Here is a 72089-nt window from a genome sequence, read left to right as displayed (position 1 = left end):
TACGTGAATAGCTGACTAAACTCTTTAGCCACTAGATCCACCATCCGTTCATTGTCGGGCACTCCACTAAAGACCGATAATTGCACTCTTCTCACCACAGATATATTTCTGTGTCCATCGGATATAACCAATCAACCGTACGATAACCCTTCACAGATGCTCGTAAGTATAGTTGGGCCAATTTACCGCTTTGTCCCTATAGTTACATCTAACTCATTAAGTACCATTGATCCCTCTAATGAACAATACATCATAGTCCTACTATAAGAGAATCTCGGGCCATGAGAAGGTGTGTGGTGCCATATCGTTCAAGCCCTAGAATCAGCCCTTAAGGGAGCAATCTATCTACTTACCCCTGCTTCAGGGAAGGAGTGAATTCCATCTTGTGTAGCTGAGTTCTCAGCTCCCCAATCAGACGAATCCCCAAAGTGGTAGGTTTAAGTTGGCAATCTGGCCATTGGCACCTATGCAAATCAAAGAACCGCCCTCAAAGGCAGAAGTTCCCAACTCACTCAGGATTAAGGTCATGTTACCTATGGTGATCCTAGTGAAGTGAAGTCTCTATCATGAACGACGTTATATAACGAGACTACACAGTGGTTCAGTCTTATATAAACTCTTTTGTATAGGATAACCCCCACTCGCATGTCTTCACATGAATGATCAGGATCAGACCATCAGTAGCACATCACAACACTTGTAACTATCTACAAAGCGAGCCGCATCCTTAGTGTCACAAGGATAAGGTTTCCCTCCTATATCCATATACTACAGACCATTTTAGTTATCACTTAAGGCATGATCTACTTGTATGTCTCCACATACATGCTTAAGTTACAACAACAACCAGTGATCTTAGTTTATTAGTTTGTGGTTAAGCAAATAAAACATCTCATGTTTTATAGACAATAGTGAAGAAAATATCTCATATTATTACATCACAAGCATTTTTTTAATACAAGTGTTTACAGACTACAGGACCCGACGAGAGTTTAGGGCATCAACTCCAACAAGTTTGTCATTCCTGCAAACTTTAATTTGTTGGGCTATGGGCTCAATTTTCATTTTATATTGAGAAATTGTGGTAGATGACCAATATTATCCACTGGTTTTGATTTTTGGCCAATTTTTTTTTTTTTTTTAATTATTGGAATGTGGCCATTCAGTTATTTTGAGGTCCCACTACTAAACTTGGTTTCTCCATTGTACCCTTTCACAAACTCCGTGTTGGTGTTAAAGGGAATTGAATTCCTACAGGATCGCGATGCAATTTCCAAAATCGGTTTTATAGAAAACAAAACAGTGAGCTATTCAAAAAAAAAAAAAAAAAGGATAAACATCAAATTTAAGCATGCTACTAAAAGAGAAAGAGAAGGGAAATAAGATCTCACCTTTGTTGAATCTCGATCTTCACGATTTCCTCTCCCTTTTCTCATGAACACCTCTTCAACGAACAAAGACATTACAGAAAGAGTTACCTTGTTATTCTCTTGGATTCCAAGGGGTAGAAGTGTGGTCTCTAACACTTGGAAGAGGAAGAGGTAGAGATAATTTGTTGAGAGAGTAGAGAGGATTTTTAGTGGAGGCTAGGTTTATTCATCAAATGAAACCCTTGCCCTACATAGGCTATAAAAATGTATTTAATATATAGTTAATTAATTAATATAAATATCACATATTTATATGCATATATCTCTTTATGAATCCAATTCATGTAAATCTAATATTTGAATCTCATTCAAATACATCTCTCTTATACTATAATTCTATATGAATCCAATTCATATGAATTTAATATTCGAATCTCATTCAAATATTTCTCTCTTAAATAATTTGGATTATAGATCACATCTATAATTAACCACATTATATATAATCATATTAATATAAAATTTCTCCAAGTGATTTGAATAATTCAAATCATTCCTCATTACTATCCTTTAGTGAGTTAACAAGGGGATCTTATGTGTCACACCCCTTCCCGAATTACCCTCCTAATTCGAGAATAAGTGCGAAGGCAACAATTATCAATTCTCTTATGACAACTACTGCCAACATATCTCCATGAACCTGTACTCCTAATACCTAATAAGCAGTTTAATAACTCATAATAAATTGTTATAAAAAGGTCTATACAATTTAGCATACAGATTTCCACATAGTAGGATACTTTATTTACAACAATCACTCAAAAATTCTATCCTTGACATGAACACAAGATCCAAAATTAACAGAACATGATGAGCTACCTAAGCTTCAAATTCTCTGAGGTTTCTGAGAGGTAACTGACTAGCATAACTGCTAGGCCTCGGGACGTCGACCGCTATCTAGGGAGGAAAACATTAAAAAAGGTGAGTTGAAAATTCCCAGTGAGTGACAACTTTTAAATAAAGCATACTTTCATAACTTATGATATAAACATGTTTAAAGCAAAATATTTACATTCACAAACTAGGGTTCAAAAATAAAGATTAGGAAATAAAGAAATTATAGCATGGAAAACCTTGGTTTAAAGCTCATCAATAATTCTCGTAAAGTTCCTCTACTCCTTTGCCTGAATATGTGGGAGAGCCTTTTGCTCAATCCCTCATAATCGTAGTTGAGAGAGAGCCCTTTTGCTCGATCTCATCAATGTTAATAACATAGATCTTATGTGCACGTAGAACTGAGTAGAATCCTGCTTACCTTATCATACCTTTGATAGCAAAGATCATCATATAACTAGGTACCTTACCATATCTTCGGTACCAAAGCTTAGGAGTAGGTTTTACATGTCAAACATACATGTTAACATCATAAAACAACATACTTATCAAGCTTACGAGAATCGATAAATAACTCATTTTAATGCTAAGTCATGGCATAAAACTCATGTGGAACGCATGAAAATTACATATAAAAACTGTCTTTAAATCATCAACATGCATTCATACTCGACTCGCATTACTTAAAACATGCGTTGGAACATCAAGATAAAAGTAATTATGCATCGGAAATTCATAAGTAAAACACTTAACAAACATTTTGAAAACTAGTCACTTACTATCTTTGGGTTACTTCCTTAAAGGATTGTAAGCCTCCCCTATATATGTCTGCCCTATAAGAATAACAAGAGTATTTGATTAATGCCTTAGCTCCCTTTTGAGCTTAACTTATTATTTAAAGTAATGCATACTAAGCCTCAAATCCAGTTCAACACATCATCTTATCCCCCTTTTTACTCGACGCATCCTTAGTATAACACATTAAGACACTTAACCAAATTTTACCTTGCGACTAACTGGTGCGTGGCAATGCGCATAGGATACTCTTAGGCATCATAATATGTTGGCTTCGCTTATGTGATGAACGCTCATCCACACTTAGTGTCTGCTGGTCAGTTGCTTGCTTATGCGTAGGTTGCAATTGCCTGCTTGTTCATCCAACCAAAATTCCAAATTTCACTTTCAGCTTGAATATCTTAAATTTCAGACTTAATCTCATGAAATTTCCTTCTAAGTACTTATTCTTAAACATCTCAACTAACTTACTTTAGAATTCTAGCCTCTAATTCTTTCTTACGAGCTCAGATTGCTCCAAGTTTTACAACTCATTTGCGTGGCCTTAGATTCTCGAACACTTGAATAAATTCTTCAACTTTAAGCCTGATTCCATGGACATTTTCTCCCAACGGCTTTGTTTTAACTCCTTAAACATTTAGGCTTCAAAGTGGTAGAAGCTCTTCTTCCTTAGTTCAAGTAGAATGCCTAAACCAAACACCTCAATTCAAACTCTTCTTTTATACTAAGGCTACATGCTTATAGGGATTTCTTAAAATGGCAGTTGGCACACTAATCCATTATCATAGCTTCTAAACACGTCACTTAACCTACTAATTAGTTGATTAGGCTGAAAGCTTAAGTCTTTCATCAATGTCTGGGTTTGCCTTCCATCTTATCTTTCTTCTCGGCCAATGCATACCCCGGCTATTACTGCACCCTTCTTTCAAAGCATCGCTAACCAATGCATATGCTAACTTGTCTTGGCCATCCGTGCTTAGGCCTGTCGCACACTAACGCCTCCCTTAACTTTTAATACACTTTAGTGTCTACCATGTGTGCACCTAGGCATCTTCAATTGCTCGCATGTTATCCACCTTAGGCTTTTACTAAGCTCCACATAGTCCTTATTACATACCTTCTGTTACTCTTAGCCAATTTCCACCCTTAGGCTTTTAAGCAACGAATGCATAGCCTATAGACGCTCACGCATCCATCACTTCTACAGTTCTGATTCCCTTATAAGTGTTAGCTCTCTTATCGCAGCTGAGAGCACAACTTCAAGCACTTAGGTCGATTCCTACTTCCCTTTTAACCTGGCATCGCGCCTACCTTTATCTGTCTTAGCTTCCCAAATTTTCTTCTAAGTGTTGGCTACTCTTTGGTACCCAAGAGTACCCCTTTTCATGACTTAGAATTTTTTTTTTCCTTATCTCTACCTCACTTGCATACTCATTGTAACTTCCATAATGTTTCAACTTTTACATGCATTTAACTACATGCTTACAAAGATGGAAAACACATACTAGGGTAATTAAACACATACTTAAGTGAAGGGAACTCGATTTGAGGAGATCCTTGAGCGAAAGCAGATCGTCCAAATTCCATTAATTATTGAATACAAAATTTACAGTAAACATACAAATAGATATGCGTTTAAGGTTAAACTACAACATGCTTTTACAAAGTAAATAGGTTTCAAGAAACCTCACCTTTGAAGAATCTTTCTTCAAGTAATCCCTCTTACTAGTCACGAACGGAACTCTTTCGTGGATCTCCTTCTTCTCACACGGACACTACCAAGCGAGAACCCTCTGTATTCTCTTTTTAAGTTTAAAGAACTCAAGCAAGAGTTGTGGGCTTTGCTTGAATCCTTGGTAGAGGGAAGAAGAAGGAGAGGATGAGATTTTTCTTAGAGAACTCTTCTCTTAGATGGAGACCACTGGTAGAAGATGATCTCTCTACAACCAAATTCAAAAACACGTTAGTTATTGAGAGAATATGGGGAGGGAGTTATAACTCTTTCCCTTTTATTAATTTCAAATAAATAAAATAGAATATATAATAACTACTTTATTATATATACACTATATATCAAATATAACATATTGAAGGAACTCTTACACAAGAGTACCTATGAGCTGAAGCAGATCTTTCCGATTTCATTGTGACAGAATTATCACACATATATTCTAACATACAGATATGCATTGAAACACTAATTACTGGCATGCTTTAACAATAAATACAAAAGACAAGCGAACATACCACTTGAAGGCTATCTTCAATCGAACTTAGTCCAACAGAAGCGAACTCCTTACGCTTCTTATCGTCCAGTAAGCAGTCGCCTAGCAGCACCACGATCGTCTACACGATCAGCAACGCACGAACAAACAGCAACCGGGGACAACACCACCACTCGAAGCCCTCAATATTCTCGGAGTGAGAATCCAAAGGTTGGGCTTTGATGGAATTGGTAGGGGGAGGGAGGAAAAGCGATCGTGTAGTACGAACAAGCAAGTAGAAGATAGTAGAAGACTATCGTATAGTCAGGTGTGCTTGATCGTTTAGATCGATGTACATGATCGTGTAGGTTTAGCTAAGCGATCGTCTATCAAAGGGTAAGCGATCGTTTAGTTCTGCTCAGCGCGCTAAGCGATCGTATAGAAAACATAAGCGATCGTTTAGTACGTGGGTGTGCGATAGTTTAGGAAGACGGGCGCTATCGTATAGGCTCTCAACGCTAAGCGATCGTATACTTCGTGAGCGAATTTTGCGTGTCTTTTTTGTGTCTTATTCATCTCTCGTAAAAATGAAAACAATTTTCATTTTTTTCTTCAGATTTAACAATTGAATCCAACTTCCCACTTTCGCACGAATCCGGAGAAATACTCGGCCAATTATCTCATAACCGCCTAATTAATTAATTAATTAATATAATCATATTATATTCTTAACCTATAGTTTGATATCATATATCAACTATAGTGTTTTCTCCTCTACTTGATATAAATCATATTTATATCCAATTTCCTCCAACATAACGTATCTCATACATTTAGTCAATTATATCATATATAATTAACCACTTCAATTATATCGTATATAATCGAACTCCCTCTTGTCAATTTGAACATTTCAAACTGACCAAAAAACTGATTCTCAACTTTTATCCAAGCTACCAAGGGGACCTTATGGACCTATGGCTCGAAGCTCCAACGGTACTGAATAGCTGACTAAAATCTTTAGCCACGAGATCCATGATTCGTTAGCTACTAGGTATTCCACTAAAGATCGACAGCTGAACTCTTCTTACCACAGATATATTTCTATGTCCATCGGATATGACCAATCATGATTACGATAACCCTTCGCTTGTATGTACAGTTGGGCCAATTTATCGTTTTTCCTCTATAGTTACATCTCACTTCTTAAGTACCACTGATCTCTCTAATGAACAATACAACATAGTCTAACTATTGTGAACACCTCTCGGGCCAAGAGAAGGTGTGTGATGCCACATCGTTCAAGCCCTAGGATCAGCCCTTAAGGGAACTATCTATCTACTTGCCACTGCTTCGGAGAAGGAATGAATTCTATCTTGTGTAGCTGAGTTCCCAGCTCCCAAATTAGACGGATCCCCAAAGTGGTAGGTTTGAGTTGGCGAGCTGGCCACTCGTACCCATGTAAATCAAAGGATCGCCCTCAATGGCAAGAGTTCCCAACTCACTCAGGATTGGGGTCATGTTACCTATGGTCATTATAGTGAAGTAAAGTCTCTTTCATGAATCGTGTTATATAACAAGATATTAACACTTCGTGGTCAAGTCTTATACAAACTATTTTTATAGGACGCCCCCGCTCGTATGTCCCCTACACGAATGATCAGGATCAGACCATTTGTGACAAGTCACAACACTTATAACTGTTCCACAAAGTGAGCCACATCCTTAGCGTTACCAGGATGAAGTTTCCCTCCTATATCAATATACTACAGACCATTTTGGTTATCCCTTAAGACATGATCTACTTGTATGTCACCACACACATGCACCCCTGCTTAGTGCTTTGACATACTACAGCTCCTCCGTTAAGAGTAAAGACTGACCCTGACATGGACTTGCGAGAGTCCTTATCAATCTGGAAATTAGAATCCGTGTATCCAGTAAGGATCAAATCCCTAGATCCATACACGAGCATGTAGTCCCTCATTATCTGAAGATACTTGAGGATATTCTTCACTGTAGTCCAATGACCCTGGTCTAGGTTAGAATGATACCTACTGACTATGCTCAGAGCGTAGCAGATGTCTAATCGAGTACAGAGCATCGCGTACATCAAACTGCCAATGGCAGATGCATATGGGACCCGTCTCATTTCCTCAACCTCTTGAGGCGTCTTAGGACACATGTCCTTAGACAAAGTGACTCCATGCCTGAACGACAGTAGGTCTCTCTTAGAGTCCTGCATCAAGTACTTGAGCAACATCTTGTCAATGTACGATGCCTGAGACAGTGCTAGAACTTTGTTCTTACGATCCCGAAAGATCTGTATACCCAGAACAAACTGAGCCTCTCCCAAATCTTTCATTTGGAATTGTGTCGCTAGCCAGTTCTTAACTGCAGTCAGTAGACCTACATCATTCCCAATGAGTAGGATCTCGTCTACATATAACACTAAGAAAACTACTAAAACGTTGACGATTTTTTTGTAGACACAAGGTTCATCAATGTTTTGGTCAAATCCATAAAATTTGATCGCAGTATCAAACCGAATGTTCCAAGATCGAGACGCCTATTTCAGCCCATAAATGGACTGATTCAGCTTGTAAATCTTTTGCTCTTGACCTTGGGCTATGAATCTCTCGGGTTGCACCATGTAAATAGTCTCCTCAAGATTGTCATTCAGAAAGGCCGTCTTGATGTCCATTTTCTAGATCTCATAATTATAATAAGCTGCAATGGACAAGAGGATACAAATCGACTTTAACATGACAATAGGCGAAAAAGTCTCCTCATAGTCGACTCCCTCTACCTGGGTATAACCCTTTGTTACAAGTCGAGCCTTGAAGGTTTGCACCTTCCCATCAGCACCCCGTTTGCTCTTGTAAATCCATTTACAACCTATAGGTCTTACCTCATCAGCATGATCTACAAGATTCCATACTAAGTTGAAGTACATCGACTCCATCTCAAGATCCATGCCTTGACCCATTCATCCCGGTTAACATCCTCCATTGCCTTCTGATAAGCCAATAGATCCTCAACGTCGCCATCTGCTACTATAACAACCTGACCCCCTAAGACTCAAGCTAGGCCATTACTAAATACATGCATGCATGGAACTTAAAATGACACCTTTTTATGGTGAAATAAATGCTAAATAAATAAGGTAAGTTCAAAAGTCCTTCATTAAATTCAAATATTAAAAACAACAATAGGGTACCCATAAATCATAAATGTTAATAAATAAGTCTGAAAAAAATTCTTAATAGTAAGTTTCAAACATCAAAACTGAAAGTTAAGCAAAACTTGAAAAGAAATCTAAATCTCATGAGCGGAAGCATAAAACTAGTCCCAGTGGCTCGATTACGAATTCCGCTTGTCAATCGCCGGTGCATCTCTACCTTTACCTGAAACAACAACATGAGAAAGAATGAGTATAAAATACTCAGTAAGTAACCCCACTACTGGGGTCAGGCTAGACATCTATGTTCTCTAGATGTCTACTTCTAGAGGAACATATAAACTGCTCTAGTCCTCATGGGACATATACATACATGAAAAACTGATTTCTATCCTACTGTAGTTAAGTATGCCCACTACCTCTAGTAAGTCCCGTAGGACCCACAACTTCTAGTGAATCTCGAAGGAAACACAATTTCTTACGTGCACATGGTTATGCATACACCTCTTTCGTATACACATAACCCACTGAATGTGTACCTCTTTCATACACCTGGTTATGTATACACATATTTTGTATACACATAATCCACTGAGTGTGTACCTCTTTCGTACACCCCAGATCCTCTCTATGAATGTAGGGTTGCATACCTCTTTCTGTACACATGGTTATGTATACACCTTTTCGTATACACATAACCCACTGAGTGTGCACCTCTTATGTACACCCCAGTACCCTCTAGGTATGTATCACTTTCATACACAACAGCTCTAGTACATCTCTTTCATGTACTAGTGCCCTTGGACATGCATCACTTTCATGCGGTCACATTGTCTGGAAAGGAAAAGAGATTGCATCTAACTTCATATCACATATAACATTCACATAATCATGATCCTCTAAAATCTCCTTATCAAGGTCACGATAATTAACCTCAACATACGTGTTTAATCTAGTTTTAATGGATCAACTCTAGTACATCACTTTCATGCACTAACTCATGTAAATGATCAAACATTCAAAATTTCATAATACAACATATAGCCTACACACTTTCATAATAAATCACATAAATATGTACATCAACAAATGCCCTAACTTTCACCTAGCTTTAAGACATTCCAGTAATAGTGTCGCTTAACTCATAATTTAGGGTCATGCTCAATCGTACTTTTAATATGTCTCATAAAATTCTAAATCATGTTCATACATTAACATGCTTCAGACATATTATCACATGTTCTTTTCTAAACAGCCCATTAAATCTCAGAGCAATCCGAATTATCCTTGTAACTAGTCTTAAAGTCCTCAAAATAAATCATAAATTTATCGTCCGACACAAAGGCGGTTCAGTAGTAAGATTACTTACCTCGAAGTCAAATTCAGATATTAATCCAAGCTAATGATCTTCAACAAAATAATTCCTGAATTAAGTCCCTTAATACAGAACATAATACTAAATTTTAATCCTTGAAACCAAGATCCAAACATACAAATTTAATTCAACGATCATCAACGAAACTTGATCAATAAACACTCGCAAGATTTCGATTCCAAATCTTCTCTTAGCAGATTTTAAAACCTAATAGACGACGATTTGGAACCTTCAAAGTACTAAAGCCAAACCATCATTTAGTCCAATAACCAATAGGTGTCCAACAACCAACAATAAGGATCACAACGCTTACCAAAATACTTCCGGAACGAACTTGAAACCATTGAACAATACGTTGCGCACTTCGAAGTACTCCAATCTTGGATCTAAATTCCAAATATAAAGAGATAAAAATTTTAACCCAAAACCAAGTGGGTAATCAAACCCCTCAAAGACAATCCAAAATCTTGCCCAAAATTAATCAATCCTTTACTCAAAACAAAAGTCTGATGATGCAAGCAGATTTTAGCAACGAGCAGGGCTGGGCGACACTGGATCGGCATGACTGGAGGCAGGCGGCAGCGGCGGACTGGGTCGTTCAGCTTCAGTCTTGGCAGACGGCGCGGCGAGCGTGGCAGCGTCGAACGGACTCGTGAACGGCGGACGCAGACGGCTTCGGACAGCGTAGAATTGGTCAGATCTAGTGCGCGCGTAGCCCAATGGCAGTCACCTACCAACGAACGCGAGGACCAGCACACGTTGAGTGCTGACGTGCAGCTGTGGCGGAAGATGATAGTTGGCCGGTTGGTCGACGAGCTGAAGGCGGCGACGCAAAAAATAATTTTTTTTAGGGAGAGGGGCGCGCGGCAATAAAGAAAGGAGAAGGGAAATTTTTGTTTTTATAAATAATAATAATAAATTAAAAAGGAAATAAAATAAAGTTTATTAAATTCTTTTCCTTATTCCACTTTATTTTATTAACTTCCTTTCCTTCCCAAAATAAAATTAATTCCCGCCATTAATTTCCAAATTGAATAATGTCAACGTCAATAATTAAATTCCCGCAATTACACTTAAGTCCAAGAATTCCAAAAAAATGCCCTCGATTAATAAAAATTACTAAATTATATAAATAATAAAAAAATCGGGGTGTTACAGTGACCATAGCTAGGATTTCTGTGAAACCCAGATAGCGAACAGGCGGGTTTGCAACCCTCCCACTGCATCGAGGTTCCCTCAACTCTTAAGGTGGAATCGACCTACTAGATGAACTACCATTAATAACTCCTATTGATGAAGCAGGTTCTTCAACAACTCTTGTTGAAGTTTTAGTAGTTTCATTGGAAAGCTCACGCAACATGACTTTACTACGTGGACTGTGCTCCCTGATATGATCCTCCTCCAAGAAAGTAGCGTTCGTGGAAACAAACACCCCATTTTTCGACGGATCATTAAAATAACTCCCTTGTGTACTTTTTGGGTAGCTTGCAAAGAGGCATAATCTCGACTGTGGTTTAAACTTCTTGGGATTTGCCTCAAACACAAGTGCAGAGAAACCCCAAATGCGGAAGTCACGTAAACTAGCTTTACGCCCATTTAACAACTCCAGAGGTTTTCTCGCAACACTCTTGGAAAAAACATAGTTGAGTATGTAAATCGTAGTCTCCACTGCGAAACCCTAAAACGAGTCTAGTAAAGAAGCATAACTCATCATCGAACGAACCATGTCAAACAAGATTTTATTTCTCCTCTCCGCTACACCATTTTACTGAAGTGTACCCAGCGCTGAGAGTTGGGAAACGATTCCATGTTCTATCAAATAGTCCTGGAACCCATAATCCAAAAACTTTCCATCTTGATCCTATCAAAGTGTTTTAATCCGTCTATCCAATGCGTTTTCAACTTCAGCCTTAAACTCTTTGAACTTTTCAAAGGATTCAGACTTCTGTTGTATTAGATAAACATACCCATACCTAGAGTAATCATCAGTAAAACTGATAAAATACTCATAGCCACCTCGAGCTCGCACATTCATAGGACCATCGAGACTTTTTGGCTCGATAACCTTTTCCAGTAAAAGGCCTTTTAGTCATCTTACCCTCAAGGCAAGATTCGCACATTGGTAAAGAATTTTCTTCTAACTCACTTAGAAGTCCATTCTTCACAATTTTTCAATCCTATTGAGATTGATGTGCTTTAATCGAAGGTGCCAAAGATGGCCATTTTCTTTTGGAGAAATCCGTTGACGTTTAGATTGAGTTACAGAAGTTTTAAACAACTCGGTGTTATGGAGAGAACTTAAAGCTAACGATCTTAGCACATACAAATTACTTTCTAGATAAGCTGTACAAATATTATACCATATTTATGAATAAATACTTTATCCACATTAAAAGAAACTGTATATTTACATTGCAACAGGCACAATACAGAAATAAGGTTCCTCTTCAGTTCAGGAACAACATATACATCGTTTAAAAGTATAAACCTATTCTGTAAAGATAATTGGATCCTTCCCACTGCCACAACTGAGACGACGTGCCCGGTGCCTACTCACATCGTCATCTCACCAGCCTTCAGCTGTCGCCAAGATCTAATCCTCTGAAAAGAAGAACAAACGTGATTAGTGGCGCCCAACTCAATTATCTAGGCGGAATCATCATTCTCAACTAAACATGTTTTTAGTACAAGCAAATTATATTTACCTTTATCTGCTTTGGCCTTAGCCTTGGCGACCTTCCTTTCCTTCAGCCAGTGGGGACAGTTCCTCTTCCAGTGTCCATCTTGATTACAGTGGAAATATTTTCCCTTTTCAACCGGTGGTGGATGCCTTCTTAGGGCGACAGGTGGCAGGTTAGCAGACGCCTTCCCTTTCCCCTTACTACCCTTCGTCTTCTTCCCCTTTACAGAGTTAGAAGTAGAAGGTGCAGACTTTGTTCCTGAGGTTGAACCTTGATAGAACATCCTAGAAGATGAAGCAACATTTTCCTCAGCCTTTTTTCTCACCTTACTTTTCAGTAAAGATTGGTACGTCTGCAACTCGTTGAGGAGAGTTGTAAAGGTGTATTTCACTTTGTTAGGAATCACATTGTAGGATTATGCTAACTTGATTGCCCTCATCGATAGTAGACCCACTCATCTTCGCCACATTGAAGTGGACCATCATATTAAGCATATGTTCACGAACGGAGGTGCCTTCCTCTATTTTGGAGTTGAAGATGTGTTTAAGAGCCTCATGCTTGAGTTGTTCAGATGGTTGTCAAAACATCCCCTGCAGGGACTCCATGATCTCACGTGCTGAGACCATAGGCTCATGCTTCTTGGCCAACACGTCATTAAGACTGGCCAAGATGTAGGCTCGAACCTTCTCATTTGTCCATGTCCATCGCTCGTATGCCTTCCGAACATTTCGAGCGGTGTTGGGATCTGGAATAGGAGGACATACCTCCGTAAGGGCAAACATGAGATTCTCGATGATTAAAATAGTCGTGATCATATGTTTCCATGTTGAAAATTGTCGCCAGTAAGTTTCTCGGCGCTAAGCAAAGCTAATATGGTTGTAGCTATTTCAAAACTTGTTGCTGAAAAATGAACAAACTTTTATAAGATTTTGCTAAACCACATTTTAACCAATTTATTTTAGTAAAACAATTTCAAGTACCTTAACTGTTCAGACTTCTATTTTGTAATGATGTCTCGACGAGGTAGGACAAACGTCACCGATGGGGTGATCAAATGTCGCTTCACTGGGATGAGACATTCTCAACCATTAGGCAGAACCAACTCATGGAACTGAACCTAACAACCACCATTTATTTGGTCCAGAACTGTTAACCTTTAACAATTCCACATAAGTGTGACCCTTCGCTTTCGGTGCCAGAGTCCCGCCCTAATGAGCTCACCATAGGGAAGAAGCATATTAGGACAAGAGACTAAGTAACCTTATCCTCTTTCAGGAGATCAAATAAAGAAATGCACAAAACTGCCATCCTATAGAGGGACACTTCCAGGGTGCCTCGAGGTGATGTACATAAACTTTATTCAATCCAACAAAGGAGACCGTGGGATATGTTGTCGCATTTCCCGCTCCCACTTATTATGAACATTCTCTCCATCCACCTTGATATTGACCTACCTAAACACCATTCTTTAGTGGGACACTCCCAGAGTGCAACGAGGCCAAGGTTAGATCTCACAGTGTGGACTATATGAGAGAAACATGAAAGGTTTAAATGAAATATCATATGCCCCAAGTACCTCCCACTGAATGCTCTACCTAGGGGTTCATTAACCTAGACAATCCGACTACTGATTTTAGTCTAAGTCATCTTTTTAAGTCCGCTCATAAACAACTTTTGTCTATGAATTAAACAAGTTCAAGTAGTCACATTTAAACACTTTAATGGACTGTTCTTAACTTGCATGCATGCATCAAATCTATCTAATTCACCTTTCCATGTAGGTTCCCAGGTAGGGGTGTTATGTTTTCGTTAACTTAAATACCCCAGCCCAGCCATAACCCGCCTTAGACAAAAGGTCTGTTATAGATAGATTTACTATACTTTAACCTTTTATTAGTCAATTTAATCCTATTAAACTGATTAAAAGATTAAAGCCTAAGAGTTGCTAATCATATTAGAACCTTGATCTTAGGTCTATGTCATCCAAGTTTTAAACATTTTAACACCATGAATTAAACCTAAGTGAGCATGCATTTCTTTCTTATTACTTTTAGTTCTAATTTCTCTTTAACCTTTTAAAAAAACACCTAAAACACATTGCGTATAACTAGGTATTTATAACACTTATAAAGTAATCTATATGTCATGTTTCATGCAATTTCCGGTCAGTACTATATATAACTTTTATATACATGTAATAACCAAGCAAACATGCTTTCCATACACCCTTATACTATAACAATTATAATATAAAAATGATGCATGTCAATGCTTTTTATGCATGTATAAATATAACTCTTATATTATATGATGCAGGAGCACGCTCTTATGTAATTTAAATCATGCTTCTCTAAATTATAACATTTATAATAAAGAGATGATGCATGACCAATGCATAACCTAAGGTGGGATTTTTCTATATGTGCATACCATATGACATATAATTAAACATACATCTCATGTATTAAACCAGAGATTAATGGACCGAGATGAATCTTTACAAAACCGGAATGAAAAATTCTATCTATTACATTTTTTTCCATCGAGCAAACCAGTTCACAGGCGAACATAATCTTGAACCGTCGGACGAAGCTCCATCGTTTAGTAAACGCCTCCAGGTAAACGATCACTTAACGCACACTAGACGATAGCGAAAATACAACACGATCGCTTAGATGATAACGAGGCTGCGAAGCCTGATCGTCTAGGTGATCGCTTAACGCGGCGAAAGGTAAACGATTTACCAAGCAATTTGCTCCGCGATTGTTTAGTCAAGTACTAAGCAATGAAGCTTGCTGAGCTAAATGATCGTCTAATGCACGTGCGCGTTAAACGAAACACAAGCATCCGACACTCAGCAATCGCCTACCCCATCGTCTACACGATCTGACCAACTTTTGATTGTCTTCTTCCTCAAAGAACAGCAACATTTGCTTCGAACTTCTTCACGAATGACTTAAGACTCAAACTAACTTTGAATTACAGACTCGATAGCAATTAATTATGCATAAAATGCAGAGGACTTTACAATTAACTGAAAATGTAAAAGAATTAATCAAATCGAGGTTTCATCCCAGAAAACTCCATTAGTCCACACATCCACAAACAATTTAATAATTAAACAGAGAGTAGATATGTTGCACCCATCGATAATGTATATGCAATTCTTTGTAGCAATGAAATTGGAATATCAGGAACCTGGCTCTGATACCAATTGAAGAATCTCTTACACAAGAGTACCTATGAGCGGAAGCGGATCTTTCCGATTTCATTGTGACAGAATTACCACACATACATTCTAACATATAAATATGCATTGAAACACTAATTATTGGCATGCTTTAACAATAAATAAAAAATACCAAGAGAACGTACCAATTGAAGACTGTCTTCAATCGAACTCGGTCGAACAGAAGCGAACTCTTCACGCTTCTTATCGTCCAATAAGCAGTCGCCTAGTAGCACCACGGTCGTTTACACAATCAGCAGCACACGAACAAACAGCAACCGAGGACGACAACACCACTCGAAACCCTCAGTATTCTCGAGGTGAGAATTCGAAGGGTGGGCTTTGATGGAATTGGTAGAGGAGAGGAGGAAAAGCGATGATGTAGTACGAACAAGCAAGTGGGAGATAGTAGAAGACTATCGTGTAGTTGGGTGTGCTTGATCGTTTAAATCGGGGTACACGATCGTGTAGGTTTAGCTAAACGATCGTCTATCTAAGCGATCGTTTAGTTATGCTCGATGCGCTATGCAATTGTATAGAAAATGTAAGCGATCGTTTAGTACGTGGGTGTGTGATCATTTAGGAAGACGAGCGCTATCGTATAAGCTCTCAACGCTAAGCGATCATATACTTCATGAGCGAATTTTGCGTGTCTTTTTTGTGTCTTATTCATCTCTTGTAAAAATGAAAACAATTTTCATTTTTATTCTTCAGATACAAGAACTGAATCCGACTTCCCATTTTCACACGAATTCGGAGAAATACTCGGCCAATTATTTCATAACCGCCTAATTAATTAAATAATGAATATAATCATATTATATTCTTAACGTATAGTTTGATATCATATATCTATTATAGTGTTTTCTCCTCTACTTGATATAAAGTTATATCCAATTTCCTCCAAAATAATGTATCTCATACATTTAGTCAATTATATCTTATATAATTAACTACTTCAATTATATCATATATAATCGAACTCCTTCTTGTCAATTTGAACAGTTCAAACTGGCCAAAAAACTTATTCTTAACTTTTATCCAAGATACCAAGTGGACCTTATGGACCTATGGCTTGAAGCTCCAACGGTACGTGAATAGCTGACTAAACTCTTTAGCCACGAGATCCACCATCCGTTAACTATCAGCCATTCCACTAGAGACCGATAACTGAACTCTTCTTATCACAGATATATTTCTGTGTCCATCGAATATAACTAATCATGAGATGATAACCCTTCACAGATACTCGTAAGTACAGTTGGGCCAATTTACCGTTTTTCCCCTGTAGTTACATCTCACTCCTTAAGTACCATCGATCCCTCTAACGAAAAATACAACATACCCCAATTATGTGTGAACACCTCTCGGGCCAAGAGAAGATGTGTGGTGCCACATCGTTCAAGCCCTAGAATCAGCCCTTAATGGAGCTATCTATCTACTTGCCCCTGCTTCGGGGAATGAGTGAATTCCATCTTGTGTAGCTGTGTTCCTAGCTCCCAGATCAGAAGAATCCGCAAAAGTGGTAGGTTTGAGTTGGCAAACTGGCCACTCGCACCCATACAAATCAACGGATCGCCCTCAATGGCAAGAGTTCCCAACTCACTCAAGATTGAGGTCATGTTACCTATAGTCATCCTAGTGAAGTGAAGTTTCTGTCATGAACAGTGTTATATAATAAGACATTAACACTTTATGGTCAGGTCTTCTACAAACTCTTTGTATAGGATGCCCCCGCTCGCATGTCCCCTACCCGAATGATTAGGATCAGACCATTTGTGATAAATCACAACATTTGTAACTATTCCACAAAGCGGGCCGCATCCATAGCGTTACTAGGATAAGGTTTCCCTCATATATCCATATACTACAGACCATTTTGGTTATCCCTTAAGACATGATCCACTTGTATGTCACCACATACATGCTTAATTTACATAAAGATAACCAGGGATTTTAGTTATTGGTTTGTGGTAAAGCAAATAAATATTCAACTGAGCAAAATCAAGAAGTGAAGTAAAATATCATATATTATACATCATAAGCATTCATACAAACTATTTACAAACTACAGGATACGAGACTTTAGGGCATCAACCCAACACATATAGCCTATAGTTTTATATTACATCAAATACAACATAAACTATAGTTTTTATTCTCTCTCAACTATACATGACATTTATATTAAATCCTCTTATATGAATCTTATTCATATAAATGATATTTGGATCATATCCAAATATTTTATTCATCTCAATATAAATCATATTTATATTCAAATCATATTCAAATTCCTCTTATAATGTATCAAATATATTATAATTAATTTGAACACTTCAAATTAATCCAAAGATTAAATCTCTGTTGAGCTACAGTGGGGACCTTATGGATCTGTAAAGTGAAGCTCCAATGGTACTTAGATAAATAATTAAACTCTTTAATTAAATTACCCAACATCCATTAACTGTCAATCACTCAACTAAAGACCGACAACTGCAATCTTTGCACTATAGATAAATTTCTGTGTCCATTGGATATAACCAATCAACAATGCGATGACTCTTCACAAATTTCTCGAAGTACAACTGAGCTAAAATACCGTTTTGCCCCTGTAGTTACATCTAACTTTTTAAGTACCACTGATTCCTCTAATGAACAATAAGTCATAGTCCCAATATGACCAAGTCCTCTCGGGCCAAGAGAAGGTGTGGCCACTATGTTCAAGTCTCGGAATCAACTCTTAAGGGAGCAATTTATCTACTTGCCCCTACATCGGGGAAAGAGTGAATTCCATCTTGTGTAACTGAATTTTGATGACATGCAGAAATGCATGTCATCTTAGGCCTTTTACTTAGAATTATGAAGGTTGTTAAGTAGAATATGCGTCAATCATGATAGGAATTCACGAGAAAATGAGCTTGTGTCGATCAGCATGTTGAATCTCAGCTAACCCATTATTTTGCGTTATTATGTGTTCAATGCTCTATTTTTGTAGCTAAAATAGGAAATGGACGCAAACGCGGAAACTGGACCACCGCACAGACGACCGCATGTGAAGAAACTTTCCATTGCAAAGGCAAACGCATGGATGTTGCGGTAATCAGCCGTATGCGTCTATCACATGGGAGTTGCGCTCGTTAAGCGATTACGGTCGTCATGTAGAGTTGCGATATTAAGCGAATGCGGTCATTGAATGATTGCGGCTACGCGACAATGCATACTAATGGGATCAATGCAAGGTTGGTGGAATGAACGCATCAACGCATCTACCTTGAGAAAAACCAAAAGATGATGTTGAAATTTCACCTACCACGCCTTTAGTGGCAAAGGTTCAGAAAGGACTAACGCGCCGAATGTCAAACTCAGAGTAGTCCATTAATGTTGTCGGCGACCCAAGCTCTATAAATAGAAGCCAATGAGCAGAAATTCAAATCATCTGGGGATTTTCCCCATGATTCAGACAAAATGTGTGAGAAGACGCTTGAGAGCTTTTCACCCCTTCATCCATGCCAAGTGACGACCAGAGCCTTCGACCTGAGCTAGATCTCGAGAGAGTCAGCTCCTCTGCCCATCCATGGCACCACCGGAAGCCTTGACGCACATCTGCTGGAAGCAAGTCTTTGCTTCCAGCCGGTCATTTCATTTTTCTTTCTTTTCTTATATTTTATTGTATGACATTTTATGATTAAGGAATTAATACAATTTGTTTTCAATGCATTTCTTTGTTTCCTTCGACTCCATCTCCATCTTTTTTGCTTAACATCTTTACTTTCATTGCAACACTTAATGAGATTGCTTAGGTATTGCATACTTAGTCATGTGGATTAGAGATATGAAGCATGTAGCAACCTACCGAGAGGTGTGCGTTGCGTGAGTGTGCAAGTAACCTTATTTGCTTAGTGTGAAGCTGCGACAATGCCTGTCTATAGGCTAATGCATTGCTTGTCTATGAGTAAAGTCAACAACAACCAACTATTCGAGAGGGTAAGTGGTTGGTCGCACTAAGTAATGTATGCATTGTTCACTAGAGATAGGATTAATCTTGCGTCAACCAAGTTCATGCGTTTGTCTTGTTTTATGTTGTGCCCAACACCCTTTCAGAGCTACTCGAGAGAGAGTCTAAAGAAGGAACTCAATGACTCGAAGCTTCAATGGTACGTGAATAACTGACTAAACTCTTTAGTCACGGGATCCACCATCTGTTAACTGCCAGACACTCCACTAAAGACTGACAGCGGAACTCTCCTTACCATAGATATATTATGTGTCCATCTTAACCAATCAGCAGTGCAACAACCCTTCACAGATCGCTTGTAAGTACAGCTGGGTCAATAACCGTTATGTCCTTGTAGTTACATTTTTCTCCTTAAGTACCAATAATCCCTCTAATGAACATAAGTCATAGTTCTACTATGACTGAGTCTTCTCTTCCAAAGAGAAGTTTTGGCCACTATGTTCAAGCCTCGGAATTAGCTCTTAAGGGAGCAATCTCTCTACTTATCCGTGCTTCGGGAAAGGAGTGAATTCTATCTTATGGATTGAGTTCCCAGCTCCCAGATCAAATAAGTCCCTAAAAAGGTAGGCATGTTAAGTTGGCAATCTGGCCACTCTCACCCATACTAATCAAAGAACCGCTCTCAAAGGTAAGAGTTCCCAAAACACTCAGGATTAAGGTCGTGTCACTTATGGCCATTTAAGTGAGATGTAAGTCTCTAGTATTAACGACGTTATATATAGAATCTAATCATCTCGTGTTAGGTCTTATACAAACTCTTTGTATAGGACACCCCCGCTTTACGTCTCCACATGAATGGTCAGGATCTACCATCTGTAGTAGTTTACAACACTTGCAAACCTCTACAAAGCAGGCCGTATCCGTAGTGTCACCAGGATCAGGTATCCCACCTTAATCCTTATACTACATACCTATTTAGGTTATCACTTAAGGCATGATCCACTTGTATATCACATATACATACTTAAGTTCACATAAGATAACCAATGAGATTTGTTTATTGGATATGAGTAAATGCCAAAATTAAATAACACTTATTTTATTCATTAAACAATGTGTATCTTTATAAAACAACGAGACTCCGGGAGAATTAGGACACCAATCCCAACAATCTCTCACTTGTCCTAATGACTCGGAAGACTAATGTACAATACAATATAAAAATGTACAATATACAATAAACTAGGGTATGCCCCAGTATCATCTCCCACTTGCCCTAGACAAGATGCTGCATGTCCCACAAACCCAGACTCTCCAGGTAACCCTCGAACACTTTAGCCGTAAGGGCCTTTGTAAAGGGATAATCAACGTTGTATCCCATAAGGATCAGATCCTTAACTTCATATACAAGCATGTAGACCCTCGTTCTCTGTAAAGGATCTCATACCAAGAGTTCCATGAGCGTGTTCAGGTCGCTCCGATCTTACCATGACCAAAATACAAATGATATACATTCAACACATACAGTTATGCACATAAATCTAATTATCGGCATACTCAGAACAAGATAAATATAAGGGAAAGAATTTCGTACCAGTTGAAGACTATCTTCACACTCCGGAACTCCAACACTGCAGAAACCTCCAACAGATCTACCAACACCCAGCGAGAACGTCGACTGCAACAGCACGATCAACGCGAACACGAATGCCGTAGCGGGGAAAACACCACCATTAATGAGCCCCGGGTATTCTCGAAGTGAAAACCCAAAGGGTGGGCTTTAGTAAATTTGGTAGAGGACGGAGGAAAACGAATCGTGTAAAGATAAGCAAGTGGGAGATAAAACAATGCTATCGTATAGCAGAAGTACTTATCGCATAGAAGAGCTATACGATCGTGTAAGAAAAGCTGAAGAAACTATCGTTTAGATAAATCGTAAGGTAGACGATCGTTTAGACGGAGAAGAAACTATCGTATAGGCTCTCGGGCGATCGTTTCACGATTTCTTTTGGGCGGTCGAAGAAATATTGAATGCACACTCTAAAATGAAAAACTCTTTTCATTTTTAATCCGTTGGCTACCATAACCGCCGCCACCTACTACCCACGTCCGTGAAGGATCTCATACCAAGAGTTCCATGAGCGTGTTCAATCGCTCCAATTTCACAGTGACCGAAACACAAAAGATATAGATTCAACACTAACAGTTATGCATATAAACCTAATTATCGACATGCTCAGAACACAATGAATAACAGGGAAAGGGTTCATACCAGTTGAAGACTCTCTTCACACTTCTGAACCCAATGTAGCGGAAACCCTCCAATAGATCTACCAACACCCGACGGGTATGTCGACTGCAATAGCACGATCAGTACGAACACGAACACTACAGCGAAGATGACACCACCACTAGTGAAACTCGGGTATCCTCGGAGTGAAAATCCAAATAGTGGGCTTTGGTGAGTTTGGTAGAGGATGGAGGATAATGATTCATGTAGACGATAAGCAAATGAGAGATAATACAGTGCTACCATATAGCGGAAGTGCTTATCGCATAGAGAAGCTACACGATCGTGTATGAAAAGCTGAACGATCGTTAGGAAAAACGTATACGATCGTTTAGAGAAATCGTGAGGTAGACGATCGTTTAGACGGAAGAGCTTCTATCATATAGGCTCTCGGGTGATCGTTTTCACGAATTATTTTGGACGGTCGAAAAAATGAATTCACGATACGAAAAATGAAAACTCTTTTCATTTTTAACCCATCGGTTACCATAACCAACACTGCCCACTACCCACGTCCGAACGTGGAAGAATTGGTTAATTATCATATAATTAATCAATTAATCAATTAATAAATATAATCATATTATATTTATATCCTATAGTTTGATATCACATATCTACTATAGTATTTTCTCCTCTACTTGATATAAATCATATTTATATCTAATTTCCTCCAAAATAATATATCTCATACATTTAGCCAATTATATCACATATAATTAACCAGTCTAGAAATATCACATATAATTAATCAGTCCAATTATATCATATATAATTGAACTTCCTCTTGTCAATTTGAACATTTCAAATTAACCCAAACACTGGTTCTCGACTTTATCCAAGCTACCCAAGGGACCTAATGGACCTATGGCTCGAAGCACCAACGGTACGTGAATAGCTGACTAAATTCTTTAGCCATGAGATCCACCATCCGTTAACTGCCAGTGATTCCACTAAAGGCCAACAACTGAACTCTTCTTACCATAGATATATTTCTGTGTCCATTGGATATAACCAATCATGAGTGCGATGACCCTTCATAGATACTTGTAAGTGGGATCGAGGTTGTTCGCCACGAAATTCGTTTCACGTGATTCTTTCCACTGTAAATAATCAATCATTTTTAAAAGCTTTAAACGGAAATACTAACGAGTTGTTGAAAAGAAAACACATTGACCTACATTAGGTTTTAAGCAAATACCCGTTGTAAAACAAAACAACGTCCAATAAGGTTTTAGCAAAACTAACATGAACCCCGTGTGATATCTAGTTTCGCAATGACGCTTCAAAGGTTTAAGACAAAAGCCGCCAAAGGGAGGTCAGTTATCCCTCATCTGAATTGAGAAGTTCTCAACCAGTCATTAATACTAGAACAACTCTTGTTCCTATAACGACAAGCCATCATTGATTTGGCCAAGAGATCATTAACTTACTTAACAATCTCCTGTAAGTGTGACCCACCATTTTAAGCCCTAGAGGTCCTTCCCAAAAGTCCAATCCGAAGGGAAAAAATCTGATTGGGGAAAAACCTAAAGCGACCCTATCCATTTCTGGAGTTCACCTTGATATTGACCAACTGCACAAAACCCATCCGAAGGGGGACGTTCCGAAGGCGACACGAGGGCGTACAGAATGATCTCATGGTGTGAACCAATGACAGAGACCATAGGACGTGTTGATGCATACCCTTCACCCACTTACTATAAACACTCTCTCCGTCCACCTTGATATTGACTCATGCAAACACCATCCGAAGGGGGATGCATCTTGGTTATCTCGAGGCCAAGCATAAATCTCACGGTGTGAACATACAGGGAGAAACGTGCATGGAATCATAGACATATCTGATACGCCTCCTCCTCCCACTAAGTATTTTATAACCTAAGGTTTAGCTTAATTAGAAAAAAAACACGGCTAAGGATTTTAACTAAGTGACTTTTAGGTTTTCCCAAGAGTAACTTTTACTTTGGATAGTTGAACAACTTTTGATCATCATCCATTAAACTCTTTAACGGAGTCTTTGACCAAATCGTCGCATGCATATTGAAAATCTATCTAATTCACTTTTCCAGGTAGGTTCCCAGGTAGGGGTATACGTTTCCGTCAACTTAAGAACCCCAGCCTAGCCAGAACCCGCCTTAGACAAAAGGTCCCTTATAGATAGGTTTACAATAAATTTAATCTTTTATGCCAACCAATTTAATCTTATTAGACCGATTTTAAAAGATTAATCTAGGTGACTAAACTTTTAGAACCATTTGAACTTAGGTCTATCTCAATCCAATTTTAAAACCCTTTGAAAAACTTGAGTTCACCCTAAGTCCGCATGCAACTTTGATTATTCATTTTAGGTCAATTTCCTTTATAACACTTATAAACAGAAACAACCACAATGCTAAGCTAACACATGCAAGGCATTCATAACGATATAAACAGCCTAAGTGTCATGCTCAATGCATTGTCCATTCATTGCTAGTTCTTTTATATAACACTTATACAAAACAACAATGAAACAAGCAAAACATGCTTCCATTCACCATTAGACTATAACAATTATAATAAAAGGATGATGCATGATAATGCTCAATGCATGCAAAATATAACTCTTATATTTCATGATGCATGTGCATGCTTTCAAGTAATTTCTTCATGCTCGATTATAAAATTTATAATACATGATGTATGAATAATTGCACAACCTAATGTGGGTTTTTTAACTATATGATAAACACTTTGGCATATAAGCACCATACATCACATGTATAAGCAATAAAAGTTGATGAACTGAGTAGAATTGCCTTAAAATTCAAAAAGGAAAGCTAACCATTACAAAGACAAGAAGTCTTCGGTTCAAACAGGCGAATCGGGTCTTGAACCGCTCAGCAAAGCATCGCTTCTCCAACTATCGTGTACTAAGCACCATATGATTGTCTACACGATAAAACAAACTCTTTGCTCTATCGTTTACCAGCGCTCCCAGAGCTAAACGATTATTTAGCATTGACTATACGATCTTCTAGAAAAATCCAAACGATCGTTTAAATATTACTACACGATCGTGTACCTTTACTAAGTGATGAAGCCTGAAGTACACGATCGCTTAGCGCGCTCCACAAAATGCCCGCCTTTCGCGATCATCTAAGTGACTACGATGCTGTGAAGCACATTGCCTAAGCGATCGCTTAACTACCATCTCTGTATCGCATATGCGTGATCGCATAAGTACACGATCGTGTACCTTTACTAAGTGATGAAGCCTGAAGTACACGATCGCTTAGCGCGCTCCACAAAATGCCCGACTTTCGCGATCATCTAAGTGACTACGATGCTGTGAAGCACATTGCCTAAGCGATCGCTTAACTACCATCTCTGTATCGCATATGCGCGATCGCATAAGTAGTAATAAGGCGATGAAGTTTGCTAAGTACACGATCGTCTAGCGTGCACCTTCTACTAAACGACAAGCATCGCATGCTCCCACTATGATCGTCTACCTCTAGTGCCTACGCGATCGTGTATCCAACACTACATGATATGGTAAATGATTTACCCCATCGCTTAGCAATAGCTAAACGATCGATTAGAAAATACTACACGATCGTCTATAAAGAAATATTTAAACGATCGCTTAGTGAAATCCCAACGATTGTTTACCTAAGGCTACACAATCCGACCAACGCTTGGTCTTCTTCCTCGTTGAGAACTGCATCGCCATGCGCCAAAGCTTCATCACGAACGACTTGACGAACTCAAACCTTTGAATTACAGGCTCGATTTCGATGTTAATTTCGCTAAAAAACACAGGGGCCCTTACAATTAACACTTTGTAATACATAACAAAAAGTCAATTTAAAACCCGAAACATTCATCATATTCATCTATAAATGCAGAAACCCACCATGACTGAGAAATGTGTTCATTTCAGATCTGTAATTTGGAAAATCAGAGAACCTGGCTCTGATACCAATTGAAGGAAATCAGATCTGAGATTTTCATGAGCAGCGAAACAAGACTATTCCAAATTCCAATCATGAATGAACATATATTTATAGTCGACTTTAAACAAGCAGTTATGCAAATCATATAGAAATTATAGCATGAAAATCTCAAATGAACAATGAGAAAAACTCTATAGGCAAAAACATCTCCACGCTCCGTTGTGCGAACATTCGAACAACAATAACCTCGAACGCCCGATCTATACAACCGCAACACAGCACGAACACTTCGTGCTCGTCCTCAACGATCTACTCGAGAGAGAGTCTAAAGAAAGAACCTAATGACTCGAAGCTCCAATGGTACGTGAATAACTGACTAAACTCTTTAGTCATGGGATCCACCATCTGTTAACTGCTAGACACTCCACTAAAGACTTACAGCTTAACTCTTTTTACCATAGATATATTATGTGTCCATCTTAACCAATCAGCAGTGCGACAACCCTTCACAGATCGCTCATAAGTACAGCTGGGCCAATAACCGTTATGTCCATGTAGTTACATTTGTCTCCTTAAGTACCACTAATCCCTCTAATGAACATAAGTCATAGTCCTACTATGACTTAGTCTTCTCTTCCAAAGAGAAGCTGTGGCCACTATATTCAAGCCCTGGAATCAGCCCTTAAGGGAGCAATCTCTCTACTTATCCGTGCTTCGGGAAAGGAGTGAATTCTATCTTGTGGATTGAGTTCCCAGCTCCCAGATCAAACAAGTCCCCAAAAAGGTAGGCATGTTGAGTTGGCAATCTGGCCACTCTCACCCATACTAATCAAAGGACCGCCCTCAAAGGCAGGAGTTCCCAAAAAACTCAGGATTGGGGTCGTGTCACCTATGGTCGTTTAGGTGAGATGCAAGTCTCTAGTATCAACAGCGTTATATATAAAATCTAATCATCTCGTGGTCTAGGTCTTATACAAAATCTTTGTATAGGATACCCCTGCTCCACGTCTCCACATGAATGGTCAGGATCTACCATCTGTAGTAGTTTACAACATTTACAAACCTCTACAAAGCGGGCCGTATCCGTAGTGTCACCAGGATCAGGTATCCCACCTTAATCCTTCTACATACTTATTTAGGTTATCACTTAAGGCATGATCCACTTGTATATCACATATACATGCTTAAGTTCACATAAGATAACTAAGGAGCTTTGTTTATTGGATATGAGTAAATGCCAAAATTAAATAACACTTATTTTATTCATTGAACAATGTGTATCTTTACAAAACAACGAGACTCCGGGAGAATTAGGACACCAATCCCAATAATCTTCCACTTGTCCTAATGACTCGGGAGACTAATGTACAATATACAATAAACTAGGGCATACCCCAGTATCATCTCCCACTTCCCCTAGACAAGATGTCGCATGTCTCGCATACCCAAACTCTCCAGGTGATCCTCGAACACTTTAGCCGTGAGGGCCTTTGTAAAAGGATCAACAACGTTGTATCCCGTAAGGATCAGATCCTTAACTTCATATACAAGCATGTAGACCCTTGTTCTCCGAAGATAGTTGACGATCATCTTGACCGCCGTCCAGTGATCAAATCCTAGATTTGACTGATATCGACTAACAATCCCTACTGCATAGAAAATGTCATGTCGAGTACAACATTGCATACATCAAGCTTTCTACAGTAGAAGCATAGAGAATCCGTCTTGGAATCATGCATCCTATACCTGATCAACATTTGATCAATGTATGATGCCTGAGATAGAGCTAATCGTTTGTTCTTGCTATCCCGAATAATCTGGATCTCGAGAACATACTGTGTCTCACCCAAATCTTTCATTTGGAACTGGGTAGTTAACCAACTCTTAATATTAGTTAGATACCCTACATCATTCCCAATGAGTAGGATATTATCCACATACAGTACCAGGAAAGCTATTGAGCTGTTGATGATCTTCTTGTAAACACAAGGCTCATCAACATTCTGAAGAAAGCCAAACGACTTGACAACAGTGTCAAATCTGATGTTCCAAGATCTAGATGTTTGTTTCAACCCATAAATGGACCTATTAAGCTTGCAAACTCTTTGCTCTTGATCTGGAACTACGAACCCCTCTGGTTGAGTCATATAGATGGTCTCCTCAAGATTACCATTAAGAAAGGCAGACTTGACGTCCATTTTCCATATTTCATAATCATAAAATATGGCTATGGACAGAAGAATCCTGATAGACTTCAACATGACAATAGGTGAGAAAGTTTCCTCATAGTCAACGTTGTGCTTCGATGCGACACATCACCTCGATGCACAATCTCCCAAATCAAATTATATTTTCGTTCTATGTGCTTGCCTCTTCGGTGATTCCTAATTTCCTTAGAATTTGCCACAGCACCACTGTTATCACAATAAAGTCTGATGGGCAAAGACATATTTGGAACAACTTCCAAATCAATAAGAAACTTCTTAAGGCAAACAACCTCTTTAGTAGCTTCACAAGCAGCTACGTATTCGGCTTCCACAGTGGAGTCCACGATGCATCCTTGCTTGATGCTTCACCATACTATAGCTCCTCCATTCAGAGTGAACATTGACCCTGATGCGGATTTTCGAGAATCTCGATCAGTCTGAAAGTTAGAGTCTTTGTATCCTGTAAGGATCAAATTCTTATCTCCATACACGAGCATATAGTACCTCGTTCTCTAAAGATGCTTGAGGATTGTTTTGATCGTCGTCTAGTGATCTAATCCTGGATTGGATTGATATCAACTGACAATCCCTACTGTATAGCAAATGTCAGGTTTAATACATAACATTGCATACAAAAGGCTACCATTAGCCGATGCAAAAGGAATCTGTCTCATTTTCTAAACCTCATGAGGAGTCTTAGGACACTGTTCCTTAGACAATACAATTTCATGCCTGAAAGGTAATAAACCCTTCTTGGAATTGTGCATCGAATATCTGACAAGCATCTTGTCAATATACGATGCCTGAGACAAGGCCAACCTTTTGTTCTTATGATCCCTTATAATCTGGATCTCTAGAACAAACTGTGCCTTTCCTAAATCCTTCATTTAGAATTGGGCGGCTCGCCATTTATTAACATCAGTCAGAAAACCTACATCATTTCCAATGAGTAGGATATCATCCACATACAACACAAGGAAAACTACAAAGCTGTTGATGATTTTCTTGTAAACACAAGGATCATCAATATTTTGATCAAAGCCGTAAGATTTGATCGCAGTATCAAATCTTATATTCCAAGATCGAGATACTTGTTTCAGTTCTTAAATGGACCGATTAAGCTTGCAAATCTTTTGCTCTCGATCTTGTTCAATGAATCCTTCTGGTTGAATCATGTAGATGGTCTCCTCAAGATTACCATTCAAAAAGGTAGTCTTAACATCTATTTGCCATATCCCATAATCATAATATGTGGCTATGGACAAGAGAATCCTAATAGACTTTAACATGACAACAAGTGAGAAAGATTCTTCATAGTCCACTCCTTCAACCTGGGTATAACCTTTTGCCACAAGTCTAGTTTTAAAGGTCTGTACCTTTCCATCTACACTTTTTTTCCTCTTGTAGATCCATTTACAACATATAAGTTTTACCCCATCAGGTTGATCTACAAGCTCCCAGACATAATTGAATTACATGGACTCCATTTCTTGATTCATGGCTTTAATCCATTCATCCTTGTCAATGTCTTCCATTGCTTGCTTATAAGACAATGGATCCTTAACACCATCATCAGATATGATGTTTTGGATTTCTGTTAAACCTATGTAGCGTACAGGTAGGTTCATAACCCTCCCATTACGTTGAGGAAATCTCAACTCTTGAGATGGATGGCTAGATGAACTGACATCAATAGCCTTTATTGATCTATCAGCCTGTTCAACAACTCTTGTTGAAGTTTCAGCAGTTTCATTAAAAATCTCATTTAAAATAAGTTTACTTCATGGCTTATGATCCCTCATATGGTCGTCTTCCAAGAAGGTAGCGTTTGTCGATACAAACACTTTATTCTCACTTGGTTCATAGAAGTATCCACCTCTCGTTTCTTTGGGGTAACCTACAAATAAGCACTCTTTTAAACAAGGTTCTAACTATTTGGAGTTTGCTATAACCACATGGGTTGGACATCCCCAAATCCTGAAGTGGCGTAAACTACCTTTACGACATCTTCATAACTCAAAAGATGTTTCCAAAACACTCTTTGAGGGATTGTTGTTCAAAATATAAATTGTAGTCTCTACTGCATATCCCCAAAACTAGTCTGGAAGATGAGCATAACTCATCATAGACCAAACCATGTCCAACAAGGTTTTGTTTCTCCTTTCTGATACACCATTCTGCTGAGGTATACCTGGGGCTGAGAGTTGGGACGTTATTCCATGTTATATCATATAGTTTTGGAATCTTAGGTCCATATACTCTCCACCACGATAAGATCGTAGTGTTTTTATCATCTTACCTAACAAGTTTTCAACTTCAGTCTTGTACTCCCTGAACTTTTCAAGAGCTTCAGACTTATGTTGCATTAGGTATAGATACCCAAATCTAGAATAATCATCTATGAAAGAGATGAAATATTCATACCCACCTTGTGCTTTTACATTCATCAGACTACAAAGATCAGAATGTATAAGCTCTAAGGTTTCTTTGGCTCTATAACCTTTTCCAGTAAAAGGTTGTTTGGTCATTTTGCCTTCAAGGCATGACCCACATACTGGCAAAGAGTTTTCTTCTAAACCATTTAAAAGTCCACTTTTCACCAACTTCTCAATCCTATTGAGATTGATGTGACCTAACCTTAGATGCCAAAGATGGGCATTTTCTTTAGGAGAAATTCTTGGTCTTTTTACAGTTGTTGCTGTTTTGAACATTTCAGTATTGAGCACAGCTTTTATGACTAACGACCTTAGTACAAACAAGTTATTTTCCATTGAACCAAAACCTAACTCCATTCTTAAAAATAAACACTTTATTCTCAGAGAAGAAAATGGAATAATTATGTTCAATCAGACAGGAAACAGAAATTAGGTTTCTTTTGATATGAGGAACTACATATACGTTATCCAATAATAGATATCGTTTCTTGTCCAAAAATAACTTAAGTCTGCCTACAGCAACAGCTTAAACGGTCTCACCAGTACTGACTCTAAGAGTCATCTTTTCAATTTCCAACTATTTCCAGGAACTAAATCCTTGATGGGAAGAACACATGTGGTTAGTAGCCCCTTAATCAATTATCCAGGCAGAATCATTATTATCTACTAAGCACTTCTCTAAGATAAATAAATCATATTTATCGCCTTTGGAATTCTTCTTTTTTTGGAGAGTAGTGGGATCAGCTTCAGAACCTAAATTATAAACTCCAAGTTTCATCTTAGAGGACAATCCTCGTCAATGAACTTCATCAGAGTTGGCAACAATTGCTCTCTCTGTTAGTCTCTTGACATTCAATATGGACTGAAGATTATCTTGAGAACTGTCACTACTGGTTTCATTGTCATCAATCTCGTTTTTCTTGAAGTGAGAACTTTCGTTCAAACAATTCTCGTATTGATTCCATGATCTCATGCGCAATGACCATGTTCTTAAACCTTTTGGCCAACGCATCAGGTATGCTTGCCTAAACATGAACTCAAGCCCTTGAATTAGCCTTCACCTACACCTCATATCAACTATGTGAAGGAACTCTTTTACAAGATTACCTCTGAGTGGAAGCGGATCTTTCCAAAGACATTGTGACAGAATTACCACATTTACATTCAAACAGACAGATATGCATCATACTTCAAAATTACCGGCATGCTTTGACCAATAAACAACAAGAGAATAGATACATACCAGTTGAAGAAATTTTCTTCACAGCCAATCTCGCTCTCTCCAAGGAATGACTCCTCTCACTCTCACTAGAAGCAATCGTTCACCAACACTCGATCGTCTATCACGAACGGTCTTCACACGAATAGAGGAAACGAGACGACAGAGCAGCTTGGAATTGGAAGAATTCATCAAAGGTATTCTGCTAAGAAACCGTCTTTTTAAATTTCTGTTTAAGCATGCTTTTAGAACTCAAATTAAATGTAATTAGAGTGTTTATTGATTTTGTTTGCTTCCGTTGCATGCTTGTTTATCCCATCAATTGGTATCGAAACGTGATTTAAGCACTCAGTTAGCACTAATTTGAGTTTTGTGGGTGTTTTTTTTCCATAAATTGCATGAAAAACATGAATTGATATGGTTTTTCTAAGTTTTGGCATTGTTTTCTCTTCAATTATGTTGTAACTCTTGTAATTGGCTCTTGTTTGGTGAGCCTTAATTATGTTTAAGTGTTTGTAATTCGTATGGAGTCATTAGAGTTGCAATTAGGTTGTAATTGAAGAAAGAAGTGAAGAAGGTCGTGCAACAGGAACCAAATTTTTAGCATCTGCTCAAACCTCGATACTCGATGCTCAAAAACTCAATGCACGATGTCTTACTCGATGAGCAACTTGATGGTATTTTGTGAAATACTCGATGCACAATGCCTTACTCAATGCTTATATTCGATGGTATTTCATGAAATACTCGATGAATGATACCATACTCGATGGTACTCGATGCTCATACTCGCTGGTATTTAATGAAATACTTAATGCATGATGGTGCTTGAAGGCATACTCGATGCTTGATGACACTCGGCGGTTTTTTTCCCGGTTTAGCACAATTTTGAGCATTGGAGGTCTAGTTCAAGGCAGTACAAGCATTCCATAGGTGTTTTGAAGTCGGTTTTTGGTTGATTTCTGTAATAATTAGGCATTTGCTTGCTTGAAAATGCCAAAACAAAAATCATATCAGTTTGTGTTTAATTATTTATGCATGTGATGTATAATTAAATAAAATCTTGTATGTGCATAAAGTATGCCATGTAAATTTAAAATCTCACCATATGAAGCATGTTACATGCATTATATATATGTTATAAATTGTTATAATGTATAGAATGCATGTATAGAGTTTCTGTTATTTAATATAACTGTTATATTAAATTTGAATACCTTTGATGCATGTTGTGAATGTAAAAACATGTCTAATTTTTATAAGTTGTTATAAAATTAAATTAGACATTAAAATCTATAACAAAGATAAGTTGCATGTTCTCGTAGGTTAAACACTTGTTTTAATAGTTAAAATAGGTCACTATCTTATAAATCATGGTTACAAACTCAATCGGTATATAATCCTGTCTAAGGCTGAGGGTTTTTAAGTTGACAGTCTACGGAACACCTCCTACCTGGGATTATAGTCGAATAATTGAGTATTGTTAACCAGTTTTATAAGCGTACGTGAGCGATGTAAGGTAATAAAAATAGTTTATCACCTAGACATCGTAGGTTAAAATCCATTTATAAGCATTATACTTGGATAAACCACATAAACTTAGGGTTGTTTAAATTAGCCGAAATAAAACTATATATAAATTTACCCAATTTAATAGTAGAACACTTCAATGAGAATTCAATAACTTATATGATAAAGTTATTAGGACACTCAGTGGGAGATTAATAACATTTGGTACATTATTCTTAGCTCTCACATCCTTAAGAGTTCACAATCGAGATTTACGCGATACTTCGTGTCATCCTGGGAGCGACCTCCATTCGGAAAGTATTTGCATAAATAAAGATTTTGGTGAATAAGGGAAAATTATTCAAATAAAAATCAAATATATTATATATTGATTTCAACTTTCACGTCCCCACAAAGTTCACACCATGAGATTCATATGACACTTCGTATCACCCTGGGAGTGACCTTCATTCAGAAAGTGTTTGTATGAGTCAATAACAAGATGAATGGGGGAAGTAGTTCATAGTAAGTGGATGAAGGATATGTGTCAACGTATCCTGCGGTCTTTTCCATTAGTTTGGACCGTGAGATTCCTATGTTGTGCCTGCTGGTTTGCTTTAGGTGACCTTTACTAGTCGTTTAACAACGGCTATCCCCTCGGAGGGTTGTAACATAGGATTCAGAACAAACTCAAACTCCAGAAATGGATAGGATTTCTTAGGTCCATTCCCAACCTTGACTCTCCATTTCAGTAGCATTGTTGGGGTCGACCTCTGAGGTCTGAAAACGGAGGGTTACACTTGCGGAATTACTAAAGTGTTAGTAACTTCTAACAAAAAAAATGGTAACTAAATAACTATAGGAATAAGAGTTATTCTGGAGATAGTGTTTGGTCAAAATTGTTTTACTTTAGTGAATGAGTATTTGACTGACCCTCGGTAGCACTTATTCTGACTTCCTATAGTATTGTTGCAAATAAATAATGGTTATGGGTACATTATTACTTGTTTTACTAAAACTTAATTTTGGATTTAGATGCAATTTTACTAAATTAGAATTTGTTTAAAATTTTCAGCATGTTGAATTCTTCTAGAATACTTGCTTCCGAATTAGTTAACGGTAAAATCAATTCAACGTATAAATTACTAGCAGTTGATGGTTCTAAAAGAGTTTTAAAAGAGGATTGTCCTCGATCTCCCAAGTCATCTAAAGTTCTAAACTCAATAGATGAGAAAATAAAATTCGAACAACAAGATAAATATGATTTACTCGTTCCTCAATCTCGCTCTTTAGACTCGATCTCACTTATTGATCTTGCTCTGGGTTTTTTGGTTTCACTTTCATCTTTAAATGCCATTGGGCAGTGACAAAACTACAACATTGGCAATAGACGGAATGAAAGATGGACGATGGTGGATGCTAAGTGGCTAGGCGATAAGACTCCTATTGGGGTTGATGCCCTAAATCTCGTAGGGTCCTGTAGTTTATAAACACTTGTATGAACAAACATTCTGTGATTTATAATATATGATATTTTATTCACTTCAGTCTATAAAATATATGATATTTTAGTTGCATTAACCACAAACCAATAAACTAAGATCCATGGTTATCGTTGTAACTTAAACATGTATGTGGAGACATACAAGTGGATTTAAGTGATAACCTAAATGGTCTGTAGTGTATGGATAAGGTTGGATACCTTATCCTGGTGACACTATGAGTATACTCGCTTTGTAGGTGTTACAAATATTGTAAAGTGCTACAAATGATCCGATCCTAATCATTCATTATTAGACATGCAAGTGGGGATATTCTATACAAAGGAGTTTATATAAGACTGTACCACGAAATGTTTAGTCTCGTTATATAACGCCGTTCATAATTGAGACTTTCATTTCACTAGGATGACCATAGGTAATATGACTTTAATCCTGAGTGAGTTGTGAACTCCTGCCTATGAGGGCGGTTTTTTTATTTACATGGGTGAGAGTGGCCAGATCGCCGACTCAACAAGCCTACCATTTTGGGTATTCGTCTGATTGGGGAGATGGAAAATCAGCTACACAAGATGGAATTCACTCCTTTCCCCAAACAGGGGTAAGTAGATAAATTGCTTCCTTAAGGGCTGAATCCGGGTCTTAAACAATGTGGCGCCACACCCTCTTTTGGCCCGATAGGGGTTTAGTCATAGTGGGACTATGACTTATTGTTCATTAGAGGGATCAATGGTACTTAAGAAGTTAGATATAACTACAGGGACAAAACGATAATTTGATCTAGTTGTACTTACGAGCGATTTGTGAAGGGTCATCATACTGTTGATTGGTTATATTCAATGGATACAAAAATATATCTGTAGTGCGAAGAGTACAACTGTCGATCTTTAATGGAGTGTTCGACAGTTAACGAATGATGGATAATGTGATTAAAGAGTTTAGTTAATTATTCACGTACTGTTGGAGCTTCAAGCTACAGGTCCATAAGGTCCCCTTGGTAGCTCAATGGATTTAAGTTGAGAATCAATTTTTGGAATTAATTTGATATGTTCAAATTAATAAGAGGGAATTTTATTATATATGATATAATTAAATGAAGTCAATTATATATGATATAATTGATATAATGTATTTGATACATTATTGTTTGATTGGAGGAACTAATATTTAAATATGATCAAAATATATTTTTTATGAATAAGATTCATAGTTATTAAATTTAATATAAATATAGTTTATATTAAATGTCATAAAATAGAGAAAAAAAAACTATGGTTTATATATTGTATATAATACAATACTAAAACTATAGGTAATAAATATAATATGATAAGTTAGTTATTGTATTTATTTATAATTTATTAATTATATGATAATTAATTCCTTTTTCTCAATAACCACCCTTAGTGGATAGTTATTTAGCTTTTATGGCAAAATTGGAGATAAAATGAAATTGGATTTCAAAATCTCACACAATTGACATTATTAGTAATCAAGTAAGAGACTTACTAAACGATCACTTGAGAGATTACACAATCGAGTAGTTAGTCTATGTGATAGACATAGTTCGTCTACACGACTTCATTGTTCACTACACGATCATCTTCCTCCTTCACACTAAATCTTTCCTCTAACCAACATAAGTCAGAGCACACCATTCCTGGATTCTCACATTGAGAATACCAAGGTAATCTTGTGGTTGTGTCTAGTTAGTTCAAAGATCGAGTTCTTGTTTGTTCGAGGGAGATCGAGTTGTTCGCTGCGTTCATGAGCGAGTCTGATCGAAGGATTTACTTGAAAAAGCTTTCTTCAAAGGTATAATTCCTTGTCCTTTGTTTTTCATTTCGAAAGCATGTTGTAAGTTAAGTTATGTGCATAATCTGTTTTGTTTGACTATAAATGTATGCGTTCATTCACAATGAGGTTTGGACGATCCGCTTCCACTCAAAGGTCCTGTGTAATTACAGTTTCTTCAATTCCGACTAAGTTGCATAAAAAAGAAGAAATTGCATGAAGGAGAAGATGTTGAAAAAGAAGAAGTCATAGAAAAAGGAGGAGAAGATCGAGCAAGACGTGTGAGAGAGAAGGAGAAGATTGAGCGAGTTCTAGCAAGAATGATTTAAAAAAAGAAAAAACTATAGATTAGAGAGAGAGAAGAATGGAAAAAAGTGAAGAAAAGAAGGAAAATGTGATGCTTTTGGTAATTTCACGAGAAGATGACATCAACAAAAGGTCAAAAACCATTTGTTTTAAAAGATAGGTTAAATTTCATTTGGACCTCTAATTTTAGCCATCCATCCCATTTTCTTCTTTAAAGTTTAAATGATATTTATATTGATAAATATACTTATCGACAAAGTATGGTGCTGTTGCATATTAAATGCAAAAGAGATGGTAACTTATTGCACATTTTAAGTTCTGATGTTGGATGTTTAGATTGCCAAAATATATCTTGCTAGTTTGTTGTTTGTTTTAATGCTCATTAATTGTTTGATAAAAGTTCTACCAAGTATATCAGTTGTACATCACTCATATAAATAATTTTAAGTATATCAATTCAGTCAATTACTTAGTATCAAATAAAAATCATTTAGCAATCAAATAGAAATCATCTAGAAAATAGATTACAATTAAATAGCAATTACAAACTAACAATTAGATGGTGAGTAAATGACAATCAGATAGAAATCACAAACTACTTAGTATCAAATAACAATTAGATAACAATCTCACGAACTACTTAGCATCAAATAGAAGTCATATGGCACAAACTTCTTAGTGTCAAATAGAAATCATATAATGATCAGCATCAGATAACAATCAATATCATTAATAATCATCATCAAATAGTAATCAGACAGTAATTAGATAGCGATCAATATCATTGACAATCAATATCAAATAGTATTTAGACAATAATAAAATAACAATCAGTATCATTGACAACCAGTGTCAAATAATAATCAGACAACAATACAATAACAATTGGCAATGAGTAACATATATTAATTAGAAAATAATTAGATAGCAATTGGTATCATTGACAACTAGTAACAATAGGTATCATTGACAATCAATATCAAATAATAATAAAACCACAATTAGACAGCAAATCAGTATTATTAGCAATCAGTATAAGATAATATTCAGATACAATCAATATTAAATAGCAATCAAACAGTGATCAGACAATAATCAGATAACAATCGATATCACTCCAATTATATGACAATCAAACGCAATCATAAATTTTTAAATGTGAGGGCATTTTGGTCATCCAACTATTTCAACTGAGTTGTGCTTATTAATTTTGTCATTCTTGCAAACTTTAAATTGTTGGGCTATGGACTTAATTTTCATTTTATGTTTTGCCATTAGTGCGAATGGCCATTTTAAAAAGTACTTAATCCAATCACACAAAATATTAAATTTTTAGAAATATTTGACAAAAAATTGAAAGTTGAAGGACCTTTTATACACTTTTTATTCAATGATTTACTAAACATTTTTAAACGTTAAGAGACCAAATAGGCATAACACTCAAAGTTTAGGAACTATTATTATAATTTAACAAAATAAAAAAATATTTTTGTTATTGGTAAATAGCTTGATAGTTATAGTTTCTGTTATTTGTAAATGGGCTATTAGTTTGTTATCTTTTATAATTAATTATTTTGGCCTACACTTGTATAAATATGGGTGATGCCCAATTAATAAAGAGTGTGAGGATGATTTATTAAAATTTCCTAGTTAATATGGTCCCAAAAGTTCTTATTTTCTCTCGATAAAAAAATTTCTTTTTTTATCTTCAACCTTTTGCTTTTCATTCCTTCATCTTCAAGCTCCCGCCATGTCTAATGGAAATCATCCCATCAACTCTGATGAACCAGTCGATCCTAACGGGAATTCTTTCAACAATCCTAAAATTTTTATTCCTCATAACACATCTTCATCTCTGATCTCTCATAATCAATCTGAAGCATATCTGAATCCATCTTATCTTCATCATAATGATAACATGAATCTTGTTCTAGTTACAGAGCCTCTTACCGAAGAAAACTACATTTCTTAGAGTTGAGCCATGGTGATCGATTTATCTCCTAAGAATAAACTCAGGTTCATTGACAACACTCTTCCACGACCAACTAGTGAAATCCTTCCGGCATGATTTTAAAATAACAACATAGTTATTTCATGGATTTTGAACTTCGTCTCAAAACCTATCTCTGCCAGCATTATTTTTGTTGATTCTGCTCGGGCGATCTGACTCGATTTATAGGAATTTTTTCAAAGGAAAAACACTCCATGAATCTTTCAACTCAAGAGTACTCTTGCAACATTATCTCAAAATCAAGACTCGATCAGTATGTGTTTCACCAAATTTAAAACTCTCATTGATGAACATAATGAAGAAAATCGTGCATGAGGATTTCCATGAGCAACAAAAAGATCATTCCAAATTACAATCATATATGAACTTAAAAATTACAGTCATAAACAAAAACATACGGTTATGCATTCATTACAGAAATTATAGCATGATACTACAAATAATCAAGAAGAAATGCTACACATATTTGTAGACTCATCGCCAAGGTCCTTGAACACGAACGCTCAAACACAGTAACCTCGAACACTCGACCAACATGACCGCTACACTACACGAATATCGCGCACTCGAACTCAGCGATCACCTCTGTCACGAACACCCCAACAGAATGAATAGCCTCCACAGAACCTCGACAGTGTCGATTTGAGTATGACACCACCAAGAAGGCTACCTTGGTATTCTCGGTGTGAGAATCCAGAGGGTGGGCTTTATGTGGACTTGGTTTGAGGCAAAAGATGGAGAAACAACAATCGTGTAAACGACTGAGAAAGTGGAAGAAAACTGAACCTATCGTATAGGTCAATGCCCAATCATTTAGCAAAAACTAAGCGATCGTTTAGCTCATCACTTAGCTGTGTATCTGTCGCCTACAAATACTACACGATTGTTTAGCTCGCTCCAAGTTGTCGCTTAGTAAATTCTATTTACTTGACAACTTCCGTGTGATTATTTTCTGAGAGAGAAAAACTCAAAAAGCAATTTTGCAAGCTTTTCCAACCTTACTAAAATTAGGAAAACAATTTTCCTTTTATCTCATGGTTACCATGAAACCACCAATAACATCCCCTCAATTGGTTATTAGAGAAAAAGATATAATTATCTAATAATTAATATAATTATAAATATAAATGATAACTAACTTACCATAATATATTTATAACCTATAGTTTTAATATTTCATCTCATGAAACATACAAACCATAGCTCTTTTTCTATTTCATGACACTTAATGTAAGTCTCATTTACATTAATCCTCCACTTGATATATCTCATACAACATACCGATCATATCATATATAATCGAATTACCTCTTGTCAATTTGTACATTTCAAATCAACACCAATAACTGATCCTCAACTGAATCCATTGAACTACCAAGGGGATCTTATAAACTTGTAGTTCGAAGCTCAAACGGTACGTGAATAACTGACTAAACTCTTTAATCACATGATCCACCATTCGTTAACTGTCAGGCACTCTACTAAAGACTGACAGCTGAACTCTCCTTACCACAGATATATTATGTGTCCATCTTAACCAATCAGTAGTGCGATAATCCTTTACAGATCACTCGTAAGTATAGCTGGCCAATAATCGTTATGCCCTGTAGTTACATCTAACTTCTTAAATACCACTGGTCCCTCTAATGAACATAAGTCATAGTCCTACTATGACTGAGTCCTCTCTTCCAAAGATAAGTTGTGGCCACTATGTTCAAGCCCCGGAATCAGCCCTTAAGGGAGCAATCTCTCTACTTATTCCTGCATCGGGAAATGAGTGAAATCCATCTTGTGGATTGAGTTCCTAGCTCCCAGATTAGACAAGTCCCCAAAAAGGTAGGCATGTTAAGTTGACAATCTGGCCACTCTCACCCATACTAATTAAAGGACCGCCCTCAAAGGCAAGAGTTCCCAAAATATTCAGAATTGAGGTTGTGTCACCTATGGTCGTTTAGTTGAGATGTAAGTCTCTAGTATCAACGGCGTTATATACAGAGTCTAGTCATCTCGTGGTTCGGTCTTATACAAACTCTTTGTATAGGACACCCCTGCTCGCATGTCTCCACATGAATGGTCAGGATCTACCATCTGTAGTAGTTTACAACACTTGCAAACCTCTACAAAGCGGGCCGCATCCGTAGTGTCACCAGGATCAGGTATCTCACCTTAATCCTTATACTACATACCTATTTAGGTTATCACTTAAGGCATGATCCACTTGTATATCATATATACATGCTTAAGTTTACATAAGATAACCATGGAGCTTTGTTTATTGGATATAAGTAAATGTCAGAATGAAATAACAGTTATTTTATTCATCAACAATGTGTATCATTACAAACAACGAGACTCTGGGAGAATTAGGACACTAATCCCAACATTTAATACATACTGTCATTCTTACAATTGTGGAGTATGTTGTTGTGGAGGAATTTGTGATATGGTTGATTTTCTATCGAGCTTAATACCTTATGGATTTTCTCATGGGACTTAACAAGTCCTTCCTTCATGCTCGTGCATAGTTGCTTCTAATGGATCCTATTCCATTTGTTACTTGAGCCCTCACTTCTTCAGGAAGAGCAACAGACATCCATTGGATATTTTCCAACAGTTATGTTTGCAATTGCTCTTGTCGTCTCTACAAAAAATTCGAAGAATAATTCTTCTTCAAAGCAACGTAAAGATTGCCATGTTTGCTCTCAATGTAAAATTGTAGGACACACAATTGATAAATGCCACAAAGTCCACGACTATCCACCTAGATATAAAACTGAATAACAACAACAACATAATGCCAATTCCACTGCTTCTGTCAATGTGAATTCTACAAACTCAGTTGTTATTCAATGAGTTGATCCTATCAATACGATAACATCGTTGATGCTATCTTACAATGTCAAACCATTCTCAATCAACTTCAATCTCAACTTTCTATTGCATCTTTGTCTGGATCTTTTTCATCTCCAAATGCATCATATGTTGTAGGTACTAACTCTATACCTTCTTGGATAGTAGATTTGGGTGCATCTGCCCATGTTTGTTGTTAAAAAAATTTATCTAGTACCATGACTGATTGTTCAACATCTGTCACTTTACCTGATAAACAAACCTTAATAGTCAAAAGTGTTGGCATTGTCTACATATCATCGACATTAATCCTAAAAAATGTATTCTATCTTCCTGAATTTTCCTTCAACCTATTTTTAGTAAGTGCTCTCATAAGAGATTTTCCTTCAGTTCATGTTCAATCTAATACTAACGGTTGCATCATTCAAGACGAGTGCATTTCGAGGAAGATTGGTAATGCTAAGTTTGTGCGTGGTTTATATCTTTTGAAACTACTAAATCTTTATGTTCCATTAAACCACATATGTGTTGTTGCTGATGACAAAGTTGTCCATTGGCATCAAAGATTGGGCCATCCCTCTGCTGAATGCATAACCTCTTTGCGTAATGTTTTGAGTTTGAATTATAGTTTACTTCATAATATTTTCCATATAATGTTTGTTTCTTAGCCAAACAAAGATATTTACCTTTTTTTCCAGTAATCACTTGTCCGATAATGCTCTTATTTAAATTTATGTGGATATGTGGGGCCCATTTTCAACTATTACTTATGTTGGACACTTTTTTCTCACTATCGTTGATGATGCAACTCATTTCACTTTGGTTTTCATGTTTAAACATAAGTTTGATGTCTATACTGTTATACCTCAATTTTTTAAACTTGTTGAAACCCAATTTGATAAGAAGAATAAACAATTCAGATCAGAAAATGCCTCTGAATTGATATTCACTGAACTCTTTAAACAAAATGGAGTTATACAGCAGTTCTCATGTGTAGGCTTCCCTCAACAAAACTCTGTGGTAGAGAGAAAGCATCAACACATCCTCAACTCGAGCATTATTTTTACGATCACAAGTTCCATATCTTTTTTGGGAAAGTTTGTGTATTAACTACAGTTTTTCTCATCAATAGAAGATCGTCTAAGTTGTTTAGTTGTAAGTATCCTTTTCAGATGCTCACTAGTTCCATACTAGATTATCATGTGTTAAAAGCGTTTGGTTCTTTATGCTTTGCATGCACTCTAACCTAAGGAAGACACAAGTTGAAACCAAGGGCTACACAAGTTGTTTTTGTTGGGTATCCTTCTGGAATAAAAGCATACAAGTTGTATGATATTGAACACAAGAAGTTTTTCTTCTCAAGAGATGTTATTTTTCATGAGCACGTCTTCCCATTTCACATCATCCCAAATAATAAATGCATTGTTGATTCATTCCATGCCATTGTCTTACCTAAGTCGTTTGTTGATCATGCTAATTATTCTATAATGGAGAAAAATACTACTACCCCAAATTCTATAACAACCTCTAATCTTGTTTCCAGCAGTGATAATGATCACAATATTCAAACATCCTAAACAGAATCTAATCCTATATCCCCTTCATCCCAGATCGTTGAATCATTTGCTGAAACCTCTCCTTCATTAGTTATTAAAGAACTTCAAAACCCACCAGTACACAACCGTTACCCAAAAGATCCATAAGAATTTCTAAGCCTCCTTCATATCTACAAGCATCATTACAACTTATTAACCATGATACCATGTTCAAAGCCCTCTGTCAAGCATCCTATTGATCAGTATCTCTCGTATCAAACTATCACCACAATAAAAACTTTTAAATTACATATTTCTACTACTCTAGAACCAAATTTTATCATGAGTTATTAAATGTGATCATTAGAGAAAGACAATGAAGACTGAGTTAGATGCCATGGAAGCTGACAAAATCAAACACAAAGCAGACGAGTTTATTGAGCGATACAAGGCAAGACTTGTTGCCAAAGGCTACACTCAACAAGAAGGCCTCGATAAGCTCAATTACTTTAAGACCTTTTCCCATGTAGTCATAATGGTTACTATTAAAACTCTTCTTACCATGGCAGTTTCCAAACAATGGCCACTTCTTCAGCTCGATGTAAGTAGCGTCTTCCTAAATAGTGACTTATTTGAGGAAGTATACATGGATTTACCCTTAGGCTGTAAACCACTATGTCCACTTCAGGGGGAGAAAATGGTTTGGAAAATGGTTTGCAAGCTGCACAAATCCATTTATGGCTTGAAACAAGTCTCAAGGCAATGGTTTGTCAAATTCTCTGCTCTTTTGTTGTCTTTAAGATTCTGACAATCAAAAGAATACTACTCTTTGTTCATTAGAGGCCAAGACAAGACTTTCCTAGCTCTATTGGTTTATGTAGATTACATAATAATAATAATAGAAGCTATTGATGTTTATATTGAGCATCTCAAAACACTCTCAACAAAGCTTTCAAATTGAAAGACTTGGGCTCCTTGAAGTTTTTCCTTGGTCTTGAATTAGCTCGATCCAAGTCGAGTTTGTTTTTATCTCACCGACACTACACGTTACAACTGATTAAGGATTCTGGTTTACTTGGCGCTAAACCAACTACTTTGCCCATGGATCCTTATATAAAGTTGAAAGCTAATGATAACGATCTTCTTAATATGCTTCTATTTATCGGAGATTAGTTGGAAAGCTCTGATATTTGACAGTCTCGAGGCCAGAAATCACTTTTACAGTCCACAAGTTAAGTCAAGCTAAACCCACACTGATACATCTCTATGCAGCTCATTACTTGATAAAATACTTAAAAGGTTCCACTGGAAAAAAGGTATTCTTTTGCCTAAAGTCACATGCTTTGCCATTCGCACATTTGTTGATGCTAATTGGGGAATGTGTCTTGATACCAGATGGTCCATAATTGATTTTTGCATTTTCTTGGCCATTCACTTGTGTCATGGAAGTTCAAAAAGCAACAAACATTCAAAAAGCAACAAACAATCTCTCATTCATCAGTTGAAGCTGAGTACTGCATTTTAGTTGTTGCAAGTTGTGAAATCATATGGCTTTAGAGTTTTCTTGATGAGATGCATATTAGTTCTACTTTGCCATCATGTGACAATCAAGCAACCATTTAATAGCTTCTAATCCTATGTTTCATAAGAGGATGAAACATATCGAATTAGTTTGCCACTTTGTTCGAGACCGAATTATTGATGGTTCTATTAAGCTTTTGCCAATCCATTCCTTTGACCAGTTGGATGATATATTTACCAAGTCTTTGTGTGTAACTTCTCCATCTTTTCAATAGCTTGATAGTTATAGTTTTTGTTATTTGTAAATGAGATGTTAGTTTGTTATCTTTTGTAAATAATTCTTTTGGCCCACACTTGTATAAATATGATTGATGCCCAATTAATAAAGAGTGTGAGGATGATTTATTAAAATTCATAATTAATATTAACCAAAATTTATTAATAATTAGAGAGAGATTGAAATCAAGTCGAGTACAATAATAATTTACCTAAAATTTTAAAGATTAAATTACAAATTTAGTCATTGAATCTTGAAGTTTGTGTGATGAACTTGTAAAATTACAAATTTAGTTTTTACACTTTTGAAATTTATAGAATTCACATATTTATTGAATACAAAATTGAAAGTGTATGGTCTAATATAAATTCAAATTTATATTAACCAATTTTTATAAAATTTTGATTCGTCAAACATTTTAGATACAAAATTAAAAGTTTATAAATACAACCTTGAAAGTTTATTAAACACTTTCGAAAACATCTCTAATTTAACCAATCTTAAACCTTATCCTTCTCCAAACTTTTCCAGACGGTTAGGTTCCACAGTATTACGCCACTCACAAACTACAAAGCACCGACAACTTCACAACCGGCGCCGGCGACTCTCCATTACAGCCCTTCTACCGTCTTCCTCTCAGCCCCAAGAGACTCTTAGTCCGATTTCAATGGCTGCAACTCTTCTTCCCACTGCCAAACTCCATCCCCCTCGGCTTCTCCTCTCATCTGAAAGGCGTTTTCCAGTTTATTTAGCCTTTCAATTACCAAATTTCATCAATAGCTTTGGACCCATCTGCTCCATCTTTAAATTTAGGCCTCCGCAAGCCCTTCTGAGCTCGTCTTCTTTAAAGAACGTAGCCGATTCTAATTTCGAGGTCTCCACTCTCCGTGAGATCTGCAATGGACATGTTCCCGAGCATATACTGCGCAGGCAAGTCTCCATATTCCATCAAATCTTTTGAGTCCACTCTTAATCTATCATTTTGTCTTATGGGGTGTCTTCTTTTTCCTTCCATTTTCTTCTCTTAAATAATGTAGGACTGAGGAAATTGGATTTGTTGCCCCAACTGATGTGCAGAGGCAAGCTCTCCCAGTTCTGTTTTCGGGTCGGGATTGTGTGCTTCATGCGCAGGTCAAGTCTATGTATATAAAGTAATCTTCTCGGAGAATGCACTATTTTGGTTGTTTGTTTGTGTAGTATTTTGCAATTCCGTATACTGCTCGTTACTTACTCAGTTACTCTTATACTATTAGACAGGTTCTGGGAAGACGCTGACATATTTGCTATTGATATTTTCTGTAATCAACGCTCATAAATCAGCTGTTCAAGCATTGATTGTAGTACCCACACGGGAGCTAGGAATGCAAGTAAGATTGGACTCTTTATCTTCCAAATTGTGCTTGGACTTTACGTATTTACTTCTTTCATTTGTTCTTATTTTTCATTCTATAGTTCTGAAATTTGTTCTCTGTTTCTTTGGTAAAAACTCATTTGGCAGAGTGACAAAAATAAGTGGTGGTGATTTGATTGATTTTTCTTACTTTTTTATGGTAATGTTGTTTTTTGACCTGGTGGAATGGAAGTCAGGTTACAAAAGTTGCTAGGATGTTAGCCGCAAGGCCTCCTGATTCTGAACATGGGCTAAATTCTTATGTTGTCATGGCTCTTTTAGATGGAGGCTTGTTGAGGAGACACAAGACTTGGTTAAAGGTGCTGCATCTGTTTCTCTTCTTAAGTAGACTCAATGGCTTTTATGTGAAGTTGTCAACAAACTGGAGAAGGGTTTTGGGTTAGAGAGTGTTCGATATATTTAATTACTTGTTATTTCTAAAAAAATATATTTAATTACTCGTTTAGAGTATATGTTTTCATGGCTTGTAGATGTATGGGTTGGTCTAATGGTCAATAAGGACTAATATAAATATTAAAATACTTGGAAGGAGTAGATACAAGCTATGGTTGTTACCTATATCTTACGAATTTCCTTCGCAACCAAATATAGTAAGGTTAGATAGTTGTCTTATGAGCATAGTTGATACTCAAACACTCACAATTATAGACAAAAAATGCATCGCCATAGCCAACTTCGTTTGAATTTCTGAAGTTTCACAAATGACCCTTGATTGTTGTTTATTTCACCTTCTCAGTCTCTTGGATTGTGATAATAGAAGAAAAGTTCTCATCTAGAGTATAAGTTTGAGTTATGAAAATTTGCAGGCAGATCCCCCTACAATACTGGTGGCAACAGTAGGGAGCTTATGCCAAATGGTAGAGAGACAATTTCTTAACCTTGGTTCACTGAATGTGCTAGTAATTGATGAGGTACTTGCAAAGAAGTCTTATTTCCTGGTAGCTTTTTGGCACATACTTTCTGGACAGATCGTGAGATTGTACGTTGTGTAGTAATGTACTTGTAGGCTTGCAGCCACAAAAACAACTTGCTTAGGTTATTACTCAAATGTCTTTAAAATAAATAAATAAACATCATAAAACTGCTAAAGTAAGCTTGTTTTGGACTTCTATTTCAACTTGACATCGTTTTTTTCCATTCACTTGCCAGGTTGATTTCATGTTTAGTTCCTCAAAGCAAGTTAGTTCCCTAAAAAAACTCTTGACATCATATTCTTCATTCAATAACCGCCAGACTGTTTTTGCAAGTGCGTCAATTCCACAGCATAGGCATTTCCTTCATGATTGTATACAGCAGAAGTGGACCAAGGTAGATGAAGTTCTTTTTGGTCATTTCCAATTTGTGATGCAATTCAGCCATTAACCTCATTAGCTTGATAGAATTTTCCCTCTCTTTCTCTTGCAGAATAATGTTATCCATATTCATATTAACCCAATTCAGCCCATGCCATCATGTCTACTACATAGATTTGTGGTACGAAATTTTATTGGGAGTATCCCCAGCCATATCACTGGACATTGAATTTCCTTTTTCTAATATTTTTTTATTTAACTTGCTGAAATATTATCTTTTGCTTGAGTTTGACAGACATGTGAGAAGAACAAAAAGCACCAAGCCTTCCTGTCCTTATTACTAACAGATAAACCCCAGTCTGCAATCATTTTTGTCAGTGAGCAGGTTTGTATTGATTGCCTTATAATGAAAAATGACCAAGTAAATAAGTTGAATATTCCAACAGCCGTCTTTGATAGAAGCTTTTAGATTCTTCATGTTTTACTTTTGGTAAGAAAATCGAGCTATACCTATGAAGCACAGACATAGATACGAGATACGGATACGATAGGATACGACAATACGCCAATTTCTAAAAACTAGGATACTAATACGTTGAAAATACGTTTTCTTTTTCTTAAAAAAAATCTAAGATATAGATAAACTTAGCATACAAGTTAATGACAATAGTATAAAATATAGTACGAATACTGTAATACAATACAAAAAGTAACATCTAAGATGTTGAAGTAAAATAGTCAATAAAATACAATAGAAAAGTGAATCATATTGATTAGAGAAGAAGAAGAAAATTTGAGGGAGAAGTATGAAGATTTGAATTGTTGAAGATATTTAAGTGGGTTATATTTTGCTAGACTTTGTGAGGACTCAAATGTGAAGATGAAAATTAGATGATTCTAGGGTTTGATCTTTTATTTTTCTTTTCCTTTTAATTTTGGTCTCGAGTAGTGAGCTTTTTAAATAGGCTGCTTAGTTTTAGATTGGGAAAGATTAGATGAGTTGTTTATCTTTTTTCTTTAAAAGAAGGTAAACATAAAAATAGATACGTCAAATCGCGTGTCAGATACGTATCCAGGAAGTCTAGAAGTATCGGTATTTGATGTGTCTGATACGGATTCTTTATCTCATATGAGGTATCTGTGCTTCATAGAGTTATAACATGTCAAATTATATTTGCTAAAAATCATCAACGAATTGAATGCTCTTATTTTATTTTATTTTTTTTAGAATAGGTGATATTATTATACAACAACAAAGGGGATCCCATAGCTCGGGATCAAGGCATCAAAGCAACAAAACACAAGCAAAGATAGGACTCGACCGAAACAAAGCCAAAACAAATGCAAACCAACACCATCCACCTGGGAGAAAACAAATAAAAGGAAACAATACCCCACCACATGGGACCAACAACCAAATAAAGAACAGTGACAAGTACAAAATTAGGAGAAACATCTGTAAACGCACTAGATAAGACCGAGAAGATCAACCCGCCAGGAAGCAGCATGAGCACAAACCGTAGAGACCATAAGGTAAAACAGAGCAGACACCGTCCTCGGTCTACCCCCATGAAGCTGGTGATTACGCTCCTGCCAAATGTAGTAGATGGAAGCACACCAGAAGACACGGAACAACTTACTACGCACCCCCTTACCCGACCCCACTCGGCACAACCAACTCAACTCAACAACCTAACCCGCCACTCGATGAGTCAAACCCAACTGACGCAACACACCTAACCACACCTCTCTCCCTTGACACAACTCAACTCAATTGAATGCTCTAATTGATTAATATCCAGGAAATGATTTTTAATATTGGCGGTTTCAGTAAGGAGGTTCTAAATATCATCCACTGTTGCCCTTGAAAAATTAAAATGGAGAAAACATATAATCACAAAACTGGACAAACGACAAGCGTAGCTGTAGCTGCATACCTAAGCCCTTTATAGATTCTTCATATTTTTAGGTCTGGAACTCTGGATTTCAGGAAAATCTAGTTCTAGAAAGCCAATCCTTTCAATTTTATAAAATTGAAGAAATTTAACTTGTCTGATTCTGTTACATTGGATTTGCAGTCAGAGAAGTCAAAGAAGGCCGGAAAGATTCCACCAACTACCTTGATGATTGATTTTTTGAAGACTTCGTATGGTGGTTGTTCCGACATTATCCTTCTCGAGGAAGATGTGAATTACAATTTACGAGCATCTTCCCTATCGGTACGCTTCATATGCAATCTTCTGATAACCATTAACCGAGTAGGGTGTTAAAACTGCAGCGGGATCAGTTAACTGGGATGTGATATCTGGTCTGATATTCTTGCTCCAATTAGTTTAAATAAGCATGAGTTTTGGAAATATTCTTTCCTCAACCACTGCATACCATCACTTTTCATCCACTATTTCCTGCCTAACAATGAATAACTCAACTCGGGTTTTACATCGAAGTTGAGTCGTTGACACATTTTTTTATTTGAATTGTTGATTTTTGGATGCAGGAAGTGAGACAAGGAGGGAGTTATCTTATTGTAGCAACTGACATAGTGGCCAGGGGAATTGACTTGCCCGAAACAACTCATATATACAACTTCGACCTGCCTCGATGTGCAATCGACTATCTTCATCGAGCTGGGCGTACAGGTAGGAAACCATTTTCCGAGGAGAAGTGTGTGGTTACCAACCTTATAACATCAGAAGAGAGGTTTGTTCTGCAAAAATTTGAAAATGAAATGCTGTTTATCTGTGAGGAGGTGGTTGTTTAGAGAATGAATCTCAACTTCCAACATTTATATGGTGCTGACCAGGGTTGAAATCTCATATTATCCTTTAGTTTTGAGCCAAAGTGATTATGGATTTAATTATGGCCTCCCATTGTTATTTTAGTTTGAACTGTTTGAAGAAGAAAAATTGTAATAAGGACGGCTTCTTCCACCGCTGCTAAGTAGATATCTCTCCGTAACCAACCTGCATACGGACAACATCAATGATTATATAGGTTTTGATTTTGTTTCTAGAAGATAGGCTATTGGGTTTTTGGTTTTCGGTGTTAGAAAAATAAACTTATAAACACTACTCTCACTGGTAAATTTTCATCATCTCATATTCTGTTATTTACTTTTTACCGAATATTTATAAAAAAACTAAGAAAGGTACCTCAAAACTTGATGATTATTTAGTTGAAATTAGACTTATAAACATTGTCTTCATCTAGTCACTTTTTTTGTTTGTCATATACCTTTTAGAGTATTTTTAAAAAATCAAGCCCATTTTTTAAAACGAAAAAAATAGTTATTGATTTTAGAATTTAATTATGAATTAAAATGTTTCGGTAATAATGTTGAAATCCATAATTGAAAATTTTGGAAGCAACAAACATAAATCTTAAACACTAGAAACTAAAAATGAAATTATTATCCAACAAAGATTTAGGCGTCGTTCGGTAATTATTTATTTTTGGTTTTTGGTTTTTGGTTTTTGAAAATGAAGTCTATTTCTTCTCTATTTTTTATAATGATTTACATCTTTCTTAACTACATTGATTGAATTCTTAGTTAAATTTCAAAAACAAAAATAAGTTTTTAATTCTTCTTTTTTAGTTTTCAAAATTTAACTTCGTTTTCTAAATCATTGATAAAAAGTAGATAACAAATAAAAAAATTTAAAGATGAAAGTGGTATCTATAGATTTTATTTTCATAAACAAAAATCAAAGATCAAATTGTTATCAAATGGACCTTTATTTTTTATAGTCATTCAATTAAATAACAAATTTGGTCCGGAGAAAGTTAAAATGTATCTATTATTTGAAATCTAGATTTCATCCTTATAGTTTGATAACAAATGAAGAAATATGGAAGTATAAGTAGTATCTATAGATTTAATTTTTAAAAACAAAAATAAAAAATCAAATTGTTACTAAATGGACCCTCATTTTCTGAAGTCAAATATAGTCATTCAGTTAAATAACAAATTTGGCTCTGTTCTTTGGAGTTAAAATGTATCTATTATTTAAAATTTAGATTTCTATATAGTTTGATGAAGCTCAATTATGAGAAGCATACATTTCAAAACATAAAAAACTAAAATTGAAATTGTTATCCAAAGGTGCTTCTTAAATCTCCAATGTCATTTTATGTATTAAAAAGAGAGAATCTTTTAACTCATGATAATATCAAATGAAATATTAATGTTAATTCTTTTTAATAATTAATTAAATTTTACAAAAATGATCAACAAAAACTTAGCTCAACTAGCATATGTATGTGCTATGAACAAAGAAGTCTGTGGTTTAAATCTCCCTAATCTAGTTTGTACTAAAAAAATTTGCAAGAGTGAACATAACTCGATAATAATTGACATTAATCTATACTATATTAAAAGAGGATACAAGTAGGAGAATTTTCACTTTCCTATTTTGCCCTTGATTTTTAATCATATCCACATTATACCCCTTTAATAGTTAGATATAACCTTTCCTTTTCACGCATGATGCCCTTTCCTTAAAACACCTCTTTGCAAAAAAGACAGATTTATCAAACATCTAAGACCAGATTGATCTTATTTTCTACTCACTTCACCATTTCAACAAAAAAAAAAAAAAAAAAAAGTAATCACCATACTACATTTATCTTTTTAAGGAAATTTTATTTATCTTCTATTTTAATTTATATTTGTTTCTAAACACTTTGTTTCTCTTTTTCTCTGTATGTATTTTTTTCTACATTTTACTTTTCAGAATCTTTGGAAAAAGCATTATCAAACAAAAAAAAATGTAAATCATACTGTGCTTACTTCAATTTACCATTTCTGTAAAACATTTCTACATTGATTTTTTTAGAAAATTTTTATTTTCTTTTATTTTGATTTTATAGTCATTCGTGAACACTTTGTTTCTCATCTTTTTTCTATTTCATAGTTTTTTTTGTGTGTTATTGTATGTGTTTTTTTCTGTACATTTTTTTCTCAGCATCTCCGAAAAAAAAAGCAAAAAAATGCAAGTCATCCTTTATATAATTCAATTTTTTCTTTTAATTCAGATTAAGGGTTTATTTTTAGAATTTAACTTAAATTAAGAGTTTTATTTTGATGGAGAAGATGAGGAAATGAGATGAGATTAACTTGAGAAATATAGGGAAGAGGAAAATATGTAAGAGGAGTACTTGAGAATCTTTTGAATATTTTTTTTAAAAAAAATGTATTTTCTATTTTGATCGAGAAGAACTTGTTATGATCATGTGAAGAAGTCAAAAGGAAAACGAAATTTGAGAAAATTAGGGAATAAGAAGGTGTGGAGGAAAGGTTAAGAATATTCTAAAAAGTGTAAGTATTTCTTTAGCCTACTTTATTTTTTTAAATCCACGTGAGAGGTTTTGATTTTATGAATGTTGAGGAAATTGGGGAGAGAATGATCAATATGAGAAAATTAGGTAAAGGAGATATGGGGAGAACATTAGTGAGATACTAGTTAAAATTTGACTTCCTAATTTTAATTTTATCTCAATTTTAAAAACTATATCTTCAAATTGCTTCATGATTCATATTTTATATTTATTTTCCTCTTAGTTTTAATTTTCCTTGTATTTTTTTATGACATCATAAATTTATAACTACAGCTAATATATGATAAGTTAAAACTTTTTGTTAACCTCCATTGAATTAATGAATGAAATAGGATAAACTATTATCTTGAAAATAAGAAGATTCATTTAAAAATAATGATGATAAAATATAGATTTTTTCATGACCTTGTCATAAATATTAAAATTGAAATTTTAAGAATTGTGACAAAAAGATGTTTAATGTTTTACTTATACATGAAGTATTTATTTTGCTATTTTAAATATAACACTAAATTAATTGTTGGTAATATATATATATATTGACAATATTTTGTTCCTTTTTTAAATTTTTTTTTTTTTTTTTGTATAATTTTATAGAACAAACAAAATATTTGAAAAAAAAAAAATAACTACCCCAGTTATTTAAAAATTATTTTTTCAAATTATAAAATATTTAAGTAAATATTAAAAATTAGAATTTTGAGATTTGGGGCAAAAAAAAGGTTTAATATTTTACGTTAAAAATTATAAATTTTGTAACTATTTTAATATTTTAAATGTACAAAATTGTTGTAAACTTTTTTTAATGGTAACAAGATTGTGTTCCTTTTTAAAAATGATTTTTTTTCTTCATAATTTATAAAACCAACAAAATCTTTGAAACCAAAAAAAAATTAACTACCTCAGTTTTTAATTATTACATTTAATATACACTTAATAAACTGATAAATAAGACTATCTTTTTCTTTTAAAAAAAATTTTAATCAAAATTTTTGAAAATGTTTAAAGAAAAAAAACTTATTTTATGAAAATAACAAGGACACTGGTCAATTTTTTATGGAAGTAATGATAATAAGAAAACACTGAAATCAAAATTCTTATATTATTATCATCATTTTTTTTAGACAAAAATAGACCAGAAACAATAAATTAGGAAAAACAATGATCAAATTTTTAAAAGGAAATCCACCTATGGTGGATGACCTTCAAGATAAATTGATATCATTCAATGTCTACGGGCATATATAGCAAGTTTGTGAGTAATGAAATTGCAATTGTGATTAACAAAAGGCAAAACCTTGGATTGCCTTGTTAGATATATTTAAATAGTAATATGTTTAATTAAAGTATGAGCTATGTATGTGGATTAATAATTTATCACATTTTATTAAATTGGGTCCTATTATGTAATCTAATTAATTAAGACTCTAGATTCCTAATTGAGTATGGACTTAATAGGTAGAAGCTCATTCCTAGTTAATTAGGGTTTAATGGGAACCTTAATTGAACTAGTATATAAAGAGATCTTAGGGCTATGGTCCCTAATATACCAAAACTTTCTTGAATCCCATCTAAAGAGATCCCACCAAGGACATTCGGAGTTTTGGTTGAGGAAGACCATAGTCATCCATCATAAGAAGTTATTCATCAATTTTGCAATGGAATCCGGTATGTTATTCTTGACAATTTGACATGAATTATTCTGGGTTTATCTATTCAATATAGATATAAAGAATTTATGCTAACAAGTGGTATCAGAACATGAATTTCATGTTGGATTATTAGTTTATACATTTTTCATTAGCATTGTTGATTAAATTTGGGTTTCGGTAAAGAATTTAAAGAATTTAAAAAAAATGGTCGGCTTACTATAGTAGCGTTGTAAACTCATCAACGATAGGATGAAAATCTCGGCGGTCATTTTTTTCTTTGGCAATATGTGTTCTTGCAACCCGTATTCTTGTCTGTAGTATTTGGCGTACCCATCACCGATTATGTATGATGTGCTAGTGGTGGATTAAAGTAAATTTTTTTTTGTTGATTATTTTGATTGAATGTGGTTTTCTAAAGTTTTTTTTTTTAAGAAAAAAAAAACCTTAGATCTATTATTGTCAAAATTAAGGATGTTCAGTTCAACATTCTTGACAAAAGTCCACCAATGTGATGAAATCCACTGGAAAAAAAAACTGAATTGTGATTGGTAATTTTGGACACTGTGGTTTTTTTTAAGGTTAAAAAAACTAATTGAATTTAGTGAATTTATTTTTTAATAGTTTGATAATATTGAATTTATCAACTATTTGGATTAATTGCTGATTGAACTTCTTGCCCGCGTTTCTAAGTTTTATTGATTAATAACTTGGTGAAATTCTTGAAAAGGGTTCTTAGTTCTTGATTGATAAGTTTGTGAATTAAAATCTACAATTTGATTGTTTTTTTTATATTCACATGTTTATGTTACTTTAATTATATTATGTGTATGCAATTATTAAGTGAATTTTGTAAAAGACTATTTGGTGTTATTCCTCTTTTATTTTTTGTACAATAATATTATTATATTATTGTATCTTATATTTAGATTGAATTTGTTAAAAATAACATGTTACCAAAGTAGCCTCTATTATCTAGTTCGTTTTAATTATGAAATATAAGATGTGCATATTCATGAATTTATGCGGATAATTATTGGCCCAAAGAAAGATAATTATTTGGCCAAATTGTGGGTATGCATGTGGTAATGAGTATGTGGCAATTATAAGGATTGCTCATGTGAAAAGTAGTCGGTCCAAAGAAAGGCTATTTTTTTTTAACTTTGATTACTATGAGAGTACCATTTACAGTTGTGTTTTTTGCCCAAAGGTTGGACATCAATGTTGTGCTAGGTATCTTGTTAAAAGGGCCCACCACATATGTGAAATTATTTTGTTATGTTTTAATTATGAGCATATATTTTGTTGTTTATTGTTTCAATGGCCTTACTCAAATATCTGGAAATCTAAGTTCAATCCCTAAGTTGAATAGATCGAACTTCAAGATTTGGAAAGAAAGCCTAGAGATACTTCTTGGGCGTATAGATTTGGACCTTGCATTAAGGACCGATAAACCTACTTCTATTGAAGAACAGCCAAATACGGCTAATATAGAGAAGTGGGAACGGTCAAATCGCATGTGCCTGATGATCATTCGACACTCCTTTTTAGAGTCTTTTCGGGGCTCTATCACGGAAAGTGAAAATGCCAATAAGTTCCTTGCTCAAATTAAGAAATATTTTGCTAAAAATGAGAAAGGAGAAGCAAGTAGTCTTTTGACTTCTTTAACTTCTATGAGATATAAGGGCAATGGAAACATAAAGGGGTACATTATGGAAATGTCCAATCTCGCTGGTAAATTAAAGGCACTTGATATCGAGATAAATGAAAATTTACTCGTACATCTGGTACTTATCTCTCTTCCTGCACAATTCACTCAGTTTAAGATAAGCTATAATACTCAGAAGGATAAATGGAGTATTAATGAGCTTATCTCACAATGTGTGCAAGAAGAAGATAGGATTAAGAGAGAAATGATAGAACGTGCTCATTTGGCAATAGGCTCTAGTGATGAGAAGAAAAGGAGAATTGTGGATGCTGCAGAAGGGACATCTCAGCATAACAAAAACAAGAAACAAGCTACGGAAAATCCTTATTTTTTCTGCAAAAAAAGAAAGGTCACTTCAAGAAAGATTGTCCCAAGTACGCCAAGTGGCGTGTAAAGAAGGGTAAACTTCTTACTTTGGTTTGTTCTGAAGTTAATTTAGCTTCTATACCTACAGATACTTGGTGAGTAGATTCTGGTGCTACTATTCACATAAGTATATCAATGCAGGGTTGCCTATGGAGCCGGCCACCAAGTGATGCTGAAAGATTCATCTATTTGGACGATCGCAAAGCAGTTCCAGTTGAAGCTATTTGAAATTTTAGATTACTTTTAAAAACTGGTTGTTATTTGGATCTGAATGAGACTTTTGTTGTACCGTCATTTAGACGAAATTTAGTTTCTATTTCCAGTTTTGACAAATTTGGTTTTTCTTGTTCTTTTTGAAATAATAAAGTTGGTCTTTTTCAAGATTCTAAGCTTATTGGTACCGGTCCTTTAATTGATAATCTATATATGTTTGATTCTTTTGCTTCATTTAACAAGATCCTGTTATCTAATTCATGTGATGCAAAGTGTAAATTAAATGAGAATTCTGCTATGTTATGACACAAGCGTTTAGGCCACATCTCTAAACAGAGAATTCAGAGACTTGTGTCAGATGAAATTCTTGATTCCCTTGATTTAAGTAATTTCATCGTTTATGTGGAATGTATTAAGAGAAAGCAGACAAACATAAGAAAAATTAGGTACCAACAGATGCTCAGACGTCTTAGAACTAATACATACAGATATTTGTGGTCCATTCCCTACGGCCTCTTGGAATGGACAACAATATTTTATTACGTTCATAGACGACTATTCAAGATATGGGTACCTATATTTAATTCATGAGAAGTCTCAATCCTTGGGCGTTTTCAAGTCTTTCAAAGCTGAAGTTGAACTTCAACTTGGAAAGAAAATTAAGGCTATTAAATCTGACCATGGTGGTGATTATTACGGTAGATATGATGGATCAGGTAAACAACGTCCAGGGCCCTTTGCCAAATACCTAGAGGAATGTGGAATCGTCCCGCAATACACTATGCCAGACAAACCCAGCATGAATGGTGTAGCGGAAAGGTGAAATAAAACACTTAAGGATATGGTAAGAAATATGATTAGTCATTCTTCTCTACCAGAATCCCTTTGAGGTGAGGCACTAAAGACTGCAACATATATCCTTAATAGGGTACCTAGTAAAACAATAGTCAAAACCCCTTATGAGTTGTGGACAGGAAAGAAGCCTAGTATTAGACATCTTCACATATGGGGTTGTCCAGCTGAGGCTAGGCCTTATAGGCCTAATGAAAGAAAATTGGACTCAATAACTATTAGCTGCTATTTTGTTGGGTATTCTAAGCACTCTCGGGGTTTCAAGTTTTATGATCCCACTTCTAGATCATTGTTTGAGACAAGAAATGCTAGATTCCTTGAGGATGTTGAGTTTGGAGGGAAGATAACATAGGAAAAGTTGTCTTTGAAGAGAAATTGGTTTCTTTTCCTCATGTGATTATAAATGATGTTCAGGCTCCAATTCCTGACTTCATTATTGAGCCAATTATAGAACAGGACAACATGAAGTCCCCGTTGTTGAACCTGAAGTTCAAACTCAACAACCTCAAGAAGTGCCACTAAAAAGATCTACTAGAAAGAGAAGAAGTGCAATACCAGATAATTATATTGTGTTTCTTCAAGAACATCAGGATGATGTGGACGTAATGGAAGATGATCCAATCAATTTCCAACAAGAGATTCACATGGCAATATCGAAAGATATAAAGCTAGTCTTTTTGCAAAGGGTTTTACTCAAAAGGAAGGCATTGATTACAAAGAGACTTTCTCTCCGGTTTCATCAAAAGACTCTTTTAGGGTAATCATGGCACTGGTAGCTCACTTTGATTTAGAGCTACACCAGATGGATGTAAAAACTGTGTTTCTCAATGGGAACATTGATGAGACAATTTATATGGTACAACTAGAAAACTTTGTCTGATAATTCAAAGTCTATGGTGTGCAAATTAAAGAAATCCATCTACGGTCTCAAGCAAGCCTCTCGTCAATGGTATCACAAATTCGATGAAGTGATAACCTCATTTGGTTTTGAGGTGAACATTGTGGAAGATTGTGTATATCACAAGTTTAGTGGGAGTAATTCAATCTTTCTAGTGTTATATGTTGATGACATACTCATAACTAGTAATGATGTAGGTTTATTGCATGATACTAAGAGATTTCTCAAAAGAAATTTTGAGATGAAGGATCTTGGTGATGCTTCTTTTGTATTAGGAATTGAAATACTGCAAGATCGTTCTCAAGGTATTTTGAGATTGTCACAAAAGAACTACATTGAAAAGATCTTGAGTAGATTTGGCATGAAAGACTGTGCACCGGGAGATACCCCGATCGCTAAAGGTGATAAATTTCATTCAGGTCAATGCCCCAAGACAACACTCGAGACTAAGGAGATGCAGAAGGTTCCCTATGCATCGGCCATTGGAAGTTTAATGTATGCTCAAGTATATACGCGTCCAGATATTGCGTTCATAGTTGGAGTGTTAGGCAGATATTTGAGTAATCCAGGGATGGATCATTGGAAAGCAGCCAAACGGGTTATGAGGTATTTACAGAGAACAAAAGATTATATGCTCACTTATCGGAGATAAAAAGTTTTGGAGATCATTGGGTATTCTGATTATACTGGATGTCAAGACACTTTCGATCCACTTCAGGCTATATCTTCATGTTGGATGGAGGAGTTGTATCCTGGAAAAGTGTTAAACAAACACTTATGGCTTCTTCTACCATGGCTGCAGAGTTTATAGCATGTTATGAGACATCCAATCATGGAATATGATTGCGAAATTTTGTCACTGGACTGCGGATAGTGGTTAGCATAGAAAGACCACTAAAATTATTTTGTGACAATAAGTCGGCTGTGATGTATTCCAACAACAACAGAAGCAATATGAAGTCAAACCATGTAGACGTAAAGTTTCTGGTTGTTAAAGAAAGAGTTTAGAATGGTCAAATTTCGATAGAACACATAGGAACAAATGCTATGGTGGCAGATCCATTGACTAAAGGTTTACAACCTAAAGTTTTTCCTGAGCATGTTGCTCACATGGGTGTTAGTCACTTTTCTGATTCCATGGTTTAGTGGGAGTTTGTTATTGAGGATGTTCTTTGACCTTATTTTGTTTATTTTCTATATAGAATAAAGTTGATGGTTTATGTTTTATTATCTGAACTTGTTTATCATGTATGCAGTTTAGCATATAGTTTTTTTTTTTAGAATGATCTCACTAAGGAATTTGGACCAGTTGGAAACAGGCATGATCCAGATCATTTTGCATGTAGTTTCCATGCTATCCATCCATACTTGACCTATGTCATTGAATGTATTGGAATTGGTAATCAAGGAAGGTTTAGTTACAAAGGTAATGACAAAAGCCGCCTTGATTCCATGCTAATACAGGAGATAGACTAGATTGAACTAAAGGGGAATTCTATTATTGAAATAACATGTTTATGCGGTTTATGTGATTTAATTATATTAGGTACATAGACATAGCCCAAGTGGGAGATTGTTAGACATATTTAAATAATAATATATTTAATTAAAGTATGAGCTATGTATGTGGATTAATAATTTATTACATTGGGTTATTTTATTAGATTGGGCCCTATTATGTGATCTACTTAATTAAGGCCCTAGATTCCTAATTGAGTATGGACTTAATGGGTAGAAGCTCATTCCTAGTTAATTAGAGTTTAATGGGAACCATAATTGAACTAGTATATAAAGAGACCTTAGGGCTATGGTCCCCAATATACCAAAACAATAAGCACTCATCTTTCTTGAATCCCATCTAGAGAGAGATTCCACTAAGGGCATTCAGAGTTTTGGTTGAAGAAGACCATAGTCATCCATCATCATCTTGAAGCTATTCATCAATTTTGTAATGGAATCCGGTATGTTATTCTTGACAATTTGACATGAGTGATCCTAGGGTTTATCTATTCAATATAGATAGAAAGAATTTATGCTAACATGCCCCTCTATGATGTAAATCATGCAAAGAGTCTACAAAATACTAAATCTCATTACCATAATATGATGATCTATTCAAAAGTAATTAAAATTATAAGATTATCTAAGTTTTGAGTGTTGTAATTAAAATTTAAAAAAAAAAACATATATATTATTTATTTATTACATGCTAAAAAACTAATATATTCTAAATTTTTTTAATTAAAATGGTAAGATTTCACGTGCATTGGACGTGTGTCTTTACTAGTTTTCTAAAAGTGATTCAAATATTTGTACTCCACTTTTATTACTTAAAAAAAAAAAAAAAATCCAACAATCATATACACCCTTTAATTGTTCCTAATTCAAACTAGAGTGTGTTTTGATTCCTTTGCCAACACTATCTTTTTTTTTTTTCATGTGTACATGTTAGCTTCTTATACACAAGTAAAAGACCATTACATCATCATTTGAAACTTTTGACTTGTATTATGCATATAATAAGTTGAAATTATATGATATGTCTCTTTAATCTTGAAATTTTAGAAAATTTCAACTACTCCTAAATTTTAGATTATGCTTATCTTTAATCTTAATTATCGATAGTGCTCTTTTTTTAAACCCTCGTTATGAAATAGTGTTAAAAAGTCAAATTTAATATTTACTTTACGAAATTTGGTTGAGCTGACATAATTTCGACAAACTTAATACTAATTAAATAGATTAGAAAGAAATACCTGAAAAATAGAGTAGATTAAATTAGGTTATCTTCATTTAGAAGGTGAATTTTAATATGCCAATGAATACACTTTTATCATATTTAAAAATTATTCTGAAAGACATATTTAATCTATAATTCTACATTTTTAAATGTATTTTTCATACTATTAGAACCTGTTTGAAATGATTAAAAGTAATTTTCAAATAATTTTGAAAATAAAAAAAAATAAACTTAACCATATAAAAATCACTTTCTTACATGTCATGAGTCTCTCAAATTAACTCAACTCACTGCAAGATCATGCAACTACCTTATCTAAATTTCAAAAAACACAAATGTTAGTTTGTTCATTGTTGACACCCCAAATATTGTAGGGTTATATGGGATGTCTTTAGGGTCGACAATGAGATGGTCCTCCGATCCCGAGCAAGGACGTCCCCATTATTTGTGTTTCTAGTTTGACCTTCATTCTTGGTCAAACTAGTGATTCTACGTCTCGATTGAGATAAATATTTGTGAAGATTTTTGCCAATTCTAATTATTGTATAAAATTGTTCAAATGCGTGTAAAATACCCCAAACACTCGGACATATAAAAAATACAAAAAAGCTGTTAATCGATATGAAAGGTAAGACGTAAAGACGAAAGTTTGGATGAGAAAGAAAGAAGGAAAGGAAGGAAGGAAGAAAAAATAAAGAGAGGAAAAAAAAAAAAAAGTAGTTTTAAAAGCTTACGTTAGCGGATTCTCCACCAGCTTCCAAAAGGATTCCCGCAAAAGCATGTCAACCAATTGTTTACTTTTATATTAATAATAAATTAAACTAAAGTTAATAACATAAACATAATAAGAATTATAATAATAAATTAAAAATATAAGAAAAAGGGGAAATAAGCCTATGGAAACTCCAAAGGACAAACCTGTCTCTTTCTCCCAACCTATTTTTATCCCTTCCCCTTCCTATAGGAACATGGAATCTACTTCTCTGTCTCATGTTTCCCACTCTCTCCCTCTCTTCTACATCCACTCAAATTCTACTACTCTCTCTTTCATTAATATATATTTTTAAGTTCCTATTTGGTTTTTTTTATTTCTAATTTTTAAATTTTGATTTTTTTTAATTCATGAATCGCGTAATTTTCTATCTATACTTGGATTTTGAAAACATCATATGAAGTTGATAACAAAATATTAGAAGAGAAAAAATATAGGCGAAAGCAGTGTTTAATTAATCCAAATGTTATCAAATGAAATCTTTTAGATTACAGTCTAGAATATAATCCCCAATTGATTACTATATAAAGTGGGCATAGAGTACTAGTGTCCTTGGCCATATTATGTACCATTATAGGGTGTGAAGTTTATTTATTTATTTAGGGTAAAGTTGTAAAAGAAATAATGTTAATAACCCATTCACATAAAGAATTAAGAATATATGTATAAGTATGAGTTTATAGTACAAAGTCAGAAGAATGAATGCCTAGATGCAGAAAGCCTTGGCCCTCCCTTCTACACCTTTTTAACATTATTTTTGTTTCTTTATTATTTCCAATCTGCTTTGAAGATCACCTTTGATGCCTAGTCAACATTCTCTCTAAAAGTAACCATTAATTTTACCACCCACATTCTTGTGTTTTTAAATATATATATATATATATTATATATATATTAAAATCCTATTTTTGTAGTTTATACAAGTCATATCATTAGAGTAAACTTTGCCTCATTATTTCTAATGTAATTAGCTAGGCACATGGCTGACTTTTTCTATTTGTACATCAATTCTATTGAAAATTGTAATGATTCAGTGGAAGTGCTATAATTGGGTGTAGTATAGAATCAATTGTACGCACGGTTTGCTAATCAATTTATTTATTTATTTTTGTTTTTGAAAATTAAAAGTATAGATACTTCTTCTACCTCCAAATTTCTTCTTATGTTATCTATTTTTTATCAATAGTTTAAAAAACTAAGTTAAATTTTGAGAACTAACAAAAGTAGCTATCAAAAAGTTATTTTTGGAATTTAGAATTTGGCTAAAAACTAGGCCATTGTACTTAAGAAAAATGCAAATCATGGTAAAAAAATGTAGATGATATAGGCTTAATTTTAAAAAATAAAATAGTTACCAAACAAGGCTTAAACTACCAATAAAATAAATGATTGTGATGGTTCATTTGATTCTAATATCAACTACTAGCTTTCAAATTCTCAAACTTTCAAATTTAAATAATTGAAAAAATTGAGACCTCGTTTGATAACCATTTCGTTTTTCGTTTTTAGTTTTTAGTTTTTGAAAATTAAGCTAACTTTATATCCATTTCTTAAATTGATTTGTATTTTTCTTAAGTACAATGGTTGAATTCTCAGCTGAGTTTCAAAAATAAAAATAATTTTTTTTAGTTTTCAAGATTTGACTTGATTTTTTAAATAATTAGTAGAAAATAGATAACAAACAATGAAATTTAGAGGTGAAAGTGGTGTTTATAAGATTAATTTTCGAAAACAAAATAGTTACCAAACTAGATCGAAAATATGTATTATCAAATGGATATATGCTATATACTATCAATCTTAAACTTAGATTTCGATTCCACTTTTATATTGTCAAAAAGAAAAAATATACATAATAAAAAAATTCAATTGTATATAGTTAACTCCAAGAAATCACGAACAAATTATAAGGAAAGATAACATTTATATTCCTTACTAATTGAGCAACCCTAATTTTTATTCTTATAAGAATATATGTCTAATTTACCTTTGCATTTGTTGCATAATGGATGATAACAACATCCAACCTAATTAAACCAGAGCATTTAGCAACATTTATAATTATGAAACAATGGATGATTCAATTATAACATATTAAGCAATGACTCTTAATTGAGTTAATTTTTTTTCCAATTGGGTGAATTTAAAGGTTTACTTTTCAAAATATGATTGGTACAATTTACCCTAGAATTAGGAAACATAATTGATGGTGTTTAAACTTGTTCTATAAAAACAGGACTAGACGTTAATTTGCAATTATCACCAACATAAATAATTAGGTTAAGTAGCGTACTTATTTAATCTTAAATTATAATTTAAATTTAGTGCTCTTTTTAGTAATTCTACTTATTTTAGTTTCTTTTCATTATGTTTTGAATCAAATCTCTTTTCTTCTTCTTCTTTTTTTTTTTTTTTTTGACAATGTGTAGATCTTAAAATCAATTATAGAAATTTTATATCAGTCGAGATAGATTTATTTTGGCAATCGAAACCTAATTATTCATTGATTTTTCATAAATCATCAAGCTTAATTTTGTTTAATATATCTAATTTTAACTTAATGCCATATTTTTTTTTCATTTAACAAAATTCAAGGCATTTAGGATAGGATTAGGGTGATTATGTAATCATCTTTTACTACTTTTCAACATTAATTTATAAACTAGGTGCATTTGTGCATGGATTGCGTATGATTCCATTATATATATATTAATTGGTTAATGTTAGGAGTTGAAAAGGTAAAATTAAAAAAAAAAAAAATGATAATGAGAGAGAAAAGGAAGATTTTTTGTAAAGAAATAATATAGAAAGTGTGTGGGAGCAACATGGCCAAATTAAAGGAGGGCTTTTTAAGGTTAAATTAATTAGGGTATTTAATTTAATGTGAGACATGAACTGGATTCTTTGTCTTTAATACACTAAAGTATTAGCTTAAATTTGATTATCTAAGCCTTAATTAACCCCTTGGCTTTCACGCTAAGGCCAAGCCTATTAGCCATATGACGCATGCATTCACCCTTTGAAAAAAAAAAAGAGGAAAAAAAAGATTCTCCATTAATAATTACAGAAAATGAAAAATCGAATAAAAATATATGGTTTTTTTAGTACGAATTAAAATATATGTTTTTCTTTTTCGTACGAATAAAAATATCAGTTGACAATTGACATATTGATACCTTTGTAAATTAAGGATTTTCATATCAACGTTAGGATTTAGGAATCAATTAATAAATATTTTTTTTTATATATTCTAAATATATTAACAAAATATAAAAATTGTCCCCTAAAAAAGACGCCCTTGACCACATGAATTATTTGAATATATACTTACTTACTTAATTATGGAAAATGTAAAATATTTATTTAAATTAAATTCCAAATCAACGTCACCATTTAAGTCAATGAGTAATGTTTCAAGTTGATACTTTTACAGATTCTATATAGTGTAAGATCGCTGTCTTATTTTATTTTAATTTTGATTAAAATAACAAAATAATAATAAAACAAAGAATGGGAGGCACTTTGAGAGCTATTATCAGTGAAATTTAGGGGAAAAAACGTCATTTTCTTCCCTTTTAGATTAAAATATCATTTTGATCTCTACGATTTTTTTTTTTTTAAGAAAACTTCTAGATTTCTTTAATTTTAGTTTCTATACAATTCATTTTTAGTTTCTATACTTTAAATAAATCTTAAACTTAAGTCTTTACTACTTTTTTTTTTTTTTAACTTTAAACTTTTTTTTCTATTATTATGTACTTGTATTTGTACTATAAAATTTGAAAACATATTCATATATTTTATTTCTTATATAAAAGTTATCGTTATTATTGAACGAATTTGATAAAAATTTAGTTTTGAGTGACCAGATTTAAAATCTACTGAAAATACAAGAACTAAAATTGGACATTTTAAAGTGCAATAACTAAAATTAAGCAAACTTCAAAGTATAAAAACCAAAATTGTATTTTAAACTTAATAATATTGTCCTTTTGATAACTTATAATCAAAGTTATTTAAAATGTTAATGCCGATGAAAATATCAAGGTTTCAATCTTACGGAAACATATAAAGATATTAATGTTGGGAGATATTTTCAAAAGATTATAGAAACGAAAAACTCAAAATAATTTTTATATTTGTAAACAAATATGGGTATGCTCCTTTTAAACAAGCCAAGATGTTTATTGTTTGTGTTATACTCATATTATTGGCATTTTGTTACTTTTTTTTCATGTTTCATAGATTGTGTTATGATATAAAGGTAATGTCAGTTCATCTCTCATATCGATGTCAAATCCATGAAAATTTAGAAATATCTATAGAAATGTCGACATGTCGATGAAAATTCAATATCATGCCTATATATAATTAAGCTTAACCAACACCTTCTACTAATTTAACTATGCTCAAATTGCTAAGATACTTACGTAAGTAACATGTAGAGTGAATTTTGAATTTCTAATCTTTTAGTCAAAGGTAAATATTAAAACAATTGAATAATACTTAAGTAATTAGCAGCTGAAAGAAGAAAAAAAATTCAAATGGATATTAATTTTCAACTTTTTTTAGTCATGAGTGGAGAATTTCCATCCATTTGCGGTCTCGTTCGCTACCTCAGGTCATAATTACGCAATTGGCCCAGTTGGAGTTCTGTTCGGACTCATAATAAAATGAAATATGTCGAAATTTTTTTGTTTCGAAAATTATTGAAATCCAAAATAAATGTTCGATGGAAAAGCAAGTTCGAGTATGCTACCAATCAATTTTTACCTTTTATTTTAGTGTGTGCTTCTGGAGGAGCACGCATGCAAGAAGGAAAGTCAAGTAGTATGAGTTGAAGTGAAGGGCGCTTCTCTATTTCACCTCCAGTCTACAGAGATTCATTTCACCGATGCGAAGAAGTCCTCTCTTGTCTCGGTAGGGAACTGTACGATCTTTTCCCCTAATTGTATTGTGAATCAATAAAAAAAGAGGTCAGTGCTACGGCCCCCTATTGTTTGATCCAATATTGACCGGGGCTTTATGCGGGAATAAAGCTCATCTCTTTCAGACTCTTCGACTTACGGCTCTTCATCGGAACTCACTGGAATCATTCGAATTAAGAACATAAGCCCGTTACTTTTTATTTCTCTATAATTGCCATTACCTACTTTTTCCAATCCTAGCTTACCTCCTCTCCTGGGCCTAGCCCTCTTTCTCAACTCGAGTCTGAAGTTCCCCCGAAATAACAAGGTTGGTAGTAAGTAGGGAGGAGATCTAGACGATCATAGGTTGGTTGAATATTGAGTTCCGCTTAGGCTACGTGTTCTGTTTACGCGCTACTAAGCCGGCACACAGGATCTTAGACAGGTTTCGTCCCCTTTCGGGAACACCTTCTTACGCAAAGATGGTTTTGTTCTTGAAATCAATTGAATCCCTTTTTATATTGGATTTTGATTATGATGAAATTATAATTATTCCAAAAGCACCCAATTTGACTTGATCAAATTTCTTTCAAAAATCAAACTTTCCATATCAACTAACTCAAACTTTTTAAGATTATACGAGTCAAACATTGTTCTAAATTCTCTAAACCTACAAATCAACCAATGAAATTGCCACAGCTCATAACCTATATTAATTTTAAAATATTACTCTTTTTTTTTTCTCTTTACAAAATATGCCTTTAATGTATATAGACATTAAGTCATCAACCATTAGACAAAAATTGGATTTAAGTAAACTCATGGGACTCAAACAAACTTGATTATAACTCAATTAAAACATTTTTTTTCAGCCTCATTTTCACATGCATGTTGCGTCATTTTCCACAATGCTCTAAGAAATCCAAATTAATGTCAATCCAATAATTTAAAAAAAAATTAAATAAAAGTGATATCATTCCCAAATGTCTTATTCTCTCTCAATAATTCTTATAATTTAAATTATAATAAACTTTTTTTTTTTTTTGTTAATGTGAGATGGTCGAAAGAATCAAATTAACATAGCTTTTTACGTGTATGATCCCATGCTAAGCATATAAATTAGCTTTCGAAATCTCAATTTTGGATTTTTTTTTGCAATATTTTTCACTTATTAATTTTCTTCTTTTGTATATATATATATTTAATTCTCTTCTCAATCCAATAGATTCGAAGGTTCATTAACTAATTAATTATTTTATACTTGGAAATCCCCACCCAATCACTGTGCCTTGCGATACCCTTTTCTTTGGGTTTTGTTTTCACTTTTGAGTACTAAAATAATTTTGGGATGTTTTTAGAAATATTGAAAATTTTATAGTAATTTTGAATCAAATAAAATTACTAATAAGAATGAAATCTTCTATTTTTTAACCCAAAAAAAAAAATTTAAATAAAAAAAACTATTAAAAATATTTATAACTAATAACAAAATATTACGTCTATCTATAATAAATCGTGATAGACAGTAATAGACACAGATAATAGTCTATTGTGGTATATCATAGATAAACTGTGATATTTTATTATTATTTATAAAAATTTTGATTTATTTTTTTATATTTAAAAATAACCCATAAAAACTCGTAATTATATTAAGATGGTCTCTCAGGACTCGAGTCAAGTTCTTGCTATGAAATCACTTTTTCTCACAAATAAATTTTTAATAAAAAAAACAAAAACAAGTGAAATTTTTCATCAATTATCTTTAACAGGTACTTTCCACACCCAAATGTTGTACGGAACATATTTTTAGAAATATTATTAAAATACTGAACGGTAATTATATAATTTTGTAGTTAATGTATACACTTTCTTTTTTAATTATTCATTTCTAATCTTTTCATCATATCAATATTACCAAGTAATTAGCTAAAATACAAGTTTAGTTGCTAGGATTTAAATTTTTTGCTAAATGATCCAAAGCTTAATATTTAACTGATTAACCATTAATCAACTCACGTTTAACTAAGCTCAAAGATTATGTATGTCCATCTTAAAATCTTTTAGACCAAAATATAAAGTTAAACTCAATTTTTAAAAATTAAAAGTGTATTTGTTATTTAAAAAAACATTATTTTAAATAGTAAAATCGCTGAAAATATTTTTAAATGTAGCAAAATATTACTGTGTATTAGAGATAGATCTGACTTCTATCACTGAGTGATAGACCATATTGAAGCCTATCGTGGTCTATTACTGATAGACAATGACCTTTTACTATATTTGTAAATAAATTTGACTCATTTTGCTTTATTTGTAAGCAACCTTAAAAGAAATTTCAAATAAGTAAAATGTTAAAAGAATAATGAAGTAATTGAAAAATTAATATAATATATTTTCTATAATTTGCTATGTTTCTCACAATTTCTTGATCATGATTTTCACATTTTTTATATAAACATATGAACTCTTAGTCAAATTCTAAAAAGAAAACAAGTTTTTAACAACTACATTTTTTTAGTTTTCAAATTTTGGTTTGAATTTTGAAAACACTATTAAAATATATGTAGACAACAAAAGATACAAATCAATAGGTGGAAGTAATATTTTTACACTTAAATTTCACAAACAAAAAACGAAACAAGAAAATAAAAATGGTTAACGAATAAAACCTCAATTGATATACTATATCTATAATTCAATACAAGTATTATTATTTATTTTTTTTTAAGAATACTACTTGACTAAAATGTGTGGTAATAGATTCAACCAACGAGCTTTTATGAGTGGGAAAATTTGTAGATTATATGTATGGATACCCCTTCCATTTATTGTGGATAACATTGGCATTCTTTTAAAAATGAGATGTGAAATTCACTAGTATCAAAAGACATTTATATTGACAAAGTTATATTACTATGAACGAAGAAAGTAGATTACTCCCGTAATATTAATAATTTTTTTGGATAGTTGAAAGTATAACAATCAGATCTAAAATATTAATATATGAAGTATTATGTAAATATATATATATTATAATAAAAAAATTTTAGGTAGTCTATCAGTGATGAACTATATCGTTGTAAGAAGAAGTCTCTCAATGATAGACCATATCACTGGTAAGAGCCTATGAGCCATAAAAGTGTATCGTTTTTCTATATCTGTAATTTTTTTAAAAAAAGTTATTATATAATTAATTATTATATCTAAAAAATACTATTCATCGTAATTACTTTAATTTTTTAATATATAAAAAAGATTTAGTACGATAGTAATACTTATGCCTCCCATAGAAAACTCGACACGTCATTTCTAATATAGTCGTGAAATAATATTAGGAAAAAGTAGTTAATTGAATAATAAAGGTTATTATATAATATAAAGAAAAAAAATTGAACCTAAAAATCGATTTGTTTGGGTGTAGGGCAGAGGTGGCACAAGTATTTATAATTTGGTTTGGTATTGTATGGGAACTCGCCAACCTAGCGTAGCTATAAATATTCGTTGACTAAAAGCAACAGAAATGACCAATTAACTATTATATTTTTTTAAAATTTTCCTAAGAAAGAAAAAGGGGAAATTAAGGAGGAAAATAGAGAAATAAATAAAGAAATAAAAAGAGAGAGAAAGGGAAGTGGGTGTATACAGCACTTTGGGAGCCAAAAATTGACCAAGTTGGTGGGTGTAGTCAGCAGTGGTGGTGCGGAGCCACTCTGAAACCGCTGATATTTGATGATCTGACGCAAAAGCCACTCCGACATGTAGTTTTTTTTGCTTGACGGACTGTCGGAAAAAATTATTCATTATTATTATTTTATATTTTTTCACGTTTTTTAATCCTTAATTATTACTATTTTTTTTATATTAATTCATCTGAACCTATATGATTATGTATGATTTTGTTTGGTTTGGAGTGGCTTTATTGAAGGCATAATCAACACTCTCATAATATGCATTGCGCACATAGATTTTTTTTTTTAATAATACATTTTTGTTCCTAGATTTTGGCTCTAGTATCTATTTGATCCATAAATTTCAAAATATTATACATTTAATTCGTAAGTTTTGAATTTTGTTTCAATTTAATCCATAAGTTTCAAAATGTTACAATTTTATCTTTAAGATTTGAGTTTTGTTTCAATTTGATCCATGGATTTTAAAATTATACATTTTTAACCTCAAAATTTCATTAAATATTCACTTCCAATTATTGACGTCAATTTCTATTAATTAATCAAAAATAATTACGAAGTGAAAAATTAAATTTAATTTTAAAAGTGATACAAATAGTGAAACTTAATTAATTGTATCTCTTTTAATGATTTTTAATTTATTAACATAAAATAACTCTAATACAGAAAATGAGTATTTAGAAAAAAAAATCAAGGTTAAAAGTGTAGATCTTAAAACATAGAGACCAAATTGAAGCTAAATTCAAATATAAATGGTAAAATTGTAGTATTTTGAAATCTATGGACTAAATTGAAATCAAACTCAAAACTTTAAGGATTAAATGCGTGACATTTTGAAATCTAAAAACTAAATAGAAATTAGACTAAAATTTAGGGACTAAAAATATATATTTTTTTCTTCTCTTTTTAAAGAATTAGTTTTCGTTAATTTAAAAAAACAAATCTATAACCAACAAATAACGTGTTTAAGGATATATGTTTATTTAAAGATAAAATCCAAATTCCATGAGCCATAATTTTCCCAACAATTGAATGTTATTGGATTCCGGAATTGTTCAATGGATAAGTTGCTTCAAATACACACATATTAAGTGTGGAATGTTTCTTATAAAACATTTTAAAATGAGAAAAAGTAGTTTTATGATATAGTTATAAAACCAAATTATCACAATTT

General features: G+C 34.3%; 1 protein-coding gene across 5 annotated transcripts; it reads left to right on the top strand.

Annotated features, from left to right (window-relative positions):
• Positions 1-45547: 45547 nt before the first annotated feature.
• LOC120069533 (P-loop containing nucleoside triphosphate hydrolases superfamily protein) lies at positions 45548-50796 on the top strand. Of its 5 annotated transcripts, none has more exons than XM_039021333.2 (10): positions 45548-46008; positions 46116-46209; positions 46336-46445; positions 46666-46788; positions 47296-47400; positions 47639-47797; positions 47894-47962; positions 48077-48166; positions 49860-50000; positions 50279-50796. In XM_039021333.2, the coding sequence occupies exons 3-10, from the start codon at positions 46440-46442 to the stop codon at positions 50540-50542; spliced, it is 957 nt and encodes a 318-aa protein (XP_038877261.1). In that variant the 5' UTR covers positions 45548-46008; positions 46116-46209; positions 46336-46439; the 3' UTR covers positions 50543-50796. The 5 variants fall into 5 exon arrangements, with proteins under 5 accessions (XP_038877261.1, XP_038877263.1, XP_038877244.1 ...); XM_039021335.2 differs by having other exon boundaries at positions 45551-46008; positions 46116-46229; positions 46332-46445; XM_039021316.2 differs by having other exon boundaries at positions 45553-46008; positions 46332-46445.
• The last annotated feature ends 21293 nt before the right edge of the window (positions 50797-72089 follow it).

Source organism: Benincasa hispida, chromosome 1 (assembly GCF_027475165.1).
Source record: "Benincasa hispida cultivar pf3 chromosome 1, pf3_genome.v1.1, whole genome shotgun sequence".
NCBI lineage: Eukaryota > Viridiplantae > Streptophyta > Magnoliopsida > Cucurbitales > Cucurbitaceae > Benincasa > Benincasa hispida.
Note: the sequence above shows the minus strand (reverse complement) of the source record. Positions and strands in the feature narration are given on the sequence as shown.

Bases quoted from the DNA above. Each gene is read 5' to 3' on its own strand.
- LOC120069533 (XM_039021316.2), top strand. From the start codon at position 45,746: ATGGCTGCAACTCTTCTTCCCACTGCCAAACTCCATCCCCCTCGGCTT. The intron at 46,009-46,115 runs GCAAGTCTCCAT...TAAATAATGTAG, and splicing joins CCCGAGCATATACTGCGCAG to GACTGAGGAAATTGGATTTG. The intron at 47,798-47,893 runs GTAGATGAAGTT...TTTCTCTTGCAG, and splicing joins TACAGCAGAAGTGGACCAAG to AATAATGTTATCCATATTCA.